The sequence below is a fragment of the Castor canadensis genome, chromosome 5 (assembly GCF_047511655.1).
Source record: "Castor canadensis chromosome 5, mCasCan1.hap1v2, whole genome shotgun sequence".
NCBI lineage: Eukaryota > Metazoa > Chordata > Mammalia > Rodentia > Castoridae > Castor > Castor canadensis.
The window spans coordinates 75,279,279-75,348,362 of NC_133390.1; the positions used below are offsets into that span (position 1 = coordinate 75,279,279).

The following is a 69,084-nucleotide window of genomic DNA, read 5'->3' on the forward strand; positions in this document are numbered from 1 at the left end:
AAACTTCCAAACTGAATACATCCCTCCCCAGCATCACAGACCCTTCATTCTCAGAGAAATCTGGAGAACCAAGCAAGAACTTGTGGATTCTACCAATCCTCCCAAGCTGGAGGTGGGACAGAAGGCAGACAAACAACACTGGGTACCTACTGCGTTTAATTTCATTCAACCCTTCTGGCAACCCTGAGAAGCAGGGAACAAGTTCTCATGTCTCTCTCAGTGTGGCCCACTAACTGTGTGAAAGTTAGTCACATGGGTATGAGCTCTGAGGATTCAAGATGGGAATCCCTTGCATTTACAAGGTATGTTGTCCTTTTTAAGATAGTCTGGCATCCATTATGTCTTCTCATTTACACCTCACAGGACAGATGTTCATATTACACCAGGGTTCACAGTTGGACAGGAATAGGGAAAATGGACCTTTGAACCAGGAATCCTGCTCTTTGAACCATCTCCTTCTTCTGCACCACTTCTACAGTGCTGGGTTTTGTTGTTGTTTTGGCAGTACTGGGGTTTGAACTCAGGGCCTTATGCTTGCTAGTCAGGCACCATGAACCATGTCCTCAGTCCTGCACCACTTCTGCAGTGTCTTCTCCTGCCCTCCTCTCCAATCCTTTCTCATTCCTCCTCTATCTTCCTCTTCCTCTTTTAATAGGAAAAAAAAAAAACTTTGAGTAGAAAATGAAGCTCTCTTTTTGGTTTTCCACCTTCTAACTCTGTGGCCTTGGAAGGCCCCAGGTCTCATTCTCCAGGCCTGCCTGGACCCTTAAGGCCACTGGTAGGTGGGACCCAGCAACCTAGCAGCCCCCTCCAAGAGTTATCCACTGGCCCTGCTGCACTGCATGCCCAAGAGGAGCCCACCTGCCTGCAGGGTACACAAATGTTCAGTACATTTCTGCCCTCAAAGCTTTTCGGGGTAGAATGAGAAAAACCTGGGTTTACAGGTTCCCTATATTCTACAAGGCTGAATGCAATAGGTGTCAAACAAGAGTCTTTTATGTTCCAGATGTTTCTCAGACCTTATCTTATTTAATCCTCACAAGGACCCCCTAGGTGCTTTACCCTCACTTTGCAGGTAAGAAAGCTAAGATTCAGAGTTCAGGTTTACGCCCCCCGCCACACCGTGGCCCAAGCACACCATTTCTCCTACTGTTAACATGGTACACTCAGGTGGTGTATTTATTACAGTTGATGAACCAATGTTGATACATTACGGTTAACTCAAGTCCATACTTTACATTAGGATTCACTCTTTATGTTGAACGGTTCTGTGGGTTGTGACAAATGCCTAATGTTATGTGTCCCCCAGTAGAGTCTCATATAGAATAGCCCTGAAAATCCTCTGCGCTATTTATTGCTCTTCCCTTCCCCCTGGAAACTGCTGACCTTTTTACTGTCTATGCTTTTGCCTTTTCTAGAAGATCAGATAGTTGCAGTAGGTAACCTTTTCAGATTGGCTCTTCTCATTTAGTAATAAGAATTTGGTTCTTCTATTCCTTTTGTGTTTTGATAGCTCATTTCTTTTTATAACTGAATACTATTCCATTGTATGAATGTACCACAATTTTGTTTATCATTCACCTACTGGAGACATTTTACTCACTTCTAATTTGGGGGCAGTTAAGAATGAAGCTGCTATCACCATTTCTGTTCATGTTTTTTGTGGATATAAGTTTCAGTTCAATTAGGTATATACTAAAAAGCATGGCTGCTAGATCACATATGCTAAGAATACATTTTTTTATTGTTTTATTATTCATATGTGCATACAATGCTTGGGTCATTTCTCCCCCCTGCCCCGACCCCTAAGAATACATTTAGTTTGGTAAGAAACTGTTGAACTATCTTCCAGAGTAGCTAATATGAACTGAACTGTGTAATCCCATATAGACATGTTGAAGTCAAACTCTTAGTTTCTCAGTGTGTGACCCTATTTGGAGATGGTATCTCTAAAGGGTAGTTAAAGCAAAATTAAATCATATGGATCATAACCCAATACCACCAGTGTCCTAATATGAACAGGATATTTGACCACAGGCAAACATTATCACAGAGGGAACACCAGGTAAGACAGAGGGAGGAGACAGCCATGTACAAGCCAAGGAGAAAGGCCTCAGATGAAGTCAACCCTGCCTGTACCCTGACTTTGGACTTTTAGCCTCTAGAACTGTGAGAAAATAGATATACGTACATGCGAATAAATGAATTTTAAAAATCCATTATCCAAAAAAAAAAAAACCTAGACAAAAAAAGAAAATAGATTTCTGTTCTGTCCTAGCCCCAAAGCATGTAAAGGTGAACCCACTGGGATTGGCTGGGGGAGAAGAGGAAAACTTGTTCCAGAGGAACAGTCTGAGGGATCATCAGAATTTCTGCAAATGGAAAAAGAAGAACTGTCACTTGCTGAAACATGTTTTTTTCCTTTTTCCAGGTTTGAAGAAATTTCAAGGTGCATATAAATGCAATCATGTCTTAGGAGATTGGCTAATACAAAAAAGGGAATTTTCAGACTTTATATAACCTTGCTGTTCAAGTTAGCATACTGTCATTTTAAATTTTCTAATAAAACTGTTTTTTCTTAAAAAAAAGAAAATTTCGGTTGTGTAAGGCACTCCATCTGTGGTATGTGACAGCATACGGGGTGTGTTATAAGCATTTGTCCTGACAACGCTTGCACTCTAATACAACAGTGGTTCTGCCATTCTGCATTCTCCACAATGAACAAGAGTTCCCATTGCCCCATCCCTCTGAGCATTTGGTGCTGTCAGTGTTTGGAATTTTGGCCATTCTAATAGATGTGTAGTGGTGTCACATTGTTTTAATTTGCAGTTCCCTGATGACAGATGATGTCGAGCATCTTGTCACATGTTTATTTTTACAACTGTATATCCTTTTTTGGTGAAGTATCCAAATCTTCTGCCTATTTAAAATTTTTTTGTTTTCTGATTGTTGAATTCTAAGAGTTCTGTATGTATTTTGGATAAGTCTTTTATCAGATACATATTTTGCCAATATTTTCTCCCAGTCTGTGATAGAAAATGTTTTTTCATTCTTTGATAAGCATCTTTCACAGAGCAGAAGTTTTTAATTTTAATCAAATCCAATTTATCCATTTTTCTTTCATGATTCACAGTTTTGGACTTGTCTCTTAAAAGTCATTGCCAAACTCAAAGTCACTTAGATTTTATCCTATGTAATCTTCTTGAAGTTTTATACTTCTGCACTTTCATTTAGGTGTATGACCCACTTTGAGTTAGTTTTTATGAAAGCTACATGATTGCTGTCTAGATCCATTTTTTTGCATGCCACAGTCTAGTTGTTTTAGCACCACTTGTTGAAAAGATTGTCCTTTCTCCATGGAATTGTCTTTGCTCCTGTAACCAAAGTGAGTTGGCTACATTTTTGTGAATCTATTTCTGGTCTCCACGTTCTGTTCTGTTGACCTTTGTGTCTATTCTGTCACCAACTCAATGCTGCTTTGATCACTGTAGTTTCACAGTAAGTCTTGAGTCTGGTAGCATCCATCCTCTGCCCTTGTTCTTCAGTAATGTTGGCTATCGTGTTATGAATAAGATTTTATGAGATAGAAATGGAAGTGAGAGTGCTCAGGGGAAAAACTGAGCAGAGGTTCAACAGAGAAAAAGAGGAGATGCACTTGAGGACTGGTAAGTAGTTCCAGGTCCCTGTGCCCTATTTTTTGTCTTTTCTACAAAATAAATGTTTCTGATCACAGATGCAATTGTTCTTTCCCATCAGGATTTTGAGGATTCAGGCCTGGACAGAAAGAGAAGGAGGAAGCTCCTAAAAGAATTTATAACCTGGGTCAGGTGTGTTCTGCCCACCATAGAGGTTAGGAGTCCTGGCTATAACAGCGAGTACTTGTGTTGAGCACATCTTTCTTTCAGCTTGGTATAGACAGATGGAGAGCCCCACAGGTTTCCAGTGGGGGAGTCAGAGACAGGTTGGGAAGGTGCTGATTGGAGTCAGGAGACCTGAGTTCTAGCTTGTGCTGTACCATTTTTGGCACTGTGGTACTGTGCACTTCACCCTTCTGTGCCTGGCTCCTTTATCACTACGGTGGGGATGATGATAGATACCCTCCCTCTTGGCTTCCAGGGAAGACAGAATAAGAAGCAATCAGGGAATGTGTGCAGCACTTTGTAAGCTATGAAGTGCTGCACAAGTCTAAATGATGACAAAATTGAAGGAGGGACCTTTGAAGGAAACATGCCATCTGGCATGTAGCACATGGCTGTTACATCTCAGGTATGTCCATAAATGACCACAAAGCATCAGCAGTGGCACCACTCACAGACCCACCTGCCTTGATTTGCTTCAGATGTTTGTGAGTTCCTTAAAGGCAAAGGACCTGTCACTTGCCACTTCCTGTATGTGTTCCACACCTAGCACATAGAGGAGACACTCAGTGGGTATAATGTTGGCTTTTTTTTTTCTTTTTGATTGGACTGGTGTTTGAACTCTGGGTTTCACGCTTGCAAAGCAGCCTGAGCCACATCTCCAGTCCATTTTGCTCTGCTTATTTTGGAGATGGGGGTCTCATGGACTATCTTGCCTGGGTTGGCCTTGAACCTCGATCCTCCTGATCTGTGCCTCCCAAGTACCTAGATTACGGGCGGGGGCAGGTGCCCAGTTTAGCATCAGCTTTTTATAGAGCACCTTGAGGAGGCCATTCTTCATCAGAGTTTATCTGATAAAAGTAGCTGACCACAGACGCTGACGACTGATGGTTGAAAAAGTCAATACATAGTGTCCTGTAAAGAAGATGCACATTCTTTTACTCAGCCATTCCACCGCAGCTACTGGCAGTACTGAAGCTCCCCACATGTGCAGCGTGGTGATGGAGAATGTTATTGCAAGATTGTCCACAACAGGGAAACCCAGAAACAACCTAAGTACCCATCAACAGAAGCATGAATAAACACATTGCAGAAAATTCAGTGGATTGCTAAGTAGCAGAAAAAAATGAATCAACCTAATATAAGTAAAAATGAAGCTCAAAATTAGGTTAGAGAGATGCATACAGTGCATCACAAGTCATATGAAGTTGAAAACAATGCTAGCTATTGTTTTCTTACTCATGCAATGGGATGATAAAAACGTGCCTGGGTAGGATAAACACCAAACTCAGGATACCGCTTTCTCCAGGGGACCCGCAGGAGGGAGCGTGGAGGGGGACCTAGGGACTTCCATGGCAGCTGTAAAGTTTCGTTCTCTTTAAAATGTCTGAAGCAAACATCATGTGGCCAAAGCAGAGGGTGGGTTATTATTTTATTCAATATTTGTTATATATCTGATATATTTCATAATTTTGAAAACCCTTTTTTGATAAGATTAAATAGTTTCCCTATTTTCTTCCTTCATCTCTTCCGTCCTTTCTCCTCTCTCCCTCCCTCGTTCCCTCCATCCCTTCATTTCTTCCCAACTACCCAGGAAACGTTTGGAAGGCAGTTTAGGCTGTTAGACACAGCAGGGTCTCCTGGACAAGAGCGATGACCACTATCCCAGTACCCCGCTCTGCCGCGTGGTGGCGCTACATTCCCCAGGATCCGGACGAACCAGAGCCGGCAGGTGGGGAGCATTGCTAAAGCGCAGAGCATCTCCTGGAGGTAAGTTAAAGGGGCAAAAAATGTTTACTTCGGAAGAGGGTTCAGAGGGGCGGGTGACCACTGCTCTCACGTGCCTAAAGTGGGGCAGGCAGTGTGATCTCGGATAAGGGCGCAGAGCAGAAGGTAGGGTGGGAAAGAGGCCGGATCGACTCGCAGTCACAGCAGTCCAGTGAAGGGCCCCGGCTGCTCCCTCCCCAAGGATAAGGAGGAAGAAGTCCAAGCTTGGGGTGCTGGAGGGAGAATTCTTGCCCCAAGTTCGAGGTTGCCGACATCTCTCGTTAGAAAGGATCTCATAACCTCTGATCATTTGGATGTCCACTGTCTCCAAATCAATCTGCATGTTCAACGCAATCCCGAAATCCTAACGGGCTTTGTTCTTTCTGTGGCGGAAGCTAATAAGATATTTAAAATTATGGAGAGCCACAAATAATTAAAACAATTTTGGAAAAAGGAAAACAAAGTTGGAGAGCCTATACCTGACCTCAAGATTTACTACAGCGCCGCAGCCATGGTGACCGTGTGACAGATGCCTACAGATTCAAAAGTGAGAGCCGCTGTCGGGATCTATAACACACTATTTTTTTAGTCTTGATTCTCTAAAAGGTAGCAAAAATAACTATTATTCTATTATAGTTCATTACATCTTCTAGGAGATTTATTCTTTTTTCTTTCTTTACCTCTTTTCTTCTAAGAGTGTTTGCTAATAGTTTTCAATTATATGCAATTCTGTATAATTTTTAATTAGTTCTTCAATTTCAACAACAAAATCTGTTAGGATTTTGGGATTGTGTTGAACCTATATATTAATTTGGAAAGAGCTGACATCTAAATGATGTTGACTTTTCTGATTGTCATTAGTGTGATGAAATTTTCCTATCCTTTTACTTTTAACCCATCTAGCTTTATAATTGAGAGTTTTGCTGTTGTTGTTTTATAGATAGTATATAGTTAAATCATACCTTTAAAATACAATCTGAAAACCTTAGCACTTTAATTAGACCATTTATGTTTAATATAATTTTAAATATAATGAGCCAATACAGTGGAATCATAAAAAGTATTCACTCTAAAAAAATTAAAAAACAGAAAGAAGCCAGGTGTGGTGGCACACCCTTGTAATCCCAGCACTCAGAAGACTGAGGCAGGAGGATTGTGAGTTCCAGGCCAGCCAAAGCTGTACAGAGACACCTTGTCTCAAAATAAACAAAAACAAAACAATAACAACAAACCCCAAAAAGACAGGAAGAGAAATAAAGAATAAAGAGTAGAAGAAATAAGAAGAAAAATAGTAAGTTGGTAGATTTAAACATATGTTCAGATAACAGGTAAATAATTTTGGGTTGACAGATTTTTCTTTTAAATTATAGAACTTTAAAGATTCAACTTCTTGGACTAGAGATGTGGCTCAAGTGGTAAAGTGCCTGCTTTGTAAGCTCAAGGCCCTGAGTTCAAATTCCAGTCCAAAAAAAAAATGTTCAACTTTTTTGTTTTTGAACTACGTAGTTCCTAATGAACAATCTGCTGTCACTTTGATCGTGACAACAATCCGTTGTCCCTCTATGCTTATGATTTTCTTTATATCTAGTTTCATCAGTTTGGCTACAAACTGAAAGTGTTTTTTCTTTATGTTAATCATTCCTCTGGTTTTCTCAGCTTGTTGACTGTGGTTGAGTCTTTTGTTTTTCTTTCATTAACTTTGGAATTGTTCAGCTATTTTATATGTATATTATATAAAATATAAATATTACATATATATATATATAATATATTGTACTGGGGTTTGAACTCAGGACCTTCCATATACTGATATGCTAGGCAGTGCCCTGCCACTTCAGCCACTCATCCAGTCCTTTTTGCTTTAGTTATTTTTCAGATAGGATCCGATGCTTTTCTCCCATGCTGGCCTCAAATTATAGTCTTTCCATCTATGCCTCCCATGTATCTGGAATTATAAACATGAGATCCTGTACCCAGATTATTCTTTGAGATGAGGTCTTGCTAAGTTTTTTGCTCAGACTGGCCTTGAACCACAGTCCTCTAATGTCTGCCTCCCAAGTAGTTGGCCTTACAGATGTGAGCCACTGTGCTCAGCTTTCAAATATTTCTTCTTCTCATATTATCTCTCTTGATTTATCTTAAAAGTGACTGAGTCTGTCTTCTGTATCCTCTCAGTCTTTGGTAAGACGGTGAAGGCAATTCTGAATTCCTTTCTATTTTTTGCCACATGTTACATTTCTGACTATTTTGAACAGTTTCCAGCTCTTTGTTGATATTCTCTCTTTACATGTGCTGTATACCTTTTCCAATATTTCCTTCAATATATTATCATAATTACATTAGTTTCCTATTACTGTTATAACAAATTACCACAAACCTAATGGCTTGAAACAACATAAATTTATTATCTTAAAGCTTCAGAGATTAGCAGGCTGAAGTGGGTCTTACAGGCCTCTTCAGGGCTGGATTCCTTTCTGGAACTTTGCTAGGGAAGACTCTGTCCCTTGCCTTTTTCAACTCACGGAATATTGTCATCAGTGGTCCAGGCAGGTGGCTTACTATTTTATTTATGGATTCCCTTTAACCCCAATCCAGCTTTCATTTCTCTTTCTGTCCCTTGTATACATAAACATTCTAATGTTTACTGTTTTTAATGTTTTTGTGTTCTTACAAAACGTATTTTGTTGCTTGATATACACACGCTTTAATGATCTAAGTACTAGCCTGGTTTATATCTCATTCAGTTCCTTCCCGTGTAAACGCATGCCATTATACATGTAGCAATCTTCTGCTTCTCACTGTACGTAGCTCTTCAGGGTGTGTGGATGCCAGCATTCTTCCTGTGACTCCAGTGATTGGCACCCAGAATGCCACCAACACCACCAGTCACACTGTAGTGAGTGTCCCTGCTGATCCCTCAGGACCTGTATGAAATTTGCTTTGAGACATTTAGGAGAGAAATTGCTGAGCCGCTGGGTGTGCTAGTTTCACTAAATCCTGATTCTCTTTGGAACGCTGCATTAGTGCCCCTTGTCACCAGCAGTCTGGGGTGGGGGGGGTTCCTGTAAGACACAGCCCACAACAGGGGGTGTCATGTAGTGTTCTAAACTCGTTAGTCTATCGGGTATAAGGTGATCCTCTCTGTTATTTGAATTTGCACTGCTCTGATGACTGAGTTCACTTGCTTTGCCTTTTGCTTCTGTGACTCTTGGTAGATTTTTTTCCTCTCTGTGCCCTCAGTTGAAAACCTTTCCCAGGCCCTCTTCAGCGCCTCCCACGAGTATCACTTGGTCTTTCTGCCTTGTTTATTGTCATCACTGATGACAATCACATGTAATCAGAGGCAAACTAATTCTTTCCTCCAGTCATCAGCTTACACAACAAATGGATTTGAGCATGAAGGTGTCTGAATTTCAGCTGAAAGCTGCCATCAGCAAGACTTCTGCTACTATAGTGCTTGTTCTGTTTTAATTGCAATAATAAAACTTTTAAATCACTCTGCTTGGACCTTTTTACTCCATGAAGGAGACCATTCTTCTCTCAAGGTGTATGCTGTTTGCAAAGAGCATTTTTAAAGCCAGGAAAAACAGAACAGGCTGCGGGAGTTATATGTGGGAGTGCACGGCTGTGGCTGTGACCCTGAGGAGGCTCAGACCCAGGCTGTGGAAGACATTGGCCCCAAAGTAGAATTCGGAAAACAAATAAAACGCTGTTCAAGTACTCTCTCCAGTAGCGAACCAAATGGGAAGAGATATAAACTCTTCCCTTTCAGAGTTCCTGGTACTCTTGTCACACCTAGTCCCAAGGACTGTTTTGCAAGTATAAGTCATCAGGCTCGCTAGTCCTCTGTCAACTGCATTTCTGTCTTGAAATGCAATCTCACCTTCTGCATCATGTCCAGATTTTACCACAAAAGTAAACTACCTTTGGCAAGGACAGTCCAATACCATAAGCAGGGGGCAGTGGGCCTCCCCATCTCTGACCCCCACCAATACCTCAGTTTACCCATGTTAGATACGGATGGGGCTGTTGTGATTTTAGAACAACTCCTTATGGCCACACTGCTGTTTATTGGCAGAAAGGATTGAGTCCAGGCGTACAATGTATGGCTGTGCAATCATGCAGATTATGCACTGGACAAAATGGCCCAGCAGAGAGAAATGCGAGCTCTGTGTTTGGTCTTGAAATGAGTCTTTCCAGAATAATCAGCAGTGCAAAGGTGCCTGCTGGCTACCAGAGGACCCACAGGTTGGTGCTGGATCAGCCCTGGGGCTTAGGAACAGATGGAAATGGGGCTGAGGTTGCTTGCTGGTCTGTCTTCAACCCAGACACAATGTTCTCTGGTGTACCCTGTAGAAATGTGTGCTTGAAAAGCTGCCTAAAAACTGTCTCAAGGTGTAGGCCCTGAGTTCAAACCCCAGTACTGCATATGTATATGCCCCTGCCAGTGGCTCATGCCTGTAATCCTAGCTAATCAGGAGGTAGAGGTCTGGAGGATCACAGTTTGAGGCCAGCCCAGGGGAAAAGTCCTCGACCCCATTTCAACCAATAATGGGGTGCAGTGGCAGGTGCCTGTCATCCCAGCTACTGTGGGGAGCATAAAGAAGAGGGTGGCAGTCCATGCCAGCTTGGGTAAAAAGTGAGACCCTAGAACAAGACGGGTAGGAAGAGTGGTTCTAGCAGTAGGGCACCTGTCTGGCCTGTCAGAGCCTGTGAAGCTCTGAGTTTAAACCCCAGCACCAACAATAAAAAAAAAATGAAGGTGAGCTGGGCATGGTGGTGCACACTTATAATCTCATCCCTCAGGAGGCTGAGGCAGGAGAATCTCAAATTCAAGGCCGGCCTGGACTACATTGTCTCAAAAAAATTGCAGATGAGAGCAGTTCCTGGGGTAACTGGGTTACCTTACTATTGGGGTAAAAGGGGATTCTCCCTCCACAGGACATTTCACAATGTCTGGAGACTTTTTTTGGTGGTACTGGGGTTTGAACTCAGGGCCTCACATTTGTTACACAGATGTTCTACTACTTGAGTCACGCCACCAGTTCTTCTGCTTTCAGTTTGTTTTTCAGATAGGGTGTGACACTTTTTCACCCAGACCAACCTCAGACCCCAATGTTCCTACCTCTGCCTGCCACATAGTTGGGATTATAGATCTGTGCCACCACAAGTGGTGCCTGGGATGGCCTAGAACTGCACAATCTTCCTATCTTCCCTTGTTGCTAGGATTACAGGTGGAGACATTCTCAACTGTCATGACTGGGGCAGACTGCTCGGGGAGAGGCCGACATCACATAACACAGGAAATTCTTTTGTCACTGTGACAAGTACCTAAAAGAAACAACTTAAAGGAGGAGCGGTTCCCTTTGGCTCATGTTCCCTTGGTGCCATTGCTAGCAGGCCCGTGGTTAGGCAGAACACTATGTCAGGGAGCATGTAGCAGAGCAAAGCCACTCACCTCATGGCAGACAGGAGGCAGAGAGGGGAAGGAAGGTCAGGGGACAAGGGCATGCTCCCAGTGACCTGTCTCTTCCAAGCAGGAGGAGGCCCACCTTCTGTTTTTACCACTTCCCAGAAATGCCATCCTTCATCAAGGGATTCATCCACTGATTAGGTCAATGCCTTGGGATCCAGTCGCCTCCCAGAAGCCCATCAGCTGGTAACCAAGCCCCCAGTACATGAGCCCATGAGGGGCATTTCATATGCAAACCACAATACCACAATATCTGATCCAAAATATCAATAGTGCCACTGTTGAAAATCCCTGAACTCTCTGTAGGTAAGAGGAATGTGCTGCCTCCATTGGTTGAAGGGTAGATAAAAATGTGATTGTTGTTTGAATCTTACACTTACGAAAAGCCATCTGTATAGATTTTCCCTTGATTAAAGGCTCCTGCTCTGCCTGCATTCATTCCCTTCCCAACCACCTGTGGGAGGACAGATGCCCTAAAGAAATTTTATATATGTTTTTCTGAGTGTGTGAGTGTGTGTGTGTGTGTGTGTGTGTGTGTGCGCATGCCAGTGAAAGAGAGAAAAAGATACGGACTGAGAAACAGGAGAAAAATGCTTGATGCAGAAACAGGTGAGAGACTGGATTGGACAGAAAGAGAGAGAAAAGGAAAACACAGAGAACTGTCATCCAACTAATTTTTTTTTAAAGAAATACCATCTATGATCTTCCAGAGTCTGGAAATTCAGTCACGCGCAAGTCAGGGGCTCTGACCTCTATAAGCCCACGACCTGTCCAATAGATAGACAAGGCACAGCTGTAACACACGGGGAAGGCAGAAAGCTCAGGATAAGCAGTGCTGGAAGGATCACAAGGAAGAGAAGGGCTGGCAATCTGTGGGGTTGCCCTGGGAGGTGACCACTGAGATGAATGGAGAGGAGAAGCATTTTGCCAGGTGAATCAAACAGGCAAGGTATTCCTGTGGGGTAAGGATGCTTGCTGGGTAGAGCACTGGGAGGTGAGGATAAAGGGCAGACCGGGCAATGGAAGGGGCACAGTGGAAGGAGAGGTTGGAAAGGACACTCTGACCCCTACACTTCCAAGCCACATGCACAGAGGATGCCTGGAGCTTCCTGTGTAATACTTTCTCACCTCCCTCAAGTTCTGCTCAGATGTTACCTTCTCAGTGAGACCTACTGCTATGCACTGGATGTTTCTGTCCCTGCCAAAATCTACATGGAAACTTATTCCCCAATGCAACAGTCTTAAGAGATGGGCCTTTAGGAGGCATTTTAGCCATGAGGTCTCTTCCCTCACAAATACATTAGGTCCTAATAACAGGGCTGGAAACTGACTAGGCCCTTTCTTGCACTTCTGCCTTTTCTGATATTTGTTTTTGTCTTTGTAATGGTACTGGGGTTTGAACTCAGGGCCTCATGCTTGTTACACAGGCACTCTACCATTTGAGCCACCCTGCTAGCCCCTATCCATTCTGTTATGTGGGGACACAGTCTTCATCCCCTCTGAAGGATATGGCAACTAGGCACCATTTTAGAAGCAGAGGGAAGCCCTTTCCAGAAAACCAAATCTGTCAGGACTGTGATTTTGGACTTCCCAGCCTATAAATCTGTGAGAAATAAATTTACGCTCTTTATAAATTACTCAGTCTCAGCTATTTTGTTACACTTATCTGGATAATCTATTAAAAATTTTAAGACTGGTGATGTAGCTCAGCAGTAAAGCATTTACCTAGGATGCATAAGGCCCTGGATTTAATTCCCTGCACCTGTACTGTAAAAAAAAAAAAATTAACTAATCTCTCTGGCATTCCCAGGCCCCCTTATCTTTTGTTATAGTGCTTATCATCTAAAACATACTATATAATTAACTTATTAACTTCATGGTTTTATTTTCTGACTAGAAGATAAACTTCATGAGAGTAGGGATTTTCTTTTATTTGCTAATGTATCCCAAGTGCCTAGAAAGTGCATAATAGGGCTGATGGAGTGGCTCAAGTGCTAGAGCGCCTGCCTAACAAGTGTGAGGCCCTGAGTTCAAACTCCAGTACCACCAAATAAAAGTTCATCATGAATGCTCAATGAATATTTGCTGAACAAGTGAAATGAATGAATATGAGACTGGGGACCTTAGCCCATCTGTTGGCCCCTTTCCAGAACTTCATAGTTTTGAGGGTTGCTCCTTGGAAGGTATAGTATCTATTTCTACCTAACCAATTACGATGGATTTTACATCTTAAAACAAACAAATGTATCATCTCGCAATTTCTGTAGTCAGGAGTCCAGGCACAGCTTACTTGTGTCCTCTTTTTAGGTCTCACAAAATGGCAGTGTCAGCTGGTGCTGGTCTCACATGAGCATCTACTGGGAAAGGTTTTCTTCCAAGCTCTCAAGGTGGCAGAATTCAGATCCTTCAGACTGCATGTCTGAGGGCTTCAGCTGCCTGCTGGCTGGAGGTTGGAGGCTGTCCGTCTGTTGGTCCTTGCCATGCAGAATTCCCCAAGAGAAACACTTGCTTCCTTAAAACCAGCAAGAGAGCCCAAGAGACTGCAGCAAAAAGGATGCTGCGATTTTATGGTTCCAATAATGTGATTGAGACAGGATAGAGTCGGGAAAATGAGGCATGGGAATCAAAAGCCAGAAGCAAGAAGACTCTATAGTAGTGAGCAGCTCCATTACTTTACGTGCCCTCCTCTTTGGACACACACCTCCTCACTGCGCTGCAGTGTACAATAAAAAAGCAAGTGATTACCATGCTGTGAGAACTGAGCACGAACATCTCAAACAAAAACACTTACCCTTGGGCGGAGGGGAGGGGGGCGGATTTGGGAAAATGATTCCTTTGATCATAGAAGTGTTGCAAAGGATAAAAAGTTATGCTAAGGAAGGACACCTGTCTTGGAAGTAGCATCTGGGAAAACCTGTCCTGTGTTTAAAGAGACCCTCAAGGACAGCACCATCTATGTCATAATGACCCAAATGTAGTAAACTGACCAGACTTGACAGCTCTTGACAACTGGTAATGTCAAAACAGTGTAACAGCAAAAACGATTGAATGTATGTGGTATACAGACAAAGGGGAGCACTTAATCTAATGTAAGGTTTTTTTGTTATTTTGTTTTTGTTTTAATGGGACTGGAGTTTGAACTCAGGGCCTCACGCTTGTTAGGCAGGCACTCTAGCACATGAGCCACACCTCTAGTTCATTTTTGCCTGGTTATTTTGGAGATGGAATCCCCCAAACTATTTGCCTGTGTTGTCCTAGAACCACAGTCCTCCTGATCTCAACCTCCCAAGTAGCTAGAATTACAGATGTGAATGAGCCACTGGTGTCCAGACAAAGGTAAGTTTAAACCACCCCCTAACCCTCTTTTCCACCCTAAATGCCCCTGATGTCAGAGCCCTTAGCACACCTCTCTTCCTGTGCCCGCACCCACGTCTGGGTGTGAACTGTCCTCTTCTTTTGCTAGCTTTGCTAAATAATCTCTGCCCACTGTTACCTGTGTCTCGGTCTATAATCCTCTGCGTTTAGAACAAGAGCCTGTATGGACACAAGTTGAGCTGTCTCCCCTCTGGAGACTTTCTTATCTTCTCACTTACCCTCTGGTGATGTTGTCACTCAATCATGTCATCTTTGGCCTATTCTATTGATTAGAAGTTCTGCTCACACTCAATGAGACGGGTAACATGGGGTGTGGACACCAAGAGGCAGGGATTATAGGAGCCACTTTAAGAGAAAGTCCATGACAGGAGGTGACAGCTGGAAGAGCTGCTTCCCTGAAAAGAATAAAGGAAAGCCCTGGAGAGCAGGATCCTGGCCTTCATCTGATAGGGGAGGCCCCAGGGGAAGGGAGCAGGTGTGAGTGAGAAGTGATGGTTCTGCTCACAGTAGCAGGCCTTGTTCCTGGAACTGTAACTTGGTGCCTTTCTATCAAGACAGCCAAGAAGCCAGGGAGCAGACCATCTCTCTTTCCCAGATCTTCTGTTTCATCCTCAGGAAATGAAAGTGGGAAAAATCACTTGAGAAATGCAAATGTCCCATGGATGAAGCCAACATGGGACATTTGTGACCTTTGTGCCCTTGACAGAGCTGGAGGAAAGAAACAAACTGAAGGAAGAGAGACTTCCTGGGCAACCCTCTCCAAGGCTTTAAGCAAAGGCTTTGGATAACAAAGAAATTTTAAAGCGCTTTATGCAATAAACGCTGAGCTTTGGGCTAAACCTCCTTTAGCTCCTGTTATAAGGCAGGATTATGCATCCAGGTTGCTCCAAACCTTGGCCTCTGTGTCTGTGATGGAAGCCCCACCACAGGCCCATCCAGTGCTACAGGAGCATCTCTGACTGGCGTTTCTCCACTGGACTGTGGGAAGCTCCCGCTGGCCTGACTTCACTCCTGATGCTGAGTGAGCTTCCACCCAGGGATGTTTCAAGGAGTGAAGACGGGCATACTTTCTGCCTGAGAGCTCGCCCAGGTGATCTTAGGTTAAACCTTTGCCTGTGTGTTTCTCATTTGTTCAAATTTCTGTCACTTCTTTTGCTCACCCAGTCCTCAGCAGGTAATTTGCTTTATAACAGGTAAAGACCATTAATGGCCAAGAGTAGTGAACTGGAGATTCACTACTGGTGGCCATGATGTTTAGGTCTTTATGGACTGTGGCCAGACTGCCTTTTGCATAGGTTCATTTATATAAAAACCTGAATAATTGAAATCTGTGAAATGTAGGGGAATTATTCTCCCTGGAGCAATGGATCATAGAAACTATGGGTTTGCTGACCTATGAAGGGAAGGGCAGATCCCTGGGCAAGTTGCTATCTTCAAATAAAATTTTAAGCTTGGGTTTCTCTTCCTGTGTTTTCTGTATAACCTATCAGCATACAGGACCTAGCAAAATGAGCTTAAGGCAAGTCTGGAGAAGATGATGACTCACACGGAGGTCTTAGTTCCTGAAATTTCCCTGAGAGCAAAACAGCAAGAACTAGGGTTTCCAAAACACAGGGTTTGCGCTTGTGTTGAAAGTGATGCCCTCATGTGAGAAGCAAAGGGCTTTAATCTTCCTCATCACAGTGGTTTCTCTCCTGGCTTTTTGCTTGAATTCTTCCTCTAGTTTGTACAATTCCAAACCTGAGGAGAATCATCCCTCTGCATCTGAGACTAGTGAATGGACCTATCACCATCATGAGAAATATTACTGGCCAGTTCCAGGCTGGGTCTTCCCTTTCCCCCACTCAGTGGTACTGGGGTTTGAACTCAGGGCTTCATGCTTGCTAGGCAGTTGCTCTACTGCTTAAGCTATGCCTCCAGTCCTTTTGGCTCTGGTAAGTTTCGAGATAGCATCTTGCTTTTTGCCCAGGTGGTCATCCATCTACTTTATGCTCTCCACCATCACTGGGATGACAGGCACGTACCAACACACTCAGCTCTTTTAAATTGAGATGGCGGTCTCACAAACTTTTTGTCTGGGTGGGCCTGGAACCACGATCCTCCCAAGCTCAGCTTTCCAAGTAGCTGGGATTACAGATATGAGCCACCAAGCACCCTGTTCCCTCTTGGGTCTCTGTGTCCTGAGTCCATGCTGCAGGCCCCAACCCTATAATGTTAGAAGCTGGACTGATGCAGGTGGAAAGCTCTCTAGACGGATCAGTAGGTACTGATTCTCCCACTGGGCACACAGCCCTTCACTCAGCACTGCAAGAAGACACAAAAGGAATATGTTAATGGGCCTTACATTCTGCTGACAGGTAAGAATCATTCCAGGCCACCAGGAGCTCTCGACTGGGAACTGACTCTAACGGGGAGCAGATCCAGCTGTCATGCTCAGATGATTCATAGACTCACAGTCTGCCACATGCATTCACCCTGGGTCCCAGGGCAGCATCAGAGCAAATGCAGAGCCCCTTCCTCACTCGTTCCCCAAAATGTACTTGCCTGGTAGGTTTTCTGTGCACACCCACCCTCCACCCTCCAGTAGTTTGTCCCAAGGTTGTCCTGCATGTCCTCCGAGGTCCACCCTGCAACTCACTCCTTCCCCGACCTATCTTAATTGAGAGAGTACTGATGGCACCACCCGGGCTCACTCTCACTGTTAGAGCAAAGGACCTGCTTTCTTTCATGTATTTCAACATTTTTCAACATCAGAACACGGCACTCCTTGCTGAGTTCTTTTCTGTTTAACAGTGTCTTGCTACTGTTGCCCCACCTGGCCTGGAACTTATGGGTTCAAGTGATCCTCCTGCCACAGTTTCCTGAGCAGCTGTAACTAGAGGCACACATTACCACCCCAGCATCTTGCTGAATGCTGTGTGACTGGCTCTTTCCCCTTGAATCTGAATCTCTCGAACTGTTATCTTCCGCCTCTACTCATACTTCCTTTTAACAGAGACTCGAGTGTTTTTCAAATGCATGGACACTCCTTTAAAAAAACTCTGCTTCTTAATAGCTCCATTAAAAATGCTAGCATTAGAGAATATATTTAGATGGAAAGGCCTTCCCCGGCGATCTTATCTGAATGTGTCCTACCCTTCTATCCACCCTGGCCCACTTTAATCTTCACAAACCCCCATTTATTTTTAAAAATATGGCTTTATTTCTATGCTTGGTTACTTGAATTTGGGGTCTGTTGTTCCCCGTTGGACTGTAAGCTGCATTAAGGCAGAAATCATGTCTGTTCTACTTTGTACTGTATCACCTAGAGGAGCACTTGCCATTAGAGGATCATGTTAAAATATTCATTGAATAGGACCAGGTATGGTAGTATGTGTCTATAATCTCCACTACTCCAGAGGTGGAGATTGGAGGATCACGGTTCAAGGTCAACCTTGAACAAAAAGTTAGTGAGACCCCCATTTCAACAAATAAGCCACAGGTGATTGCCTGTCATGCCAACTACATAAGAGGCATAGATAAGAGGATTTTGGTACAGGCTGGCCCCAGACCAAAACACAAGACCCTGTTGAAAAAATAACTAAAGCAAAAAAGGGGTGTGGCCCCATTAAAAAAATAAAACAAAAAAGGGGTATGACTCAATCTCTTAATGAGATTTTCACAGACTGACTATTGAATGGATCTGATATAAAGTCATAGAGAGCAGTGTGGGGTCACTAAGACACAATCAGATGGAAGTTTTTCTTTTGCATAGGGGTTGAGAAATGTAGTAAGGAGCCATTTTACATATTTACCATAAATGGACCAAAGGAAAAACCTTATTTCCATCTCCCAACATTTCTCAAAATATAATTGTTGTAATGACAGCAGAGCTAACATCTGAGAGCAGAGTTTTTGACTACAAACTTCTGGTTGAGGAAGAAAGAGGAAAGGTCAAGATTCATGCGAAGAGCCACAAAACAATGAATCCTAGATGGGACTTGATCTGCTGTGACTCCTGGACAGGCCACCAATACCATCAGACCAGAAGATAATGAAATTAAAACCAGGCTGTTGGCTGGATGCGTGGCTCAAATGGTAGAGTGCCTGCCTGGCAAACGTGAGTCCCACAGTTCAAACCCCAATACTGCCAAAAGCTAAAAAAGAAAACCAGCTGTACCCCGAGATCCTGTAGAAGGTGAAACTTCTGGAACTTGGGCTTGGGAGGTCTCCACCTTCTCCTTGCAGAAGCTCTTGTGGAAACTCTGATGTAACTGCAGTGTTTCTTTCACTTCTTTGTCTCTCTCCCCCTCCATAATTTTAGGAATACCCACTGGGATTTCTCTAAATATAGTGGTCAATTCTGGTAAATTCGATACAATATAGCTCAATTCAATACCATCCCAGGGGATGGGGGAAGATGGGAAAAGGGGAGGTGTTGTTCAAAGGTATAAAGTTTCAGTTAGAAAGGAGGAATAAACTGGTGTAGTGGCTCAAGTGGTAGAGCATCTGTCTAACAAGCCTGAGACCCCGAGTTCAAATACCAACGCCACCAAAAAAAAAAAAAAAAAGATGGAGGAAGGAGAAATAAACTATAGTGATCTAGCAGAGAATAGCAACTATAATAGATAATAATGTACTTTGTATTTCAAAATTGCAAATAGAGTAGATTTTAACTGTTTTTACCAAAAAAAGAGAAAACTACCGAAGGTAATGCATTTATTATTTAGCCTGATTTAGTCATCTCACATTATAATCCTGTATGAAAACACTATATCATATCTCATAAATATATATAATTATTTGTTAATTTAAAATACAATTCTAAATTTAAAAAAGATTTTAAATTAAAAAACACCCCTTCTAGTATATTCTTCCATGGCTACTTCCTGATTATTCTTCTTTTTATTTTTTGGCAGAACTAAGGTTTGAACTCAGGGCCTTGCGACTGCTAAGCATTCTACCACTTGAGCCACACTTCAGTGCTACTTCCCAGTGCCCAGCCATAACTGAGGTAACCCAAGGGAAGAGCTTCTCTTTCAAGATGTGACTGGACTCTGAAGTGTATACAAAGCCTTTCCTTTACTCCACACCTTTTAGCAAGCACTAAGTAGGGGTGACTCTAACTGAGATATATTGTAAGCACTTATGCAAATGTCACAATGTACCCCAGTACAACTATAATATGTTAATTAATAAAATTTTTTTAAAAATTAAAAAGAAAAAAAGAAGCACTAAATAAAAGGCCAAAGTGAAAAGACACAATCTCACAAGCTAATTTTTTCCTTAATTGTTTCCCCACTTTACTAGTGGCCTTTTTAAAAAACCTATACAAAAATTAGGAGGAAACTTATAAAATTAAATTTAGTGCTTCAAAGCCTAGAATGGTCTTAATCTTCCATAACCACAGAGATAGTTAATTTTCTGGGTTCATGACCAGCCTCAGGGATGTCCAGAAAGTAGATAAAGCATTATTTCTGAGTGTGTCTGTGACTGAATTTCTGGATGGGATTAATTTTTTGAATTTGTAAATAGACTAAAGCAGATCTGGGCTGGTGGAGTGGCTCAAGCTGTAATAATGCTGCGTAGCAAAAAAAATAAATAAATAAAGCAGATCTTCCTCAAGGCAGCACCTTCCAATCTGCTGAGAGCCTGAGTAGAACACCAGGACAGAGAAAGACGAATTTTCACTTTTCTTGAGCTAAGATACCTTCTCCTCCTGCCCTTGGGCATTAGCTCCTGGCTCTCAGGCCTTCAGACTCGGGCTGGATTATGCCACTGGCTCTCCTGGTCCTCAGCGCTTGTGTCCTGAGTTAACTGTCAGCATCAGCACGTGATGCACACACACAGCTCTGCTCTCCTCCTTTCTCCGCTCCTGTATCGCTAGCAGTTGGGTTTCAGGCACAGACAGATCCAGATTTCCTCTACTTTATACCATCCTCAAGAAAGGTCTTACCTGAAATATGATGCTAACATGGTCCCCGGAAACTGTGAGCTGACATAGTACTGAATGCCAGTAATCTAATGAAGGACTCTGCAGACATCCAGGGGGATCAATTGGTCTGGAGAGAGGGTTGTCCCCACAAGAATACTGTTAAGTATTCTTAAGCAGGGACAATTGCCTGCTCCTGCAGTGGGGGTGGCGAATAGAGTCAGTCACACCTGAACCACATGAACTGAAGAAATTGTTGCAAAATAGAGAAAGAGATTTCCAAAGGAAGTGATGCAGAGTCAAAAAGAGACACGTACTTCTGTCCCCAAGTCACAACCCCAGTCTTCCTCTGCTTCTCCTCGTTTTCTAGTTATCTTTCTCATTTTGCCCTGGATTCAGCTGGTGCATTGAGGCTCAGTGTGGTGAGGGCTCATTGCCCTCTTTCTTTGTATCCAGGCAACAGTGAATGATGAGCACAAGAGCAGCTTTGGGGAGGGTTGAGAGGTGAGTGAACAAGGGAGTCAGGGGAGGGAGCCAGGCAGCCTGAGAGGCAAGAGAAGGGGAGAAAACCAACCTCATGCAGTTTGTGTAAGTCTGGGTCCTGGGCCTATTTTGTGTTGTGTGGGAAAGTTGCCTCATTATCCACGAAACAGCCTGTCCAGAATCATCCTCCCTCTCCCATTAAAACCTAAAGCTGGTCCTGATCCAACCATTAGAGGTGCATCACAAAAGGCTGCTTTTCTCCTGGAGCTCTCACCTGATCAGCAGCACCCTTTCTAACACACACACACACACACACACACACACACACGCAAATACACACTAATCAGTACTGCAATCCTGGTGGAAGGTACAAACAGACCAACTGGATCAGGCCAATAAACTACTCCATGGAATCACAGAGTGTTCTCAGTTACTGGGTACTGGAGAGACAGACCCTCTGATCCACCAAGTGTGCACTGTGCATGGGTAGACCATGAAACTCTCCCACAGATGTGACTCTTCTCATGTCAAAGCAAATTCTGCAAGGACAAGATGCACTTGAGTTTGACTCCATCTCTTCTGCCTGCTGGTGGGTTACTACAGTTCACTGGGAAATTGTTTGGAATTTGAAAAAGCTCCAAATCCTGCCTCGGGGAGCCTGTGCCTCTTGGCTTCCTCGCAGCTCCTCCTTTGTGACCATAGAAGTTAGATAACCACATGCTGGCTTGCACAACCCTTATTATTCCCGTCAGAGCAGCCTAGCGCACAAAAGAGAACCTGTGCTTGCCATTTTCTGAGTCAGATAAACAGCTTCATCTGAAGACAACAGTAGGTGCCCTTCCCCCAGCGAAGCACCTTTCTACCCGCCCCCCCTCCCATCCTCACCGCACTACTGTCTGACTCTCCTTCCCCATGGTGGGGGCACATGTGGAAAAGAAATGGGGACCCAGTGAGTCCGGCTACTCCCCAGGAGGCCACAGGTCCTGGTGGGAGGTGGGGGAATGGGAGTCAGGGTCCTCCAAATGCTTAAATATTCAGGCAGAGCTGTGTGGATCCAAAGAGGTAAATGGTCCCCAAGCCTGGGCAGCACCCCCTAACTTCCTTCTCATTCCCTGCCCTGCCTGGTCCTGTCTTCTCCCATAGTAGGTACCACATCCCAGTCACAGGAAGCTAAAGGGGAAGAAGGAGGAAGGGCATTGCCAAGGCCAGTGTTGTTCAAGGTGATGACAAAACTGGGCCTAGAAGCCTCACTGCTTGGTTCACAGACCTGTGCATTTTACACAAATGAAGAGGCCTCTTTAGCTGGGCTGTTGGGAGCTTCTTACACATTCAGTCCCTCCATATAAATATTAATGACCTATCAAAACACCAAAATTGCAACAGGACAAAGTGGGACATTTCCTAGTCAGCTCTAAAAGTGTGCAGAAGAGATTACAAGCTGCCTCATCCCCAAGGTCTCGGGTCCAGATAGGTCTGGGAACCTAGTGATTTGTTCAGTGTCATGGGCTCCCTTCCTCTGCTGTCTACCCAGTGACTATACACAGCATGGTTTGTCCCTTGCACTGTTTGACTCTGGATTTGTATAAAATCTCAGATTCTCAGCTCCTTAAACAGCATGCCGTCTACCCAACTCTGTGGGCGCTCTGGGGGGTCACATATGTTAGAGGTAGAGACAGGTCTGAAGTGGCCCTGATATCTCAACCTGCAGCACTATCCACAGGCTCCTCTGAGGCCTAAACAGCAAGCAATTACCCGGCTAGTGAATTTGGATAGCTAGCAGTTGAACTGTATAATTCATGCAGGGATGTTCACTATGCCTCTTGAATTCGTTTATCAGTCTACACTGCAGGACTCCTACAGTAGAACTGTTCACTCACCTACTCATGTAGATTTCCAAATCCCTGATCCTGTGGATATCCCTCTGCTCTGCAGGATGTCCTAATATGGTCATTATCTCCCACCCTCTTTCTGGGCCCGTGCTGTCCCTGGACCAGAGATGGGCTTCCTCAAAGCCCAACACACATGCTGTGGAAGGCCTGGTACAGAGACCTGGGCTGGGCTGACCTCGCCTTCCATCTGCTCAGGGGACAGTGCTTCTTTTGTAGCATTGTTTTGTTTTGTTGCTTTGGTGTATTATTATTTTTTTTAAATTCTTTCTTCTCATTCCAAACCTGGTCTTTTTGGTCCTCTGTTGGAGCCAGCCCACCCAAGCACATATGTACAACTCAGCTTTAATTATTGCCTAAGGAGGCCATGGGCAGTTTTTCAAATAACCCTCTTATAGTGGAAGATCCTGGGAATTCTAGTCGCTTTTCCCATAGGCATCCACCTCCGGGAACTTCCACAGCCCTGGTCCTTGGTTGGTGGGCTAAAGGGGCAAGGGAGGGGAAGAGTGAGTTAGGTGGAAGCCTAAATATTTAGACCATTAGCTAGGTTCTTTTGAGTGAGTTAAGTAAATCTCAAGGAACTGAAATTTTCAACCTGGAACAGTTACTATGACAACACAATGACCATCTCTGACCACAGTGTAGAGAAGAAATGCAAAGTGTGTGTTCATTCCTTAGGCTTGAGAGCAGTATCTCCTTCAGGCCAGGAGCCTCTCTTCAAGTGAGTCCCTCCTTGGCCCTTTTAACAAAGTCACAGATGGTTGAAAATTTCCTATTTGAAGTAGATTTTCTGAGCCAAATCTTTCTTTCACATATTTTGCTTTGAAAGTTGAATTTGTTTGTTTTTCCGAATTGTTATTTTTAAGGATATCAAAGCAGTCCAGTTCAAAGAAATAAGATGTTCCAGGGGAAAAAGAGATTTGATTATTAAGGGCAAATGTATGAACATTGTGTCTACTTGAAAGACCAGTACCCCAAAATAAGAAAGACCCTGGCCTACCTCAGGAAAATGAGTTTTTCCCTCTGGAGACCAAGTTCCTCCACTAGTCCCAAGGTGCCCAGCACTCTGGGGACCAGGCAGGGCTGAGCTAGGCATCTGAGGTACTAACGATCCATATCCTGTTTCCTTCTCTTGGGTGGAAGTGGCCACAGCAATGGGTACATAAATGGCCACTTCCAGGCCCTGGATGGGCAGAACAGGGTTGCCCAGGGTGCTTCAGGATGAGATGCAGAATTGCTGAATCTTCAGGAGTTTGCATGGGCAATTGCCCAAGTCCACCTTCTGGTACCAAGACCACTTGCTGACCCTCTGCTCCAGGTGAAAGAGACCGTTACCTAGGCTGAAGTCAGAAGACTCCTCAGAGGGAGGAGCTGGAAGAGCGAGCTCCAAATGAGCAGGGACTTATTTTGCACATTGCATCTTCCTGGGGTCTACCAAATGCCTGGTCCTTAGAGGAAGCACGCAGTAAGTATTTGTTAACTTAATAAAATGTTTATTTCTGAGAACAGGGAAGGGGGTGGGGGAGACAGAAGGAAGTCATGGAGGAATCTTAGTAAGTCCCAGAATCACTGCTCAACAGAGAAAAATCCTTCAGTCCAAGACTCAGGTCCAAACATCACTCCCACTAAGGACGTGATACTTGATGTAGTGCCATTAGGGAAGGGGAGAGGGAATGAAGTAGAAATGTAGGACGCTAGATGGACAGATGTGGATTCTGACAGATTGCAGATGTTGATGGAAGGGGAATCAAAGGTGAATGTAACATGAGGACAAGACCTATATCCCAGGACTGCCGGAAGGAGCAGTGAGCTGACCCAGAGTGTCTGGCTCGTTCTTGAATGTTACTCAGGAGGTTCTTGATAGGACCTGATTTGCCCTCCTTCTCTTCTCTTTCCATCCTCATTAAAGTTAGAACTATCCACCTGGAAGCTTCAGAAAGCCTGTCCCAAAGAGGCTGTGCCACCAGCATCTTTATAAGAGTGTTGAAACTGAAGACTACAGACATGCCCCTAGCTCTACTGGTCCCCAGGGAAGACAGAAATAAATGTGTCTTCTCTCCAGTATGGCATCAGGAAAACCCAGAAAGCCATTCTCTTCCTGACAGAGTGTTTCTTTGTTCCTCTGAGACAAAACCAACATCTCTCTGTGGGACAAAGAGGCAGGCTAAGTCACAAGCCCGCAGACGCTATGGGCCTGTTGATGACTGCACAAATGGTAGCTGAAGCCACAGCCGCTGAGACTTCAACACATTGTGGTATTGATTGTGACATCAGATGAGAGACCTTTTTCTAAAACTGAACAAGCATACTTCCAAATGTCAGGTTCACATACAGTTTCATTCCTCCCCAGACACATGCAGATGGAGCTGTCCTGAGACAGGACAGCTTTAGGACCTGGCAGAACTGGAAGGAACACACCCAAGTCTGGTTGCATTTTTGATTCTCTTACCCACCTATATCTTAATGCTTTTCTTTGTTCAACAAACATTTACTGAGCCCTGTGCTTGGCCCCTGTGCTGGAGTCTGGGGCTTCCAAGAAATGAGTGCACATTCCTTCTTACAAATGGCTATGTAGGGAAGACTGACAACCAAAGGCTGCCCACTGTGTGATGTCTTGTGCTTGGGGAGAAGGCAGCCCTGGTAGTGCACAGAGGAGAGCCACAGAGCCTGGCCAGGAATTTGGAGACTTCCTCAGGTGGACAAGCAAAGACAGGCGGAAGAAGAGGGTAGGGAAGCATTCCCAGTGAGGGGTCGGCACCAGGATGGCCAAGGGTAAGTGAGACCCTTGATAAGTGTTTTTCATCTGGGCTGTAAGCTAACATCACCGGCGGAGACTTTAACCATTCCCAGCACTGGGCTCCTCACACAGGCCTCATGAAGTCAGAATCTTTGCAGGAGGAGTACAGGAAGCAGTGTTGTCAAAATACTTGATTGGGAAGCCATTAGGCTGAGACAGCTCATTGCCTTACAATCCTATGTAAGCAAGTGAGTCTCAACTGAAGGTGAATGGTCACAGCCCAGAAATAAACAACACAACACTGCTCTGACTGAACAAACACACAAACAAAATGGCTATTTTCTTGGGACTTGGATGAAGACATAAATTTTGTTTTTCAAATTTGGCCCCGTCTGAGAGGGAGAGGGACTCCATGGGACCTAGAGAGCCACAGATAGCTCCCACTCAAGACAGCATGGGCAGAGTGCCTTAGGAAGTACTTTACCATAGTGACACATTTGAGAGCCACGTAAGTCAGGGTGTGAGCCCCAGTTCTGTGAGTACCACAGTGGCTACTCACTGTGCCATTTTGGGCAAGACAGCAAACCTGTTCTCTCCTCCATGAAAAAATGGCTGTTACCATACCTACCTCTGGATGCTGCCATCAGCTTAAGAAAGAGATGCATGGAGAGTATGTGGCACAGCAAGTCCCAGTAGCCCGGACATTAGTCAGTGATACCTCTTTCTTCCCAGGATTTAATCTAACATCACACTGCACTATCAGAAACTGTGTTCAGGCATGAAAAAGACGCAGGAGGTAGAAGGATGGTTCAGGCCACCATCCTCCTCCTGCTGCTACTCTCTCCATCCCCCTCTATTCCTCTCAAGGCAGTGCATGGCTTCCAGACATCTCAGGCTATAATGTTCCTGCCTCTTGGGGATGGCCCCCGAATCATCATATGAGGCTGCATGCCTACCCAGGCAGTGACAGTTTGTGAGGACTAAGAACCCCAGTCCTCCCCCCACTGGCCTGAGCCCCAGCCCATATGCCATGGCTCCATTACCTCTGATTTACAACCTCCCTACCTGACATTGAAAAACTCCCTTACCTCCAAACTGGTATAGACTTGCTTAAAAGAAACTGAGGTTCCAGAAGTTAAGTGAATGGAAATTACAGATTGTTAAATCAAGCAGGGACCCCAGACATCCTCTGGCAGGGTTCCTACCTTTTCGGTGCCATGGACCCCTTTGACATTGGCAAAAAAATGTCATAAATGCATAAAAAAAAGATATAGGATCAAAAGTACAACTCAACCCAACTTCCCATGGGGATTCATGGGTTTCAGAGTCTACACAACTGATAGTCAAGCTTTTTCCTGAAAGCTTGGGGGATCCTCCAAGTTCCCCCAGGAAACAAAGGAGCCAGGACAAGCCTTATCACCCTATTTCTCGACCTGTGTTGAAAACAATTTATTTGTCATTTTAGAAAATTAAGAAAAACAAAACAGATATCTTGCTACTTCCGCATTGAAAAAGACTTAATTTGATCCACATGGGAGGGTGTGGCAGTAGCCCCACTGGCCCTCTGTGTATCCATAAGACTGGCCTTGTTCTAGCCAGGATTGCAAAACCGGACATAGATTATTTCCTGGGAAACATCTGGAAAAGCTTAAGACCACAATAACTTGACTGAGGATTTAGCCAGTGCAACTAGTAACTGGTTGCAGATGTCCTAGGCCTGGAATTTGATGGCTGGCAGCGTTGGATGATGAGTCCAATTTGTTTGCTTTCAGGTGACCTTTGTTACAGAATCTGCAATACTAGTCTCCCAGCCTGGCCCTAATGTTTCTTAGGAATTAGTAAACAGTTGATGTCACCCTTGCTCTGCTGAGAAGGTGGGCAGGTACATAACCTGAGGGCAGTGACCTATGACCAGTTTCCTAGCCAATCCTTTCTTCCTTTTTCTTTGTTTGCTAGGCAACAGACACGATGTTAGATGTATGGGTTGGATCAATGTTTAAATTCCCACTTTGTCACTTTAGAAAAGTTGCATGGCCAGCTCTAGTCCCCTGCCCCTCAGTTTTTTCACCTAATGGGAATAGTAGTCATACCTGCATTTCAGGATGGTGTGATGATTGGAGCTGATATATAGAAAGCACCAACCCAAAGCCAGGCATGATGGTGCAGACCTGTAATCCTAGCACTGGGTTGGCGGAGGCAGGAGGATGGCAACATGGGTTGCTTAGTGAGATCCTATCTCAAAAGCAAAAGAAAGAAAGAAGGGAGGGAGGGATGGAGGGAAGAGGAGGAGAGAGAGAAAGAAAGAGAGAAGGAGAAAAAGAAGAAGAAAGAAAGAGAAGGAAAGAAGGAAAGAGAGAGGAAGAAAAAAGGGAAGGAAAGGAGAGAAAGAAAAAAGAAAGGGAGAGAGAAAGAAGGAAAGAAAGAGAGAAAGGAAAGAAGGAAGGAAAGAGAAAGGAAAAAAGAAAGAGAGAAGGGAAAGAAGAAAGAGAAAGAATGAAAACACTGGCCTAGCACCTGATGTGCAGTGTTTTGTGGTCTAGAACTACTGCTCTAATCAGTTCTAGGTTGAACCCTGCACCTTAACCACAATGTCCCTTACAGAATAACGCAGAGTTAAGGTAGCCGAGCAGATATGTTTGGAGAAGCTCATCCTCCATGATCAGGGCAGAACTGCTTCTCCAGTCATTTCAATGTCTCCAACACAGCTCAGCAAGATCAGTGACTTGACCACCATCACACAAAGAGAAAATTCTGCCTCTTTCTTCCACCAATCCTACACAGATCCCTGCATCTGGGTGCCCACTGTCTGCTTCCCTCTTGCTTCTACAGACGCAACTCTGGCTCCTCTCAAAAGCCGGTGCCTCCACCTGTGCTCTGGATCCCACTCTCTCTCTCTCTTACTAGGGTTGCTCTTGCCATCGCCACCTTCCTCTCTGAAATAGTCAATATTTCTCCTTTACTGAATCACCTCCTCCATGCTTGCTCTTGTAGTGTCTCCCTTAACTTCCATGTCTGCTTTCAGCTACTAGCCAATCTCTCTACTTTCCTTCAGCTCCAGAGAATGTTCCTCTCCTCTTTCCCTCTGCATCCCCACTCCACAGAGACTGCTGCTGCCGAGGTCACCAATGAGCTCCCTGTTGCTAAATCCAGTGGTCACCTCTTTGGACTTACATTCTTTGATTTATTAGCAAAAGTTGATTACTTCCTCCTTGAAGCATTTTCCCATTGGCTCTGTGATGTTCACTTTCCTTTCTTCCTTCTGTCACCTTTAGTGGCTCCTTCTCCTCTGCTCGATCTCTAAAGGTTAGAAGGTACCAAGGAGCTCACCCTTTCTTCCATTTCCGTATGCTCTCCTTTGGTGATCCCTTTCAGTTCCTTGGCTCCTGGGCCACCTGTGTTCTGATGACTCCCAAATCTCTGACTCCAGATATTTGATTTTTCTTCAAACTGGACTTGAATATTAAACTGCCTTTTAAAAAACATTTTCACTTGGGCCTCTAATAGCAACTCCAACATCACTTACTCATAAAGCACTCAAGTTTTCCTAACTTTCTCCTACCTCAGGCTCCCTATTTTAGTGTTGGGCAGAGGTACTCACTGAGCTGTTCAACCTACAAGTCTAGGAGTCAGTCTAGAGTATCCTCGTGCCTCATTTTCCATATTCAGTTAATGAGCAAGTATTGTTCACTTATCTCCAAAGCAATGTCAAATTCATCCACTTCTCTCCATTTTCATTATAATCACTCTAGTCCAAACCATCATTACCTTATCTGTCCCCTGCATGACTACATAGCTTATCAGCAGATCCATCTGTAACCATGTCATACTTCATCATGACAGGGAAACCTGAATGACCTTGTTATGCTCTCTCTTAAGACCCTCAAATAAGCAGAGGATGGTGACACATGTCTATAATCCCAGCACTGGGGAGGCAAAAGCAGGAGAACTATGAGTTCAAGGTCAGCCTGGACTGTGTAGTCAGATTTTGTCTCAAAATAAATAACTAAGCTTCTAATGACTATTCATTGTACTTGAAATAAAATCCAAATTCCTCAAAGCACAATACAGCCAGCCTCTCTCTCTGCCTACCCCTCCACACACTTTTCTTCCTCGCCTTTTTCTGCCAATCACACTGGTCTTTATGTCCCTTGAAGACGTAAGGCCGTTTCTACTTTAGGACATTTGTAGTGGCCGTTCTTCCTGGAATGCCCTTCTGCATGATCCTTGAGTGATAAGTTCCTTTTTCTCATTCACCTCTCAGCTCAAGGATGTCTTTCCTGACCTCCAAACTGATGTAGCCACCCTTCACTCACCCTATTCTCCCATATGTATTTCCTATCTGTCTTTCTGACTCTCTGGAACATAAATGTCACAAGAAATGGGTGTGGGGAGTGGATTATGAGAAGCCCAGGTAAGATGCAGCACAGCTGCTTTTCCTAAATCGTTTATGTTCAGAGAAGTAGGAAGGCAGGTTTCTCTTGATGCAATGTCACGCCCCTGCTGCTCCACCTCCTCATTTACCACTGGATATAAAAGATGCAGTGAAGAGGGGTGCGTGGCTTTTTGATTGGCTGGTGCTGCTGCTGGCTGTTGTGTGTCTCCATCAGAGCAGCTTTCTGCACTGAGAACTGTATACATAGGCTTTAGAAAAGCTAAAGAGAACATGGGACAGTGCAAGTGTAAGAACTGAGACTTTAAGAGTTATGCTAATGCAGTTTTTAGACGCTGCTGCTGTTATTTGTCTGCCAGTCTGAGCACTGGGACTTTGAGAGAACATGGGACAGTGTAAATCTGAGGGCAAAGACTTTAAGAGAGAGTATGCTAAAATAAAGCTAAGAGAAAACATGGGACAGAGTGAGTCTAAGAAAGAGACTTTAAAGAGCAGGAAAGACTTTAGAAGCAAGACCTTAAAGAATAAAGATAGAGAAAAGAAGCAGAGTAAAGAGAAGTAAAAAAGCAACGAGGCTGTTGTGCATCTCCATCTGAGCGCCCCGCACACCTGGCCCCAACTTTATGCATGTTTGTCTATCTTTTGTCCTTTCTACATTTCCAGTGGCTCTCAGTTAGGCCAGTTAGGTCAGGAGGAACAGGAGCAAGAGAAAGCTTGCTCCAAATGGGACATTGTCTTTTTTCTTCACCACCACAGGCTTTGGAACAGTGCCTGAATTGTTCTTGTTTTGTATGCAAGTTGGTGTAGGTTGCTGAATGAGTGGATGAAGATAAATGAATCAGTAACTGAGTGAGGACCATAATCCAGGCCTCCTGTCTTCAGTGCAGTGGTCTTTACTGCCTGCCATATCGAGTTGCTGTTTTCCACAGTTTGATTGCTTTCTTCCTGTTCACCAGATGCTTAGCAGCATGGATCCTCAACAGGTTCCGGCTCCTAGAGACAAAGGAAATGGCCACACAGGGGCAAGAAGGAGAGGAAAGAGGACATCTGAAGAAATCATGAACACATGTAATGTTAACTTGAAACACGGGGCTTTACATAGAGGATTCTCACAGTTGTTTTCAGAGGTGGTTCATTGGCTGGGCAGAGACCCTAAATCTCAAACCCAATCTGATTGATGAGTTAATGATGGTCATTCAGTTGAGAGATTTCTTCAATTGCTCATTCAAGTCTACTGGAACATTCTGAGGGTTGACCTTTAGCGGGTGTAGGTGTCATCTTCTCTCAACTTCCAATTCCTCTTAGAAAGGCTTAGCCTTAGTGGAGATTCTTGCACACCCATGTTTATTTCAGCACTATTCACAATTGCCAGATTATGGAGTCAGCCTAGGTGCTCATCAACAAATGGATGTATAAAATATATATTAATATTATATATAACATATATATATATTATACATATAGAGAGACAGAATATTATTCAGACATAAAGAAGAATAAAATGTCCTTTGCAAGAAAATGAATGGAACTGAAGATCAGCATGTTAAACGAAATAAACCAGACTCAGAAAAACAAACACTGCATGTTTTCTATCATACACAGAAGATAGATCTTTAAAACAAACAAAAAATATACTTGGACAATGAAGATGATGGTTTGAAAACAGCCAGGGAAAAAAGTTGGAGACTTCATCACAACCAATAAGAAGCTGAGCTTGGTTGTGCGTGCCTGTTATCCCAGCGATGAGGAAGCATAAATAGAAATAGGAGGATTAATGGGGCACCAATGGCTCACACCTGCAATCCTAGCTATTTGGGAGGCTGAGATTGGGAAGACTGAGGTTTGAGGCCAGCCCTGGGGGAAAAAAGTTTGTGAGACCCCATCTCAGTGGAAAAAGAAAAAAAGCTGGGTATGGAGGTTTACACCTGTCATCCTGGTGACGTGGGAAATGTAAACTTAGGAGGACTGCAATCCAAGTATGTTATATGCATCACAACAATGAAATCTCTCTCACTTTGTACAATTAATATGCACCAATAAAAACTCCCAGATTTCCTTAATATTACTCAATTTTATTGATGTGGGTTTTTCTTTCTTATTATATTATTATATTGTGTTATTTAAATAAGCATTACTTTCCATCAAAAAAAGAAAGAACAAGAAGAAAGACAGCCTTACTTACTGTTTTTTGGAGTTTCACTATATTGTCCAGGCTGGTTTTAAACTCCTGGGCTCAAAGGATCTTCCTGCCCCAGTCTCTTGAGAGGTTGGGACTACAGGAATGCATACCACGCCTGGTTTGTTACATCATTTTCTTTCATAATATCAATCCTTATGACTACTGAGAATTAAGCATTTCATTCATTCAAACATCTACACAATAACTTTTGCTAAACACTGGGCATTTGCCAGGTGCTATGCAAGGTGCTGGGTAGCTCATCTTGTTATGACAATGATGCAATCTGTGATCAGAAGACTTCCAAATTCTTTGTGTCCAGCAAGGAAGAAACCATGGCAGGTCACACGTGGGTGTAAACAGACTTTATTAAAAGTTAGGGAAGGGAATTACAAAAGGGAACATGGTGGGCCCAGGTGGAAACTGGAAGCAGAGATAGCTTGCTTCTCTTTTCTAGGTGCTTTTAAAACTAATGCTGACCTATGGGAAGGGAAGAACCTGGGTAGGTGAGGGTGATCAGAGCCATCCCTGATCCAGGGTGTGTGTACATCTGTAATTGAATAGAAAGCTCAGAGAAAGAGAGGAACATTCATTTTGAGATACAATATTAAGTCATTTATTTGTTATGATTCCCACACTTCCTCTAACTCTAGCCTGCCTCAGTCTGAGTGGTCTGACAGTGTCCAGGAGGAGAGTGGCATGATAGTGATATGTAACACACTGTGCAGACCTGAGGACAGAGCAGCGAGTGCTGTGGAAACACAAAGCAGAGAGTGAGGAGCACTGCATGAGACGGGTAAGAATCTGGGGGACACCCTGAGAGCCAGACATGAGCCACATGCAGAAGAGTCAATATGCAATCAGGAAACCTCTCATGAAAAGTACAGCTACTATTCCTCTTTCTTTTAGCTGACAAGATAAATCACTTTAGCAGGGAATACAGGCCTCTGTAGTTGACAGAACCACTTATTAAGAAACAGAGATGTTTTTATCAGGGAAACTTTTTTTTTTAGATGCGATAGCTCTCCATTTCTTGCCACAAAGTGTTCACCAAAGCAATCTCATCTTCACTGCAGGTCTTATAGTGAAAGCACAGAGACAGTCACCTATCTGAGGACAGATCACCCAACCAAAGAACTGTGTTCCTGTAAAACCATACTGATTGGCAGGCAAAATGAGCCTGGTTGAGGAAACACTAGACTCATGCCTTCAGCTCCATAGTGACTGACTCAATGTGGAGGGATAAAATGGGTGGATAAATGAATAGGCAATTTACACGTTTAGAAACCTTAGCGGCATTGCTTTGTTGCAAACTGTTCGGAGTTATTAAATAAAATTTATAGCAGGCCATTGGTCTGACTGCTCCCAGCACTTGATCTAATGGACAAAACCAAAATGGAGTTGCTCATGCTGAAGTTCCAGGCCACAAAGGGAAACTTAGTTGTTCATCTGACTTCCCAAAAAGGACAGGGAGTCAGTAGGCCATTCTAGCTGGCATGCTAGGAAATTCCTCAGTTTAGCTTTGGAAAGTACATTTGAAAGTACATTTCTGCCTTCCTCAGCCCTTTTCTGACTAGAAAGCCACTTCCTCTACTCAGCTCAGAACTCTCTTCTATAAAAGAGAATTCTAGAATTGCAAAAAAGAAAACCAATTAGGGTCTTCACATTTGTTGTAATCTGGTCTTTTGACAGAGCAGAAGGAAATGTTCTTTCTTTGAAGTTGAAGAGAAGCTGATTGTGTATTCTTCAGGAAGCAGCAATTCCTGCAGATAAGTATGATTTGGGTGAAAAAGACACAAACTTACAGGCTGGCACAGTCCCAGAGAAACAATTCAAATAGAAATCTCTAGACTATTCCCTCTAGTTCTTTTTCCATATCTCAAAATACTCATTGAAATATTTGGATAGTCTCCATTCATTTTGTAAGTTATTATTATCATTATTATTATTTTGGTTTTTTGAGAAAGGGTCTCACTATTTAGCCCAGGTTGGCCTGGACCTCGCAATGTAGCCTGGGCTGGCCTCCTCCTGCCTAAGTCTCCCAAGTGCTGGGATTAGAGGTGTGTACCACCATGCCCAGCTTTACAAGTACTTACTACGTACTCACTAGATGGTTTAGCCCTGGGGGCACAGCAGGGAGTCAATGAGGTAAGTTCCTTGCACTGACAGAGTTGATATATTAGAAAAACACAATAAGCAAGTCAACATATAAATAAGGGATATCATTTCAGGTAAAGATATAATACAGATGTAATGGAGCAGGTGAAGCGACAGTGACAAGAATGCTATTTTGAAAGGTCAAGAAGGCTTTTTAAGGAAAGTGACATCTGAACCAGGACATGGAGTAAGGAAGGGAGCTGGGCCCTGCTCCAAGGAGAAGCCCTGGGCAGGAACGAGAACTCTCAAGAAAAGAGCCCTCGGCCTCTGGTGTAAGAATGGGCTTCTGGTGGTGGTGATGGTTTTATTGTTTGTAAGATCCAGTGGTGTCATTTCACTCAATCATTCGCAAATTTGAGACTGACATTGATTCAGGACTGTCTACTACAAAGATCCTGTCTTATCTGTGAGGGAACAGATTGGTACAAAATGGAGGAACAGAAGGTTTCTAAAGGAAGGGATGCAGAGCCAATGAGAGGCCAGCTCACTCTGTCCTGCAGTCACAACTCTGGTGTGTCTCTGCTTCTTCCTCTTTTTACCCCATGTTCAGAGGGTTTAGCCAGTGAGGCCCAATGCCCTCCAGACAGGGGAAAGTGGTGTGGGGATGGCTCACAGCTCTCTTGTCCTTTGTTTACAGGTGACAGTGTATGATGAGCACAGGGCAGACTTGAGGAGGGGCACGAAGATGACAGAGGAGTCTGGGAAGGGACCCAAGTCACCTGAGGCTCAGGAGGCAGGAAGAACAGCAGTGTCCTGCATAGGAAGAGCTCTACGACAGCGGCATGCATGTGTCCGAGTCCTGGAACTGCTGTGTGCTGCACAAGAGTGTTGACTTGTTAATCCATAAAACAGGCTAAAACCATCCAGGCCCTTCTGTCTTTCCTCTTCACATGGGCTCAGGGCTCTCACTAAAATTTAAAGAAGGTTCTATCCAACCACTAAATGCACATCACAAAAGGCTGCTTTTCTCCTGGAGCTCTCACCTGAGCAGCAGTACATCCAACACACACACACACACACACACACACACAAGTACACACTACTCAGTACTGCAATCCTGGTGTAAGATGCAAACAGACCACTTGGATTAGGCAAATCATGGAATCACGGAATGACCAAGTGTGCACTGGGCTGAGTGCTGGGCAAGCTCGTGGATAAACTGAAACCCTTGCACAGATGCTATTCTTCTGGTATCAAAGCAAACTCTGCAAGGACAGGATGCATTTGATTTCCTGCTCTTGTGTGTAAGTGTGTGTGTGTGTGGTATTGGGGTTTGAACTCAGGGCCTCACGCTTGAGCAAGTACTCTACCACTTGAGCCATTCCTCCAGTGACAAGATGCACTTGAGTTTGACTCCATCTCTTCTGCCTGCTGGTGGGTTACTGCAGTTCACCAGGAAAATTGTTTGGAATTTGAAAAAGCTCCAAATCCTGTCTCAGGGAGCCTGTGCCTCTTGGCTTCCTCGCAGCTCCTCCTTTGTGACCATAGAAGTTAGATAACCACATGCTGGCTTTCACAACTCATTATTCCCTTCAGAGCAGCCTAGCACACAAAAGAGAACCTGTGTTTGCCATTTTCTGATTCAGATAAACAGCTTCATCTGAAGACAACAGCAGGTACCCTTACCCCAGGGAAGCACCTTTCTACCCACCTCCCCTCCCATCCTCACCACACTGCTGTCTGACTCTCCTTCCCTATGGTGGGGGCACATGTGGAAAAGAAATGGGGACCCAGTGAGTCCTGGTGCTCTCCAGGAGACCACAGGCCCTGATGGGAGCTGAGGATGTGGAAGGTAGAGAGCAGCCAGGGTCCTCCCAGTGTTTAAAGATTCAGGCAGAGCTGTGTGGATCCAAAGAGGTAAATGGTCCCCAAGCCTGGGCAGCACCCCCTAACTTCCTTCTCATTCCCTGCCCTGCCTGGTCCTGTCTTCTCCCATAGTAGGTACCACATCCCAGTCACAGGAGGCTAAAGGGGAAGAAGGAGGAAGGGCATTGCCAAGGCCAGTGTTGTTCAAGGTGATGACAAAACTGGGCCTAGAAGCCTCACTGCTTGGTTCACAGACCTGTGCATTTTACACAAATGAAGAGGCCTCTTTAGCTGGGCTGTTGGGAGCTTCTTACACATTCAGTCCCTCCATATAAATATTAATGACCTATCAAAACACCAAAATTGCAACAGGACAAAGTGGGACATTTCCTAGTCAGCTCTAAAAGTGTGCAGAAGAGATTACAAGCTGCCTCATCCCCAAGGTCTCGGGTCCAAATAGGTCTGGGAACCTAGTGATTTGTTCAGTGTCATGGGCTCCCTTCCTCTGCTGTTCACCCAGTGACCACTCATAGCATGGTTTGTCCCTTGCACTGTTTGACTCTGGATCTGTATAAAATCTCAGATTCTCAGCTCCTTAAACAGCATGCCGTCTACCCAACTCTGGATGTCCTGAGGCAGCTCTCTTGTGTACGGGTTCACTTAGCCTGAGTCATGTCCAGGTGAAGTCGAGGATTGAGGATACAGGGCCAGGAGTTAAGAATAAAGTCAGCACAAGGTTTATTGAAGAGACAGTAAAGCTCGTGCATGGGAGGGCAGAAAGCTAAGCCACAGTGTATCTGGAGTCTAAGGAGTAATATAGGGCTCTGCCCAGTGTAGGCCCAACTATTCTACCTTGAAACTATATTTGTGATTGATTGGCATGTAATCAACTCTCCATTGAACCCGGCACCTTCCTGTCCCCATCCTTATCAAATAGAACATTCTGGTAAGGTCTGATCAGCTGGTCCTGGCCTTGGGGCCCACTACCCACATCTTTCAGCTGCATTCTGTTATGTTGGTAAGAGGCCTATTACTTCTCTGAGAAGCCTGTTGTTTCTCATGCCCCTTCAGATTTTTTTTTTCATTTTTCTTTTATTATTCATATGTGCATACAAGGCTTGGTTCATTTCTCCCCCCTGCCCCCACCCCCTCCCTTACCACCCACTCCGCCCCCTTCCTCTCCCCCCCTCCCCAATACCCAGCAGAAACTATTTTGCCCTTATCTCTAATTTTGTTGTAGAGAGAGTATAAGCAATAATAGGAAGGAACAAGGGGTTTTGCCGGTTGAGATAAAGATAGCTATACAGGGCATTGACTCACATTGATTTCCTGTGCGTGGGTGTTACCTTCTAGGTTAATTCTTTTTGATCTAACCTTTTCTCTAGTTCCTGGTCCCCTTTTCCTATTGGCCTCAGTTGCTTTAAGGTATCTGCTTTAGTTTCTCTGCGTTAAGGGCAACAAATGCTAGCTAGTTTTTTAGGTGTCTTACCTATCCTCACCCTCCCTTGTGTGCTCTCACTTTTATCATGTGCTCATAGTCCAATCCCCTTGTTGTGTTTGCCCTTGATCTAATGTCCACATATGAGAGAGAACATACGATTTTTGGTTTTTTGAGCCAGGCTAACCTCACTCAGAATGATGTTCTCCAATTCCATCCATTCACCAGCGAATGATAACATTTCGTTCTTCTTCATGGCTGCATAAAATTCCATTGTGTATAGATACCACATTTTCTTAATCCATTTGTCAGTGCTGGGGCATCTTGGCTGTTTCCATAACTTGGCTATTGTGAATAGTGCCGCAATAAACATGGATGTGCAGGTGCCTCTGGAGTAACAGTCTTTTGGGTATATCCCCAAGAGTGGTATTGCTGGATCAAATGGTAGATCGATGTCCAGCTTTTTAAGTAGCCTCCAAAGTTTTTTCCAGAGTGGTTGTACTAGTCTACATTCCCACCAACAGTGTAAGAGGGTTCCTTTTTCCCCGCATCCTCGCCAACACCTGTTGTTGGTGGTGTTGCTGATGATGGCTATTCTAACAGGGGTGAGGTGGAATCTTAGTGTGGTTTTAATTTGCATTTCCTTTATTGCTAGAGATGGTGAGCATTTTTTCATGTGTTTTCTGGCCATTTGAATTTCTTCTTTTGAGAAAGTTCTGTTTAGTTCACATGCCCATTTCTTTATTGGTTCATTAGTTTTAGGAGAATTTAGTTTTTTAAGTTCCCTGTATATTCTGGTTATCAGTCCTTTGTCTGATGTATAATTGGCAAATATTTTCTCCCACTCTGTGGGTGTTCTCTTCAGTTTAGAGACCATTTCTTTTGATGAACAGAAACTTTTTAGTTTTATGAGGTCCCATTTATCTATGCTATCTCTTAGTTGCTGTGCTGCTGGGGTTTCATTGAGAAAGTTCTTACCTATACCTACTAACTCCAGAGTATTTCCTACTCTTTCTTGTATCAACTTAAGAGTTTGTGGTCTGATATTAAGATCCTTGATCCATTTTGAGTTAATCTTGGTATAGGGTGATATACATGGATCTAGTTTCAGTTTTTTGCAGACTGCTAACCAGTTTTCCCAGCAGTTTTTGTTGAAGAGGCTGCTATTTCTCCATGGTATATTTTTAGCTCCTTTGTCAAAGATAAGTTGCTTATAGTTGTGTGGCTTCATATCTGGGTCCTCTATTCTGTTCCACTGGTCTTCATGTCTGTTTTTGTGCCAGTACCGTGTTGTTTTTATTGTTATTGCTTTGTAATATAGTTTGAAGTCAGGTATTGTGATACCTCCTGCATTGTTCTTTTGACTGAGTATTGCCTTGGCTATTCGTGGCCTCTTGTGTTTCCATATAAATTTAATAGTAGGTTTTTCAATCTCTTTAATGAATGTCATTGGAATTTTGATGGGAATTGCATTAAACATGTAGATTGCTTTTGGGAGTATCGACATTTTTACTATGTTGATTCTACCAATCCATGAGCATGGGAGATCTCTCCACTTTCTATAGTCTTCCTCAATCTCTTTCTTCAGAAGTGTATAGTTTTCCTTGTAGAGGTCTTTCACATCTTTTGTTAGGTTTACACCTAGATATTTGATTTTGTTTGAGGCTATTGTAAATGGAATTGTTTTCATACATTCTTTTTCCGTTTGCTCATTGTTAGTGTATAGAAACAGATGTTTGTTTTTAAAATGTCTTCCTCATCCAAAATGGAGTCACCACTGTCATCCATTGCCCTCACACTCTGGTATCTCAATCTACAACTGTGTCTGCAGTCCCCTCTGAGGCCTGAATAGTGGCAGTTACCTGGTTAGTGAATATGAATAGTTAGCAGTTAGTCTGTATAGGTCATGCTGGAATGTTCTTTTTTTGTCACTTGAGTTGGTCTGTTTGGCATTCTACTCTGCAAGGTTCCTAGAGCAGAAGTGGAAAACACCCTCCATTCATCCAGTTTCCAAGTCTATGATCCTGTGGGTATCCATTCCTCTGCTTGGATGACTTAATGTGGCTGAACCAAAAGTGCCCCCGGTTTAAATCCACACCCCACACTCCTACCCCTGGCAGTATTGGGCTGCCTAGAATACATATTGAGAGGGACATAAATAGTACAGAGAGAGAGGAGATACAGAAGACACTTTAATGTCTCCGTGTGAGCTCCACCTGGTACAGAACTGATATGTCCCTTATACATCCAGTTCTGATGGAGACTATAATAACAGTCTGGCTCTACCTTCAATGGGGAGACAGCTCAGAGAAGTGGGGGCCTCCCCTGCATCTCAGCAAGCAGATTCTGATTCCTAATCCTGCCTCTGTTAGCAGAGCCACATTCCAGGCTTGGTACCACAAGGGGTGAAGTCCCTGCTCCATTTCAGGAAATGAGATTGTTGCTTTTTTATTTATACAAAAATGAAAAATAAATACCAGATGTTTGAAAACATAGTACAACTTATCTTGCCGGGACTTAAAAGTGCATTCTAATTGAAAAAAAAATTAAATTAAAGTCCACAAAGCAAAAAAGATGTTTGAATGAAGATGCACTTTGTTTTTCTCACACACACATAAACAATAGCTTATTGTTTCTTCTTCAGGGAGCAGCTGTGAAGGAAACTGGGGGAAGGGACAGACACAACATCACATGTTTGTGCTTCATACAGAGCTCAGCTTTTAGGCCAGCCTTCCTGAACTAAGGGGGTGTGGCATGCAGGTCCTGATAGAAGCTTATAAAATGACTTGGGAGAAGCCAGTCTCCAAGACAGGCATCTCAATTTGGATGATTCTGTATGCTGAAGCTTCTTTCATCTTGATAAAACGAGGTATGTTTTATAGTTTTAATTTTCATTCATGATAAATGATGCTTAAAATAGAGACTGGCTTGACTTTCCATTGCCCCTTTCAACTATAAATTATAACTCCCACCCATGGAGGTCTTGTGCAGTGGCTTTACAGATTTGGTCTCACTTCTTCTCAAAAAAGGTAGGTATTATTAATTCCATTTTTCAGGTGAGAAAACTGAGGTGTAGATAGTCCAAGCAATGGGCTGGTGCTCAGCTCAAAGTCTTCTCTTATTCTATGCCTTCTCCCTACCAAAGAAGACCATGAGAAAATTTCCCATGCACCAAGACTGCACTACATGAATTCTCTATGAGTGACCCAACTGTGCTTGACAGTAAAATCAACTGAAAACTGGAATTAATCCTGTGAGGAGCATATTAAACAATATGGCACCAAAAGATTGTTTAAAAGATCTGGTTCTTGCTAGATTCATAGGCTAAATGGGTTTTGAAGACCATTTATCTGTGGAAGTATATTTTATTTTGTCATATGAAATCTCAAAATCTAGTCCCTAATGTTCCGTATCTCTTGAGTTCTAAGACTATGTGACACCTAGGTGCTCTTGGGAGACCTGGGCTTGAATTCTTACACTATACCAGGAGGTAATCTGTGAGACTAATATCCCTGAGTACAGGACAAGGTCAGTGCAGATTGCTTCCAAATGAGATGCTGGAGATCCAGTGGGAGCGTACTTAGGTACCAACGTCAGGCTTCCCATGGAGAGGTTCAGTGGGCATCAGCCTCAGTCAGGGCCTAGGCCTGGGTGGATACAGTGCAGCCTTAAAAGAATTACTTTTGGGTTATTTAATAGTCAGTTAAAATAATGTTTAAATTATATTTATTTTCAAAAGTCGAACTCATTCAGATAATCTTCCTATAGTATCAGGTGCGGAAATGTATGCCATAAGTACTCCGTATTTTACCCACGGTCATACGTTAATACCCTAATTAATACATATACATTGATAACATGCTCCATAGTGTTGGATGAATCCGAATGGAAGGGACATGGAAAAACATGGGTGCTGTCAACTCCTGTTTTTGCAAGAAGTTCTAACCACAGGAACTCCTGCAACTAGAGGTACCACTGGAAGAGCTGCAGTTAGGAATGTTAGCCCTATTTTGAAATCCTCCTACAGAACTAAAGGGTATGTTTCAGCACCCAGAATGTCTTGTAATAAGACAAGTGTCAGAGTAAGATGTGGAACTGACTTTTGGTGTCATTGCTTAGATATGAGATGAGACCCTGTAGAATGTGCCCACTGTGTGCTACCCTGTGAGATTCGATGCTCTGGGCAAGATCTGAGGTTCCAAGAATTCTGTGAAAATGTTGTGGATTTAGGCCTGGTTTCTACACACCCTTCATCTTTCCAAAGTTAAAAGACAGGTGTTGTTTACATGGTGGTAGAAAGCTGATGGAAAACGAAACCTCCACAGCTAAGGAAAGTGGTCCCACCACAGACTTGCTTGAGGGCGCCTCAGCAGCTGCTCCCTCCCCCACCAACTCCAGCTGGCAGCTCTCACTATAGTTCTTACTCCTTGCGTAACTATTCTTTTGAAAACCAGGCAATGAAACCTCCAGAAGAAAAGCTATTGATTATTAAAGTTATTTGGAGGTTTCAAAACTCATAATAGAGTGGTTATAATTATTCTTGTTATGACAAATCCTTTTCAATGCTCAGATCTGAGAACATTTTGCTTGCATTGGCTCAGTCATCTTCATCAGAGGGAGAAAGACAGAGCTGGAAATAGCTCATGTGCAGCTACAGGCAAAGAGTCACAAGGAAGGGAACAGACAGGAGGCAAGTCAGTGAAGGGCACAGAGAGGAGCCCAGCACGTCCACAGCCTGTTCTCAGCCACAGCCAGAGCCAGTTGTGACCACCAGAGGACCCCCTGGGCTGAAATGCTTGCTGCAGTTACAGATCAGCTGATAGTCCTTGGATAAATGCACACCAACTATGACAAATGCCCTCAACACGATGTAGAAAAATAAGGGAAACATGATCCTGTTTCTGCTTCTCATAATAACAATAGTAGGATTTATTGAGCACATACTTTGTCAGAGACTGGCCTGGACTCTCTCTCTCTCTCTCTCTCTCTCTCTCTCTCTCATGATGAGGTCTCCCTATGTCACCCAAGCTTGAACTTGGTCATGCATACCTGGGTTCAAGTGACCCTCCCACCTCTGCCTTCTGAGTAGCTGGGACTACAGCCCCATGTGCCACCAATCCTGACTTTATATTTTTTCATTTAATTCACACAAAGTTTCATGAGATAGGCATGATTACTATTCCTACTTTTTAGGCCAAGAAACTTTATAGGCCACTGTGAAGGTCTCCAGGCTGCTCTTGGGTTGGTAGAACAGCCCAGCAAGATAGGGGCTGGGGGCGGGGGGGATGGGGGGTTAAGGAAGCAGTTCCTTTATGAATCTCACAGGACACTTGATGCTGTGTATGATTTTCTTTTGCTTTTTCTGTCATAGATCATTCCAAGGTTGTTCCCCCATGCCTATCCCCTACCCCTGTATACACACTTTCTGTTCACAACAAGTACCTATGGAACCTGACACTTTGAGGTCCTAGTGGTGATTCTGAGGAGACCTGGACGTGGTGCCTACCCTGGGGAAGCACATAATGAGGTGGGGGGGGGAGATACAAAATCCACCCAGTAACTAACACAGGTGGGAAGTGCTCGAATAGAAGTGCCAAGACTATGGGGCAGAAGGCCTCAAAGTAGCAGGTGTCCCCTGAGGGCTGAGGAGGATACCTGCTGAGGGACCAGGCATGCACCAGGAATCTTTCTCTATCACCATGTGTCCTCAGGAGGCTCAGATACTTCCAACTGCTTTGTTCCCCCTGACTCCAGGCTCTCTCTGCAGCTGACTGCTCCAAGATGCTGACGATGCTGTTATTCCTCTCCACACTGGTGGGCCTCTTCACTGCAGCCAAAGGACAAGCATTCCACCTTGGGAAATGCCCAACTCCTCCAGTGCAGGAGAATTTTGACGTGAATAAGGTATGGTAAAAGGCTAACCCCCCATTTGTTTCTATGTCCTTTTTGAATAAGTATCCTGAAAGCCTCAGTTTTATTAGTTTGCTTTAATCTCTACAGCAAGCCTTGGGACAGGTACTTACCTTATTTTGGTTTCCCCAAAGCAGACTCAAAGCAGGGTAGCAGGAAGGAGTCATAGGCAGATGATTGCAGGAAGCCATGGTCATATGGGAAGCGAGCCCCAAGGGCAGAGACACAATGAAGGGTAAACAACAGGGATCCCTCCTGCTGAGGCTTCCTGGAGGAAATGTGTGGAATGCACTTTAGCTTGCCCATGGATGATGCCAACAGTCCATGGGAGCTCCCAGGGCACTGGCAAGCCCCTCAGCACAGGAGAGCCACAGAGTGTCACCTGGGGAGCAGGCACTCTGAGGACAACTCAGAATGGTGCTGAGGGGGACTCAGAATGGGGCATTAACTGTGGCTGCCACAGTACTGTTATCGCTGTCCTACAGAGAGAACTGAATGTCCCTCTCAGGTGACACAGCCAGCAAATGCACATAAAGGTCAAAATGAGGCTTCCCATCAGTGCAGGAAACCCAAGGATTACTCAGATAGGCCTAGGAAAGACCAGAGGGCAGTGGAGGGCTTTCTTGCTACCTGCAACATAACCAGTCTTCCCTAAATGGTCGCTCTTTCCTTGGCGGGGAACAGAGGGAGAAGCAGAGAGATGCACGTATCAGATGACATGACCTAGAGGCTCCCCAATATGGCTAGCTCATGCCTGGACTCTAACCCCAAGGCCTCCTCTCCTTAGTAGAAGGCTCTGATTCTTTCTAAGAGGCAACACACCTGGTATGAGTAACACGGAAGTTATTGTCAGTCACTGGTATCTCAGTGTGAATGACTGTTGGAAGCTGTATTAGTCAATTTTGTATCACTGTGCTCAAAATACATGACAGAAACAACCTAAGGGAGGAAGGATTTATTCTGACTCATGGTTTCAGAGGTGTCAGTCCATTAAGGCAGGGAGAGTGTGGCACAGCAGAGCAATTCACACCATGGACTACAGGAAGAAGTCAGAATAAGATACAGTTCCTGAGGACCACGCCCAGTGGCCTACTTCCTCCAACTAGGCCCCACCTCCTACCTTTCACTGGCTCCCAGTGATGCCATCATACTACGAATCCATCAAACGATTAATCCATTGATTAGATCAGAACCCTCAGGATCTAATTATCTCTAGAAACCCATCACAGACATACCCAGAGGTGTGCAGGTGTGCTTTACTAATCTCTTAGTATTTCTTTTGGAATGGGGTGGCAGGGGAGAGGGAGGGGAGAGTCAGCTCTGGGGTTTGAACTCAGGGCCTTGTTCTTGCTAGGCAAGTGATCTACCACTCCCCCAGTCCTTCTAGGCATTTCTTAATCCAATCAAGTTGTCAAGATTAATCATCATCGGAGTTCTGAAGGAATGGGTTAGGTTGAGGTGTGAGAAAAGAGAGCTTGTTGACTAAGAAAAGGCACCATCATAGGACTGAGGGAGCTCCAACAGGAGAGGTGGGAAGGAGATGTATGCTGAATCCACATTGACTTGCCCTGCTAGTAATTTAAGAGCTGATCCCTTTACTCAGGTAAACCTGGTAGACCACAAAGAAGCTTTACAGAAAAGACCTAAGACGTTTAATTTTGGGGTAAAAATTCCAAGACACTTCGGAAATTAAAATTGATCTGTGTTGATAATTAAAGCAGGAAATTTTTATTGAGATTAGTTCATGTAGCAAATCATTTATTTGTTTAAAGACTTCTTTCACTTTCAATGATTTTTAGTATATTTACTTATGCAACTATCACCACAAACAATTTTAGGATGCCTTCACTACCCCAAAAGAAACCCCAAAGGCATTCACAGTCACTCTTCTGTTTCCCCCAACCCTTCCAGCCCTGAGGAGCCAATAATCTACCTTCTGTGTGAACTTTCCCATTCTAGATATTGCATAGTAACAGAATATATAATACATAGTCTTTTATGACTGACTTCTTAATATATTTTCAAGGTTCATCCAAATTTAAGGCTGGAATAGTACCCCATTCCTTTTTATTGACAAATAATATTCTACTGGATGGATTATGCCTCATTATATTTGCCGATTATTTGAGTTGTTTCTATTTTTTACTATTAGGAACAATGCTACTATGAATAGTCACGTTCAAGGTTGTTGGGGGAGAGGGACATACATTTTCAGTTTCCTTGGGTATAGACAGAGGAGTAGAATTGCTGCTGTGATAACTCTGTGTTTAACTTTTTGAGAAACTGTGGGACTGTTTTCCAAAAGAGCTGTACTATTTCACATTCTCACCAGCAGCACAAAATTCCTATTTCTCCATATCTTTGCCAATAGTTGTTATTATTGTCTTTTTTACTATGGCCATTTTTAGTAGTTGTGTCTTTGATTTGTAATTCCTAATGGCTAATACTGTTGAGCATCTTTACTTATTGGCCACTTGTATAAAATCTTCTTTGAATATTTTCTATTCAAATCCTTTACTCATTTTTAATTGGGTTATCTTTAACTGTTGCAATGTTAGAGTTCTTCCTATATTCTAGATACAGTGTCTTATCAGATAAATGATTTACAAATATTTTTGTTGAGCTCGTTAGCTCTAATGGTTGAATTTTTTTTTTAGATTCCTTAGGATTTCCTATATACAAGGATATGTCACCACCAATTAAGATGTTTTATGTCTTCCTTTCCAGGATTCTTTTTGAACATTGAGTTCTCCTTATACAGGTAGAGAAACTGAAAAGGGTTAAGAGGGCTTCCAGAAATAATCTGAAATCATGAAGGAGCATAACATAAAAATCAATCTCTCAGCCCTGAATTTGCTCTTTTCTGGAAAACCACATTTCTTTGCTTTTGGGGAGCACCAAGTCACTTGAACAGTAACAGAAGTATTTTAAATGTACTGGAAAATGGAGTGTTTTCTGAGAATGTCTGTCAAGCTAGTTGACCCTATCTTTGGTGCTTTAAATGAACATTAAGTTTGGTGAGGTTTTTTTGCTTGTTTGTTTGTTTTTTATTTTTGGCAGCACTGAGATTTGAACTCAGGGCCTCGTGCTTGCTAGACAGACACTTTTACAGCTTGAGCCACTCTGCTGGCCCAAGTTTGGTGTTTCAGTTAACAGCTGTGTCCTGATAAATGAGTGGGAAATTTCTGGTCATAAATGTGGGTATATATTTGAGCCAAAACCCACGTGACTGAAGCAATGCTGCTGCCTGTTTGCAGTCAAATTCTGAGTTTTTGAAGATGAATGCATAACCCTAATTTTTCTTTGTTAAATAACATATTTTTTAACTTTATAAAATAATTTCAATGAATATTTTGACTAGATAAATATACCCAAACAGTTCAAAATTCTAAAGGTGCAAAAAGAAGGCTGAGGGTGTGGCTCAGTGGTACAGTATTGACTAGCAGGTACAAGGCCCTGGGTTTGATCCCCAGCATGGCACAAACAAGACAAAACAAGAAAAACCAAACTAAACGTGCAAAAGAGCATTACAATGAGAAGTTTCCTTCAGTTCCCCTTGTACCTGAGTTTCCTTTCCCATGAGCAACCAGTAAAAAACAGAATATTGTGTATCATTTTGGAGACGACATGGACATATACAAACAAATATGCATACAACTGTGGTAGATAGAATAATGACTTCCAAAAATGCCCATCCCCTAATCCCTGGAACCTGTGAATATGTCACTTTACATAGAAAAAGGGATCTGCAGATATGACTAAACAATGGACCTTGAGATGGCCAGATTAGGCTAATCCCAAACTATTTAGAAGCAGAGAAACTTTCTGAGCTGTGGTCAGAGAGAGTGGTTTGATGAAAGAATAAAAGTCAGAGAGATATAATGGAAGAATGCTTTGGTTGACTTTGAAAATAAGGAAGGTGTCCCAACCCAAGGAAAGCTAGCAGCCTCTACCACCTGGAAAAGGCAAGGAAACTGGTTCTCCCTAGAGCCTCCAGAGACGAATGTGGCCCACATCTCAATTTTAGCCTAGCGACACTAGGATCAGATTTCTGGCTTACAGAACTGTAAGATTAAAAAAAAAAAATCTGTGTTATTTTAAGCTTGTGGTAATTTATTATAACAGCAATAGAAAGCAAATATAATAAGCTTTTCCCCTAATTTTACACAAAATGTAGTTTAAGATCCACACCATTTTGTACCTGATCTTCTGCTTTTTTTTCATTAAATGTATCTTAGATATAATTGCATATCACTCTTTAAAAAGAGGCTGAATAAAATCCCTTGGATGAATGCACCATCACTTATTTGCCCAGCTCCCTTCTAATGCTCACTTAGACTGTTTCCTGTCTTTGATAATTACAAACAGTACTGCAACAAATACCCTTATACATGTGTCACTTTTTTATGGCAAGAGATACACTCCCTGAAATCAAACTGCCAGGCCAAAGAATATATGTACTTTTAGTTTTGTAGATATTGCCAAACTGCCTTCCACAGAAATTGTAAGTTGTTACAGCCTCTGTGCAAGGTATGTTTGGTAACACTAGAGTGCCTGCTCCCCGCTAGCCCTTTGGCCACAGTAGCAGTTTTCTTAAAGTTGACTCGATCTACCCCAAAGTTATGAACAAAAAGCAAGCCCCCTGCACCTTGAGGAAAGATGTTGTCTAAATCCTGAGCAACTCCCAAAAGCCTTTATGATTAATTTCTTGTGTAAGGTCATCTGAGGAAAAGTTCAACCAACTCTGAGTCTTAGTGCCCCAACAGCCAACATGTCTGGCTTTGTACAAAATTCAAAGATGCTTTGTACCATCACCAAATGTTTGAGATGGAAGGTACTTTCCATCATCCCTTCCTTTGACAGAGTCTAGAATTTCAGCAAGGTTTGGCTGAAGAGGACACTAAGAACATGTCTAAATAAAGAGCGCTTTAGGAACAGAATGTAGCCTTCTCCAGGGCACACACAGTGCATTCACTTGTTGTCATTTGCATCAGTGTCTTGCTCAGTTACACTGGACACAATGCAGCCCCTTCTGCCTGGTTTCCCCAGGAAAGGGCTCTGCTTCTGCAAGTTAACAATGGGGAAGAGTTCTCATGTCCCCAGAGAGACCCAGGGCATTGCTCTGGTTGTTGATGTCTCTGCAGTATCTTGGAAGATGGTACGAAATTGAGAAGATCCCAGTGAGCTTTGAGAAAGGAAGCTGCATCCAAGCCAACTACTCTCTAAAGGAAAACGGAAACATCAAAGTTCTAAATCAGGAGCTGAGGTAAGTGAATGTACACAGGAGCGGCTGCAGTGTTGTCCTGGGGTGACTGGTGCTCATGCAGTCAGGGCCAGGCAAGACAGACAGGACTAGAATACACTCATTCATTTCCTTAATCATTTTCCTAGTGCCCTGGGAGAGGCACTAGGGACTCAACAGTAACGCAAACTGTCAGCCTTCCTGCCCTCATCACAAAATAGAGTCACTGGTTGTAGAGGACATGGATCACCTGGACTGACCTCCAAACCAAGACAGAAGCCCCTTCTGTACCATCTGCTCACCAGCTTTGCTTGAATATTTCCTGGAACTGGTAGTTGATGGCCTCCTATGACAGTTCCCTATCTCCAGGTAGTTTTTTCTGTTAGGAAACTCCTTTCATTAAGCAAGAATCAAATTCCTGTACACACATGCACACACTAGGATATATAAACAGAGTGTCCTATAGAAGTATACATTTCTATCATGGGGGCTTCTAACATTGATAGATTTACACTTTGGAAAGCAAACATAAATTTAGAGAGCCACAGAAGTCCTTCCTACCCACCCTCCATCCACAAAGATAACAGCACCAACAAACACATTTAAGCATTTCCTACGTGCAAGGCACTATTCCCTGTGTGTGTGTGTGTGTGTGTATGTGTACACACAGGTGTATATATATGTTAATGAATATATATTCATATAATCCCCATGATAACTCCAAAGTAGGTACTGTTATCATCCTCATGTTATGGATGAGAAAACTCATAATTTGACCAAGGTTTATAGTAGCTGATAAATGACAAAGCTAAGATTTGATCTGAGAGAAGTGAAATGGGGAAGAGAAGAGAGATGAAAGAAAGACTGGGAATGAAGGGTTGTCCTTCCTGTTCTCTACAAGCTTGAACAACTGTGTCTACTCCAAGAACACAACTGACACCCAGCCTGGAAATTCCTAGGCACACAGAGGCTCTCTGTGGCCGTCCACCATCCCAGTGGGCTGACTTCCTGCCCCTGCACACACCAGATTAACAAAGAAAGGATCTTTCTTTTCTCAAAGAAAACCCAGCTCATTTCTGAGCCTGGTAAAGAGCTATGGGAACAAGCTGGAGATGCCAGATTTCTCACAAGAATTCGCTAGGCCCTACCAGTCTGCTGTCCATCACTACAGTGAAATTTCCTAGGTGATTAAGTTATAAAGAGAAAAGATTTATTTTGACTCATGGTCCTGGTGGTTCCCCTCCAAGATCCAGGGGCCCCATTCTTTGAGCCTCTGGTGAGGGTGGCGCATCATGGCGGGAGTGTGTGGTGGAGCAAACCATTCACCCCAGGAGCTAAGAAGCAGAAAAGAGACAAGACAGTACCCTGTCCTGTCCCACAATCCCCTTTGAGGGCACACCCCAAGTAACCTAAGGACCTTCCACTAAGTTACCCTACCTCCTAAAAGTTCTACTGCCCCTCAATAATACCACCCGGGGGACCAAGCCTCTAATATGGAGACTTTGGGGGACACTCATCCAAACTATAGCAGGCAGGCAGTGAAGTTACAATGACCCCATTTCAAATATTTTGTCCCTTTCTAAAACCAAGAATTAAGACAAAGACACATCCTAAACCCATGAGATCCCCCTACCCTGCCATCTTATTTGAAGGGGCCAGGGTCCTCTTTCACTATATTCCTAGTATTGGGTTGCTCTGCCCAATTGTTTGGAACACAGGGTGCATGGAGAAGTAGCTGGAGAAAATGGGGTAGTTTCTCCTTCCAGGAGCACTGCACAATGAATAGAGGACATGACAGGGAGTCTGAGCAAGGGAATTCTCAGCCAGCATCAAAGAACTTAGGGGCAGAACAGCTGGCACAGCACTGGAAGATGAAGGGCTGAGGCTTTGGTGTTTGCCTCATCTCACAGCCTGGTCTGCCACTTCGTCTGTGATCTTAGGTTAGTTAGGATCATTCTGCAGGCAGTAATGATAGAACCCTCCTCCAGGGGGCTGTTTGAGCATTAAACAAGGTGACACATGTAAAGCTCTTGGATAGTGTTTGGTATGTAGTAGTCATTTAATAAATATGACCTTTTATGGTTAAGCTGCTGCTACCTTTGAAAATACAAACACGTTTTCCCATGCTCAAGTTGCAAATTTATGACCAGAGAACTGGTGTTTTGAAAACTGTTCTGGAACAAAACACAAATGATGGTGAAAAAAGGAGTGTATTGAGAAGAACCTAGTTTGTTGCTAAGTTATCATTTGCAGATAGAAATAGACCATCTTCTGAGCTGTCTGAGTTACAGTTCAGAGAGCAGGGCATGCTCTCCATCCCTACATGGTGACAAACAGACAACATAGCCAGGAATATCAGAGGACCTTTACCAAACTCCTTTACCTGTTCCTTACTGTCTGATTTCTTGAACATCACCACTAACCTAGTACTAGCCTACCAACTTTGATTTAGTCTGGCTGCCCTGCTTGAGGTTTGAAGGATAAGCAGCTCCTTTGTCCCCTCCTGAGGAGGAATCCCCTGATGCCTGAGCACCTCCCTTCTCTGCTCCCATCTCCAGGCCTTTCCTCTTTCCCCGAGGTTCACAGGGTCACTGAGAGTTAGCCAGAAATGGGCCAGGTCCCTTCAAAAGGGTGAAAGGATTTCCTTCAATCCAATACTATCACATTTAAGGTATGCCACCATTTTATATACCACTAAGAAAGAAATAGCACTGCCAATGATAAGTATTAGGGGGCATCAATTGTAAAATGTGCATTTCTTCACATTTAATCTTGCTGAGATCTGGGCTCCTCTGAGAATCACTGAGGCGAGGTCAATGTTTCCTCACTGCTTGCTTTTATCAAAATCATTCCCATTCACCTGGACATTTGCTGAAGTAGAAGGGGACTCAGAGTTCACATGACATTGCCAAGATCCAAAGAGGGAAAAGCTTGTGCAATTCCAGACTCCCTGGCTGTTTCGCACCATCTTCAGTGATCAAGTTCCTCCTTCGGCTCCTCATTTGTAAAGAAGTGAATCTTCTTTGTGTGTTGAGTCAATTTATTTGTTCTTCCCTTCTCTCTTTGGAGCCTGGTGGATGGAAATGGCTAGAAAGGCAAATGTCAGATAATCAAAAAAAAAAAAAAAGTGTTGAAGTGAGTGAAGGGCCTAAAGGGTTATCCAATCCCAAACCATTTCCATAGTCACTTCTTATTCCCTCACCCTCCCACCACTGCCTAGGCTGTCTTTCTTCGCAGAATTTGGTCCTTCAAAGCATAAATCTTACCTTTCATTGATCTTTTTTGTTTTCAATGAGTTTTCCTTTCTTTCTTTTTCCCCTCCCACATTTATCTATTGCTTTATTTCTTTCCTTTCCTGTTTTTTTTTTAACTCATTGCAGACCTGATGGAACTGTGAACCAAATTGAAGGTGAAGCCACCCAGAGCAACCTCTCAGAGCCTGCCAAGCTGGGAGTTAAGTTTTTTAAGTGTAAGTATCTATTTCTCTCAGGAACTTTCAGGGACAGCTGATATGCAAATGGAAAGCTAGAGTCCTGGATTGGAATCCTTTGTCATATCAGACTGTCATCCATCAGGGTTCAACACACAATTATTTATTGAACACCTACTCTATGCCACACACCGACTAGGCACTGAAATGTAATGATGAGCAAGACAGAGCTGGTCTTGTCCTTATGACGTGGACATACCATGTGGATACTGATGAGTAACCAGAGTTTCACTGGAAAATTCTCATCAGTGTTCCAACTGGAGAGGCTCAAATGGAAGCATATATGGCACAAGCCGTAAGAAACCCTGGGGAAACAGGAGCCCCCCAAACTAGCATATGGTAGCAGAATAACTAGCATGTGCAAAAGCTTGGAGGCAAGAGATGACAAGTTTGAATCCTGGATCTGCCACCCTCTAGTCACATTATTGGGACTCTGATTGATATTTAGCCATAAGCCCTCTAAGTTCTAAGTTAACTGGGGAATGGATGCATTCCATTCCCCCCGCATGTCAGCTTTGTTGCTGCTGTAGCTACACTGTAGCCCAGTCTTTTGGGGTTTTCTAATCCTGAAAGTGCTTGGGAGTCCCTCTCCCCTACTACATGGCAGACACTGAGGTCACCAGCTGCAGGAGAAATCACCACCTCTTCCCCACCCCTGCCATTGCTACCTCCAAGCACATACAACAGTCAAGTCCTAAAGTGGAGCAGAGAGGAAGTTCTTATTTATAGACCAAGAAAGTAATGCTGGGAGGAGAAAACAGTTCTTCCCACACATATGACATGGTATAAACCAGGGTCCTTGAAGATAAACCAGACAGTGCATGCTCCATAAAATGTCAAGGACTTCGTACACATAGTTCGTCTTGTCATTTTTACAAAGAAGAAAGTGCAGGACAGCTGAGTGCTGTGGACAGGTACTGAACTAATTAAAGGTAGAGATGGACTTAACCCTGAGTCTCCAAACTCTCATTTGAGAGCTTTTTTACATAACACGAGTGGGGTGGTGGATAGAGTGAAAGTTAAATGTTACCCGTGTAATCATCAGAAGGAGCCCTGGAATGGGAGCCAACAGAGAGTCAGGGGCTGTTTGCTAGGGAAATTGAGGAAGAAAAGATTTATTCTTACTGGAGGGCTTGCCCATAGCAAACATCTAAGGGTATGTGAGAGATTATGGGAAAGAAGGGCTGTTTCAAGTGGAAGGAATAACCTGGGAGATGCCTGGAGAAGGGAGCCTAGTGCAGGAAGTTATGAGAATGAAGAGCAGAAATGCAAATCAGCAGAGACCCTGTCAAGTTAAATGATCTACAAAAATGTGTGTGTGTGTGCCTAATCTTACAAAAATCCAAGGACAGGAACCAAAGACAGTGAAATGTCTTAGGAACTGACTGGGATGTGGGAAGCCATAAGCAAGTGAAGCTGCTCCATTAGGGGAGTTGGGTGGATGGCCTGGGGCCGCTGGCTGAATATTATTGACTCCACTTAGCTAAGATGTTCCTCCACATGCATTGGTGCTAACTGCAGTCTATTGGTTGAGGAGGTATTCCCGAACCATCTGGTTCCTCCAGAACATCCGCCACTACCAGGTTGTTGAAATGGCTTTTCAACTTTGGCCAAACATTGGGCTCACCAGGGAGCTTTAGAAACTATCAAGTACCACCAAACAGGGTGGCACATGCCTGCAATTCCTCACTGACGAAAATAGTGAGTTTGAGGCCATCTTTGCTATGTTGCAAGACTATCTCAAAAAAAAAAAAAGAAGTACCAACCACATGCAGATCTGAAGCTAGGGAAGGGTGGGGGTGGGAGGCTTAGTGTCTTTCAAAGCCTCCATATAATTCCAATGTGAAGCCAGTTAAGAACAAGTGACCTAAGAAATAGAACCAGAGTCTTAGAAATGAGGTCTCTCTTGCCTTGGTCTCTCCTCATGCCACCTTCTCCTGGTTCTTAGTGATGCCATCAGCACCGTACTGGGTCCTGGCCACCGACTATGAGAACTATGCTCTTGTGTACTCCTGCACCACCATCATCTGGCTTTTCCACCTAGATCACGTTTGGATCTTGGGAAGAAACCCCTATCTCCCTCCAGAAACAGTGACCTCTCTAAAAGACATCTTGACGTCTAATGACATCGACGTCGAGAAAATGACAGTGACAGATCAGGTGAACTGCCCCGACTTCTTGTAAGGAAACTCTACAGGGAGCCATAGTCACTCCATGTCACTTCTTTTGCTTTGCTTTCTCTGACTCTGCCCAACCCCGTCCCTAATGAAGACACGCAACAACCAACCATGACAAGCCACTGCAAGTACCAGAAGGGAAGTTTGACTACAGAAGTAATGGAGGGGAACTCATGGAAAGTTGGCCCAAACACAGCTATGCCTGCCCTGCTACTCTGCTAGTCCAATAATAAACACATTGCTGACCTGCTGTGGCTCACAGTAGATTCCAAATTGGGTTGGTTATTGTGGGTTTTCATTATAAGTCTGTTCTTAGAAATCCTGCAACAGTTAGGTTGAGAAAAAGTAAGTTCTGAAGTGTCCTAGTTCAAAGGTAGCAGTCCTGTTCGGAAAGGGGAAATCTGATGGTGAAGACATATTCTGGTGACCTAGATCCAGTAGTCCATTCTGCAGTAGATACTCCTTTAGGGGGAATGACTTGGGGGTTTCCAGCCTCTGACAGGGAGTTCCTTGAAGTTTTTACTATTTCATAGGAATTCTTCAGAGTAAGGCTGAAGAATGGCCATCAGGGTCCACGCAAAGAAGAGGAGAGTGCATGAGGGAGAAGATAATGGAATTTTTTTCTTGATGAGTTTAAAAAATTGTTGTAGTCTTTCATGCACTTGATATTGCTGAGGCCCAACTGCATTCCAGGCATAGAAAAATCCAGACTCCCTAAAACCCTTCAGAAGTTTGCAGTCTAGAAAGAGAGACAAGTCTTTACTTGCTTGCCATTTTAACTTACCAAGGCAGGAATACAGGGGAGAGGCTGGCAGAGGTGCCCTGGGAGCTCCAAAGAAGTCCCAACCCCTGTAAGACACAGGCAGCCAAGGTGGTGCAATCTCTCCTCGTGGCCTTCCCACTTTCCTGCTCCACCAGGAAGTCAGGAACCACCTGGAATTGGGCTTTATATCTTGTGACTTTTAAAATCAGAAAGCCCTCAAAATGATCACCCTACAATTTCATTTACCTCATATCAATTTTATAATCTACTAATGTTCTAGGAAATGAATAGAAAATTAAGCCCTTTGGTTAGATTTTTGCTTTTAAAAAAACCCACAAATATAAAACATTGATTTCCTTGAGCATTTGAGGTTCTTTTTTCTAAATAAATATGAACTCAAGATACAGCTTCAATTTAAAATTCCAAAAGGTTGAAATCATTGGGAAAAAAGTCAAGGATTTAGAGCTAGGTGGTTAAGTCTCTCCTGGCTTTGCTGGCTGTGCTTGATGCATTACCCCACTGCCCATCCCATCAGAAGGCAGTTGGCGCCTCTATAAAATACCATGATTCCTCAGAGTGTTAAGCTGCCATGAGTCTTTTATTTCATGGTACAAAAATATGTTATGATTTCATTCCTCCTAGCAGCAGTGTGGTGACATCTGAAGCAAAGTGACTATGCTTTATACCTTTTTCAGTGTTTGCCCAGTACATAAGCTTAATTATTTTATGTGGATGAATTACTGAATGGGTGAATAGATGGATGGACTTGGGCAAAGAAGGAAAAGGAACCTATGAAGCAAGTATCAGGGCAACTGAAAATTTGGGATTCCAGAGGAAATGTGGGTGCCAGGTACTCCCATGGAGGAAACACAACAAAAACATCCAGAAGGGAGAGAAAGAGAAGGGAGTGAGAAGTAAACATCAAAACAGAGACAACAGTACTTAATAAATCCTTGCACACCCACCATTTGCTCCACCAGTATCACCAATCTTGCTCAGCTGTTACCTACCATGCCTCCATTTTTGATGCAAATCCCAGCTATCACTTCTTTTACTTTGCCCCTAGCTACATAAGTATACATCTTTTACAAATATAGATACGTTTTAAACAAAAACATTGCAAGTTATGTTTTATGCCCTGGAGGTACTCAGAAGAAGTAATCTCTATGTAATAAAAGAAAAATAATAATTTAACTTTGCATAATCTGGATGAGAAGTAAGATGTATACACAAAAATGCTCACCATAATTTTACTCGTAGCAATTCCCAAACTGAAAGAAAGCAAATTACAACAGCAGAGAAATGTGATCAGAAATTCTAGAATAGCCACTTGATGTCATGTCATGACTCATTAAAATGTGAAGACAAAGAAGCCAGCAGGAGCTGGTACCTGCCCACCCACACTACCTGGGAGGGAGTCCTTGCTGCCTTGCAGAACTACAGTCTAGAGCAGGTGATTCCATCTTAACACCCACACCTGAAAGAACCAGGGCATGTCCACCTGCACCAGTAACAGTCAATCTGCAGGCTGAACAGCAGCCTGTGACTTTTGTGGCCTAACTGGAGCAATCAAATTGAGATTTGACTTCACAAGATCTGGAGAAAAGATGACTGATAGCTCCAGAATTGTAGGGTCACTGCGTTTGTGACCCTTACAAATTGTAAGGTCACTGAGTTTGTGCAACTGGTGAGTGCAACAACGGAAGTTATGAGAGTGAAGAGCAGAAATGCAAATCAGCAGAGACCCCGTCCACCCACCCAACTCCCCTAATGAAGCAGCTTCACTTGCTTATGGCTTTCCAAATCCCAGCAAGTTTCTAAGGCAGTTCGCTGTCTTTGGTTCCTGTCCTTGGTTTTCTGTAAGATTAGGCACACACTCACACACACACACACATACACATTCTTGAGATCATTTAACTTGACAAAGTAAATTATCCTTGCAACCAAAATAACCCTAAGACAAAAGTTTTCACAAGATAAAGCTGAGTGGGAAAAAAAAAGAATGCAGCATTTTAACTATGTAGTATTTATAGCTGCATGAAATGATGGCATAAAATCAAGGACTAAAAGCGAAGACAGAAAATGAAAGTTAGAGTAGTGGAATTATGGGTGATTTTTCTCCCTTTTTTTTACTTTTGCTACTGGTGTTTATAGTGTAGGCCCTAAAATGGACACAGATTCTGAAACTTCCTATTAGTTCAGCCTGACTCTCTGGTAAGTCTATTGTCAAGCCTGCCCAAAAGGAGCCTCTTCTTCCAACAGCTGCCTCAGACTTTGAGGCCTTTGGGAACTATTCACCTATTTCACCATCTCCGTCCATCACATGTGTGAGACAAGGCCATGATTAGTGAATACTGGAAGTGTGGTAGTTTACATTTTCTCCACTGAAGTAATCACAATTTACTACCAACGAGGTCCTCTGTATACTCTAAAGGAAATTATCAAGTAACTTAGAAAGTTTTTATTTTCATAATTGACTAAACATTGTTTTATTTTACAACAGACTTCCCCCCAAAGCAACCATTTTTACCTTGATAAATAGAAGTAGCTACGAAGATTTTATGTTTGCTAAATATGGTCAACTTTTATGTTCATGTCAATATTTTGATTATATGCGATATTAAAATAGACTCAAGAGTTATCTAAGGTTTTCCAGCAGAAAAGGTGACCTGAACTAACTGGAAATGACAGGGAGTTGTGAGGCAGGAAGCAAGGGGAGGGGACCCAGTGCCACTCTTGACCTCTCACAGGTCAGCCACTTATACCAGCTCTCTAAGAATTCTTCCACTTACAGTGTTAAGGTTTTCTGAGAAGGGAAGAATATCTATCTTTTTTAAAGGAAAAGAAGCCAAAAAGATTCATAAGACTAACCCTTAGTCAGGTATGGTAAACCCAATACTTGGAAGGCTGAGGCAGGAGGATGGTGAGTTCAAGGCTAGCCTGGGCTACACAGCAAGACCTTGTCTCAAAAAGCAAAAACAAATAAATTAAAAGGCCAATCCTTTACATTATTTTGTATCTTCTCCCAACTTTATCAATGTATGTATTTTTCAACGTAATAATAAATAATTTATTCTTTGATGCATGCATTATTTTGATGCATTTTACATGGGGATAGATACATAATTTTTTTACATGCTGTGTTCTATAAATGCATTGGAAGTTTTCCTAGCCTGCTAATTATAATTGAAATATAAAAATGTCCACCTTAAGCCAACCCTTGGTTATCTTCAGTACACCTTGAGGCCCAGGGAGAGCAGTAGCTTATTGAAATATAACGTCACTCTCTCAGGGAGCAAAGTTCGAAAGGACCTTGAGGCGTGAGCTACCAGAGGCTATAGCTCCATGCATGTGGGTGCTGAGCCCGAATGGTATCCTGACACCTGGAGAAGGGAAAGTGCCCAGCTTCCCTCAGAGACACTCTGTGTCTGACCGAAAGGCCTTCTCCTCACCTGGCACTTCATTCTCCCACAGGCTTTCGTAGCTCTTCCCCCTCAGCCCTTCTTGGACACCCAGGCTACTGTTCTTAATTAAGACATGTCACTCTCATGGGGGAAGAGGGGTTTAGTTCCCTGGGAAGGTATACCAGAATGGGGAGAGAGTGGGTGAAAAAGCACAAAAGACTGAGAAAATTTCTCCCAAGTGATTCAGATTTGCTCCTGTGCTTCAACTGAGAGCCATTGTTTTTTTTCCAAGAGAATTTGATTACCACTCTCTGGGTCTCCCATCTGTGCACCTTTAGTTGATATCATGCCTCTTATTGACATGGACTGTAGTCAAAATCCAACCCACTAAGACAGGTGTGGTGCACACCTATAAGTCCAGCATTCAGGAGGCCAAGGCAGGAGGATGGAGAGTCCAAGGGCAGCCTGGGATAAGTAGAGAGACCCGTCCCCCCCTCCCAAAAAAAAATCCTCACCAAGTGTGTCATTGATATTTCTACAGAGCAATTTGGCACTATTTAGTAAAGCTGAGGATGAAAACTGAGGATGACCTAGTATTTTTATTCCCTAGTAAATGCCCTAGAAATGTGTCTGCAAGGAGAGACATGTGCAAATGTTCACTGTACACTGTTTGAAAGACTAAAAATCTGGAAACCCCCTAGATGTTCATCAAGAGAAAAATTAGTGTAAAAATTAAGAGACATGCACACATACACATAAGCACATGCACAAAATTAGAATGTTTTTGCAACAGTGAAAGTTAACTAGAGCTTCATGTATCAAAATACAGTCTACAAAATATAGCAAAAAGCAATATACAGAAGGACACCAATGACTCTAGGTATAAAAATGACATATTATTTCAAAATACATACACAGGTTATAAAATTATAATGAAATTCAGGAACTAATAAACACCAAATTCAAGGTTTTTGTTACCTCCAGAGAATGGAGGGAAGAGATTACAACTTGGCAGGGAAATACAGGTGGTTTCCATTACAATAGCAATTGTATTCACTTCTGTGGCAACTATAAAAAGTTACCACAAACTTGGTGGTTTAAAATACCAGAAATTTATTCTCTCACGGTTCTGGAGACCAGAAGTCCAAAATCAGTTATCACTGGACAGAAGTGAAGGTATAGACTGAGCCGTGCTCCCTCTGGAGGCTCTAAGGGGAGAGACTTCCTTACCAATTCCAGGTTTGGGTGACTGCCCATTCTTTGGTTTGTGGTCACATATTCCAATCTTCAGATCTTTTTTTTGCCCTGTCTTCACAGAGTAATCGTGTATGTGTGTGTGTGTGTGTGTGTGAGAGAGAGAGACAGAGAGACAGAGAGACAGAGACAGAGACAGAGATTTCTCTCTTTCTCCCTTTTACAAGTACACACATGATTGCTCTTAAGGTCTCCCTATCTCAAGATCCTTAATTTAGTCACATCTACAAAGACCCCTTTTCCAAGTTAAATACTTAGAATCTTCAGAGATTAAGACCTAATATTTTTCAAGGGTCATTTTTCAGCCTACGGCAGTAATGTTTTATTTTCTAAAGCCAAATAGTAAGTAATAAGGGCTCCAACTTGGGCCTGGAGCCATTCCACAAAAAAAAAGAAAGGGAGTAAGGAGTAGAAGAGCCACCAATAATTATGTGGTGACCCAAGAATACTCTATCAACATTCAACATTCACAAATGCAGCCGCTGAATGGACTTCTAAAAGCATGCCCCACAGGCACTCATAGAAAGTTTCCCATGAAGAAATGGGGACTCCAGATGTGTTCACTGATAGCAGGCTCAGAGAGCTGCCTGGTCTAAAGGAATAAGAATACCATATTCACGTATGGTGGTCCCCATACATGACAAATTTTTAAGGATGACAATTCTCCAAACAAGCACTAGGCACTAGGCTACTGATGAATTTGTCACCATTTAAAAAAATCTACAAGTAGTGTGGATGATTGTCCACTGATTGTCCACTAGCTATTACATCTATCACACATCAAGGACATAGAATCGTGGCCCTCTACCGTGGCTTACGGTTGTTTGCATGTGTTTTATGGCAGACACAGACTGGGAATCTCTCGTAGAAAGAGACGTTTCTGGGAAACTGAAGAGCAGTGTGATGGGGAACCCAGTGGGAAGGTTGGAAGAGTAGGAGTCATGCCCTCATAACAGGGTATATGGATTTGTCATTTCAGAGGTGGGACAATTCTGAAGATGGGATCCAGAGCAAGAATAATACCTATGAGCTGACTCTTGCCATTTTTGAATTCTTGTGAGTTTCTTTTAAGATAATAAAATTATAGGTCTGGGTGTGGTGATTATACCTGTAATCCCCAGCTAAACAGGAGTGGAGATAGGAGGACTGAGGTTTGTGGCCACTCTGGGCAAAAAGTTATTGAGACTCTAGCTCAAAGAGCAAGTCAGAGTTGGGCATTGGTGGCTAACATCTATAAACCTAGCTACTTGGGAGGCTGATATTGAGAGAATAGCAGTTTGAGGCCATCCTGGCAAATAGTTTGTGAGACCCCTATCTCCAACATAACCAGAGCAAAAGGAACTGGAGGTGTGGATCAAGTGGTATAGTGCCTGCTTTGCAAGCATGAAGCCCTGAGTTCAAACACCAGTCCCAATAAAAAAATTAAAAAAAAAAAAAGCCAGGTATGGTGGTATGTTCCTGTAATACCAGCTCCCTGAGATGTGGAGGTAGGAAGATCGGGGTTGGAGGTTGGCCCATGGCAGAAATGCAAGACCCTGTCTGAAAAACAAACTAAAAGCATCATAAACTATGGGTGTGGCTCAAGTGGAAATGTTCTTGTCTAGTAACTCTAGGACTGAAAAAAATAGATAGTAAATTACAATGTTTAAAGAGAGACCTTTCCTCCAAAAATTTGCATTAATGGAAGAATTGAAGACCAAAACTCATAAAACAAAAAGAAACAAACAAAACTTTTCAAGAACACGTGGACTGGATGCTAACCTCTAGCAGCAGAATTTCAAACATTGTAGCCAGTTGGGCAGAGAAAGCCTCCCAGCATCTTACACTGGCGGCCACCAGCCCCACCTGTTGTCCACCCAAGCCTTCTGTTTCTTACGCCTCCAAAGTGAAAGCGCTGCCCCGGCTCTGAGTCATCTCCATCCTGGGCAGTGCTGGAAGAAGCAGATAGCTACTCCTTTGTCAGCGTACTTCAGCTGTGACTAAGTGGGTGTTTCCTCTTTGCCTGTGGTTGGTCCAAGCACAGAACCAGTGTGTGTACCACAGCATCAGAAGACTCCCTGCATCCTCCCTCCCAAACGAGGGAGTGGGCGGTAATAACCAGAAACACTGGAAGGAGCGTTGGACAGCCACAAAATTGAGGCTGAAAATAATGGAATTTTGCCTCAGGGTGTTTTGTCAACAAAGAATACTGAGCACTGGAAACAGTGTAGATGGTAATCTTTGTACCTATAAATTACTAAGAATAATTTCAGGGGGAAGACAAGGTGTGGTGGCTCACACCTGTAAACCTAGCTACTCGGGAAGCAGAGACTGAGGGGTTGCAGCTGGACGTTAGCCATGCAAAAAGTCCAAGAGACCCCATCTCAACCAATAAAGCTGGGCATGGTAGTTCACACCTGTCATCCCAGCTACTTGGATGGTGTAAATAAGGAGGATTGAGGTCTAGGCCAGCCCAGGCAAAAACTTGAGACCCTATCTGAAAAATAAAGTAAAAAAGGGCCGGTGGCATGGCTCAAGTGGTAGAGCACTTGTCCAGAAGCATGAGGCCCTGAGTTCAAACCTCAGTATCAAGAAGAAAGAGGGGGAAGAGGAGGAGAAAGTAGAGGAGGAGGAGGAGAGAAGAATTCGGGGAAGGAAGAGGGGATGTACCTTATATGCGTGTATATAAATATCACAATAAAGACCCCTTTATACAATTAATTTACACTTTAAAATAAAGACAAAAACATTTGTTGGTACTAGGGTTTGAACTCAGAGCCTCTTGCTTGCTAGGCAAGTACTCAACCACTTAAGCCACACCCCACCCTCTGTCCTTTTTTGCTTATAGTTATTTTTCAGTTAGGGTCTCCTGTTTTTTACCCCAGTTCAGGCCTCAGACTTCAATCCTCCTACCTACACCTCCTGCATAGCTGGAGTTAAAGACCTGCATCACCACATCTCGTTGTTGGTCTTGCTAACCTTTTGCCTAGCTGATCTTGAACTCCATTCTGTTTTTCTTTCTTTCTTTCTTCTTCTTCTTCTTCTTTTTTTTTTTTTTTTTTTTGTCCCTAGTCTTTCCAATCTCTATCTCCTGTGTAGGTAGGATTGCAAGAAAATGTGAATTTTTTCTTTTGGTGGAACTGGGGTTTGAACTCAGGGCTTTGTGCTTGCAAAGCAGGCACTTTATTGCTTGAGCCACATGTCCAGCTCAAAATGTAATTTTTAGTATGCAATCAACAAGTGCATTCCTTCAGGCAAACAACTTTTCAGTGTTCTATCACTGGAGGAAAAAAAAAAAAAGCAGCAAAACTGCCTTGGCAGGCTTAGAAGTCAAGGTTGGTGGCAGTCCATTTCTCAAGTCTCATCTCAGGAGGCATCTGTCTCCCTAATGGTGATTGCCCCAGTTACTTTCCCTTCCTTACCCTTTTGATTCTTTCTTAGCACGTCTCACGATCTTGAATTATCTTGTTTGTTGACCATGTCTTCCATTAGCATGTAGGCACTCTGAAAGTAACAACCCTACCTTTTTGTTCATCTTGTATCCTCAGAGCCTAGGAAAGGGTGTGGCACACAGTAAGATGTTCGATCCACATTTGTTGAATGAATGAGTGAATGAACAAATGATAAAGTGAATGCAGAAGCTTAACAAATGTCCCAGGACCCAGAAAGAATCAGTCATAGAAGTCAAAACAGAACCCAGCTACAAATGTTATATATTTGTGTGCCGGACATATTCTGCTAAGACTGCTTCCCAGTTTGCTATTTCTGGTATGTTCCCACAACTGACCCCTGGAATATGAACCCCTCATATGCACATTCATCTTCCAAATGAGGAAACTGAAAATTAGCCAAATGAAGTGACTTGAGCAAAACTATGTGGCTAGTTATAGTTATGACTTAAGTTGGACCCAGATTTTTATCAAAGAAGTAATTTACTCATAGGATGACTTAGGGGCTTTTTAAAAATCTCATTTTGTTCCTTTTCCTCACAAACAAAATAAAACACATTCTTTGAGAAAAAAGTGTTTTGTCTCCTTGAGATTAAAAAAAAAAAAAGCAAGTGTGGTATAAAGTCAGTGTCACTTTTGACAAGTCAGTCCTTACTACCTAGGTGGTTTTATTCAAGGAATAATTATTAAGATGCCAACTTCATTTAGGCTTGATGGTATTAGAGATGAATGAGATGAGGGCCACCAGGATGGTGGATATCAGACTCTTGGACTCACACTTGGTTATTTTTAGCATTAGGTAGATATTGTTTCATATGGTAAGAGGCAGCTCAACCAGGAAACAGAGACCTGAATGGCTCTGGTGACCACCTAGCTTCTGTGGGAGCTGTGGACATGACAGCACAAGAAGTATGAAGAATGTGCATTCTAAAAACCTTCTTTCCTCTCCTCCCACAAGACTGTACTGCCTCCTTGTGATTTGAGTGGTGAATACTGATCACATGGACTTAATACATCAACTGAAAAACATCACTACTTTCTTAATAAGTGTGGGTGTTTTATCTGTTATATACCGTGTGACCTACCTCACTCTCTCCTTTCTTACTTCTTTCTCCTTGGTAACGTCAACTCTTCTGAGATCTGTATTGAAATATAATAAAAAAGTATCACAGCCTGTCACTGAAAGGAGAGAGAATTTTTTTCTTCTCAAACAAATAAAATCCCTGAGGTGTCATACTTACTTCTCATAAGTAAGTTCACTGCCAACCAAGAGCAAAAGAATTATCCACAGTAAGGGTGATAGGTTGTTCCATCATTCTCGGAAGATGAGTGATTTACCAAAGAATAGCCCATCTTTGAGAATCTTTCCCAGATCTCTAACAAACATTTTCATTGACTAATATTATTCATTATATCTGGTGTTGTCACAGCCACTTTCCCAACCACATTAAAGACACGCATCTTCACCTTTGCTGAAATAGCATCTCCCTTGAAGTCACAAGGAACCACAAATAGGAAACCTCCTATAAAGCAACCGTTGACACAGAATGATGGCTTCTAAACACTAAACACTAAACTGAAAAGGAAAAAAAAAAAACAGAGGAAAGCAATTTAAAATGAAGACTGGTGATCATTTCAGAATAATAAAAGAAAATTATTCAGTTAATAGATCAACTTTTTAAAGACATCCTAGAAAACATTGCATTAAACCACCAAATTCAATTAAATCAAGAAATGGTATGGTAGATTTTTCCCTGAGTACGGAGGTTGGCAGTTTTCTGCTCTGAGGAGTGATTTGACTCATTATCTGAATTATGCCTAAGAACTCCAACACTCATATACTAGCTTTACAGGAGGGCAATGGCTCTTGTTCTAAGAATTTCTGCCTCAAAAGAGAAATCTGATGTGTGAGTGTCAATTCTGAATTATTTACCTAAATCAGCTTGGAATGTAGATCAATGGTAGACACATAAGGCCCTGGGTTTGATCCCAAGCACAGAAAAAAAAAAATTCACTTTGGGCTGAACATTACCTTAGTGGTAGAGCACTTGCCTACTATGCATGAGGCTCTGAGCTACATTCCAGCACTGAAAAAAATTATTTACCTAAATTATCTCCTTGACTTTGGCTAGAGGTCTGGCTTGTCTCCCACGTAAGGGTAGGCAGGGATTTTGTCTTGCTCATCTTTGTATTCCCTACTTTGAGTTCAGAGGAATGAAGTGAACTCACAACACAGTTGGTACAGAGCCTGGCTTAAAAGTAAACCACCTTATGAGTGGTTTTAAAGAATGGGGTTTTTTTTCCTATCTTTCTATCATTTTAAAAATATTGTGGCCAGAGTCACATTTGTACTTCAAATTAGGTCCCAACAGATTTGTGACATTTTATGAATGACAGTTTAGTTTCCTTTTGGCTGTTTTTCTTCTTTTACTTAATGTTAGTCAAGATCTTTAAAAATCACAAAATAACATTCTGGAGTATAATATAATAATAATAATAGAATCTAAAAATAGTATGATGATGTAATAATCAGTATTCTTAAATCCTAATTATAAATAATGTAAGTTATAAATACTAATTTCTATCAGGTATTACTGGTGATTGAAAGCAAGTTATTTCAAGCATTTACAAATGGGATCCACTCACAATAGCCTTCCTAGTCTCCATGCAATCACATCTCCTCTACAGTGATGCCCCCAGCTTCCTGCTAAGTGCTCCATCCCTACCTCAGGCAGGCCTGGCTACTCAGCATTTTTCATGAGTAACTGCAAACTCTACCTCTTAGAAGGTTGATGGCTCAGAGTTCACATCTAATGTTTAGAAATCCAGCAATTTCATCAAGAAAGCAAAATAAGAATGCCAAAAATTAGGGGTGGGGGAGAATAGAATAGTCTCACAGATACTGAAAGGTTTAAGTGAACTGCTTCTGGAGAACTGATCTGGAGCCTGCTGGAGTTATTAGTCTAGAGGAAAAAATAAACCATAAGACCAACCATTGCAATATAGGTTATGGAGACCACATCTGATTAGGAGTCTGCAATCAGGGCAGAGAGGGCATCATGGGTACTACCCAAGCACAGAGGAGGACACCCTGACCCTGACCCTGCCCTGGAAGACATGGGCAAGGTGTCCTTCAGGAGCAAATCTGAAGCTGCATTTGGAGAAACAAGCTGAAGAAGCAGTAAATAGAGTGGGAGAAGGCTGGATCCCAAGCAGAAGAAATAATTCAGGATTACTTAGTATTTGGGGCCAGTGGAGGAGTAGAGGAATATGAAGCTAGATAGGTAGATAGGCTTTTTGTTGTTGTTTTTGGTGGGACTGGGGTTTGAATGTAGGGCTTAAAGCTTGCAAAGAAGGTTCTCTATTTCTTGAGCCACACCTCCAGTCTATCTTGCTCTGGTTATTTTGGAGATGGGTCGGGGGGGAGTCTCACAAACTATTTGCCTGGGCTGACCTCAAAAGTCAATCTTCCCTATCTCATCCTCCCAAGTAGCTAAGATTGCAGGCATAAGCCACCAGCATCAGCTGATAGTGTCTTAACCAATGACAAAAGGTTCAGATTTCAATCTGACAGTGAAGGAAAGTAACTGAAGGATTTAAATGTAGGAAGTAGCTTGGCATGGTGGCTCATAGCTATAATCCCAGCACTCAGGAGTCTGAGGCAGTTCAAGGCTGGCCTGGACCACGAACAAACAAAACAACAAACAAAAAATTCCCTAAAGAGCAGATCAGAGGCTGATATCCTCTGTGAAGCAAATGCTCTGTCCTCAGGGTGGCCCAGTGATGCCAGAGCCTGAGGAGGAACAAGTTGGTGACAATGGGCAGCAGGTAGAAGAAACCTCATTTATTACACAATGGGGAGCCTCCTACCACTGGGCCAGACACCTTCCCTCTGGGAAGGGCATTGCCCTGAATGGTAACATTGAGCAATGTCTCTGGCTGCAGAAGAGGATGGAGAGGGGACTAAAAGTGGGAAGGACCCTCAAGATGGCAAGGGCACTGATATGTGCCCCAACAAAGGCCTAGACTAGGTAGTGGGGATGGAAGGAGAGGCCGATTTAGGAGATTTGTAGACGGCAGAATTTGTGATTTAGGGGAGTGATACAAAAGTAGGAGTCTAAGATGACTGGTTTCTGCCAAACAAAAGGACAGTGAAGGAATGTTTGTGTGGGGACATGACTGGATTCATTCCCTGGTTCCTGCCACGTTTTAGGATTATCTCTTTTTATTATGTAGCACAGACAGTTTGTGCCTGCCAGTCTGAACCATTTGCAGTTTCCAAAGGTTCCAACCTGTCAGGCTCCAGTTCGTTTGTACATGTGGCTCCAGATGACGTAGCTTCCTTCTCCCTCCTCAGTTACCTAATGACTCCAACTGGCCGGCCCACCTCATCTGTCAAGTCAGCTTCTCTGGTCCTTCCCTTGTGTCCTCCCTCCCCTCTCTAAAAAAGAGATGTTAAGGTCTTAACCTTTATTAGGACACAGGGTCTTAGATACTTAATCAAGTTAAAATGAAGTCATTAGGATGAACCCAAACTTAACTTTACTGATGTCCTTATAAGAAGAGGAAAATGCATTGTGGAGACAAAAAGACAAAGGCGGAACACCATGCAATGACAGGGGCAGAGACTGGAATGATGCAGCCACAAGGTAAGGTATGACACGGATCTGTGGCCACCACCAGAAGCCAGGGTGAGGCAAGGAAGGACTCCACCCAGAGTCTCTGAGGGAACATGGCCCTGCTGACAACTCAATTTCAGACTTCTGGTCCCCAGAACTGTGAGAGAATGCATTTCTGTGGTTTTAAGCCACCCAATTTGTGCTACTTTGTAACAGCACCAGATAATCAATATATCAAACTTTCCTTGTGTCCATGCACTGTGTGTCCACTTAGGCATTTACCACCTAATCTGGTGATGCTTTGTTTTATATTTCTTTTCTTCTTTTGTCGGTGCTGGGGCTTGAACTCAGGGCATTACACTTACTAAACAGGTACTCTATGACATTAGCCACCCACAAGCCCCTTTTCTTTTCTTTTTTTTTTCCCCATTGGGTATTTTCAAGATAGTCTCATGAACTATTTGCCCAGGCTGGCTTCAAACCTCAATCCTCTTGATCTCTGCCCACTGAAAAGCTAGGATTACAGGTGTGAGCCTGGCTTTTGTTTTATATTTTCTTATTGTAAGTTTATATTTAAGAACAAGAATCATGTCTTACACATCTTTATACATGCAGCAAACTATTTGGCACAGGTAGATAATTAAATATTTCTTAAATGAAAAAAAAACGGACCCAAGTTCTTGATGAGGTTTGGAGATTGGCAGGAGTGTACCAGCGGACAGCTGGAAGGAGCAAGCAGGGATACACAGATAACAAGAAGGATTTTTTCCCGTGAGGAGGCGGGTGGGCCAGGGTGGGTAGAGGGATGATGAAGGAAGCCTCGAGAGTCAAGGCGAAAAGTCATCTCCTTCCCAGCTCTCTGCACCATGGCCCATGGGGGAACTGCCAACCACCATTTGGGACAGTAGCCTAGGAAAGAACAACCAGAATTATGCTGAGGTGAGTACTGCAGTCACTGTTTTGGAAGAGACTTGGGGTGTCAGATGAGCCAATACTCAGTGGGTGTATACTATCACAATGGTACCATTCAGCAGGCAGCCACTCTTCTGAGCGCCCTTCACTCAACCATCTGGGTCTCCCCAGTGAACTCAAACACTAAAGGAGTAATTCTTGGTACAGCAGCGGCCTCCATTATATACCCCTATCCCTGAAAGATGGCCATCTTCTTTTCTGCTTGATTGGGGCCAACTGATACTACTTTCATTGCCACATATTCTCATCTTGGCCCTAAGTAGAAGCAGTTTGTCGGTGAGGAATGGAGGCCAGAGTGCACAACAGAAAGGTGGAGGGAGTAGCAGGGATATGCCTGAGGCTGACATGGGGAAAGAGGCGCATGTCTAG

The 69,084-nt window shown here is 43.2% G+C and overlaps 1 protein-coding gene and 1 non-coding gene across 3 annotated transcripts; both read left to right on the top strand.

The window, feature by feature from the left end:
• Nucleotides 1–2,237: 2,237 nt before the first annotated feature.
• On the top strand, nucleotides 2,238–2,361 carry LOC141423688 (small nucleolar RNA SNORD22). The gene has a single exon (XR_012448515.1). It is a non-coding gene; the product is annotated as a small nucleolar RNA SNORD22 (small nucleolar RNA).
• Nucleotides 2,362–40,167: 37,806 nt separating this feature from the next.
• On the top strand, nucleotides 40,168–54,548 carry Apod (apolipoprotein D). 2 transcript variants are annotated; one of them, XM_020179630.2, is made up of 5 exons: nucleotides 40,168–40,325; nucleotides 43,224–43,360; nucleotides 48,511–48,632; nucleotides 51,989–52,077; nucleotides 54,047–54,548. In XM_020179630.2, exons 1-5 carry the CDS (start codon nucleotides 40,211–40,213, stop codon nucleotides 54,280–54,282), a joined length of 699 nt encoding a protein of 232 aa, XP_020035219.2. In that variant the 5' UTR covers nucleotides 40,168–40,210; the 3' UTR covers nucleotides 54,283–54,548. The 2 variants fall into 2 exon arrangements, with proteins under 2 accessions (XP_020035219.2, XP_020035220.1); XM_020179631.2 differs by having other exon boundaries at nucleotides 40,187–40,325; nucleotides 43,211–43,360.
• Nucleotides 54,549–69,084: the final 14,536 nt, after the last annotated feature.

Excerpts from the sequence above, each read along its gene's own strand:
- Apod (XM_020179630.2), top strand. The coding sequence starts at position 40,211 with ATGCAGGTCCTGATAGAAGCTTATAAAATGACTTGGGAGAAGCCAGTC. Across the intron at positions 43,361-48,510 it reads AGAATTTTGACGTGAATAAG|TATCTTGGAAGATGGTACGA; the intron begins GTATGGTAAAAG and ends ATGTCTCTGCAG. Across the intron at positions 52,078-54,046 it reads GGGAGTTAAGTTTTTTAAGT|TGATGCCATCAGCACCGTAC; the intron begins GTAAGTATCTAT and ends CCTGGTTCTTAG.